We start from the raw sequence: 71,192 nt of genomic DNA on the forward strand, positions 1-71,192 counted from the left end.
GTTTTTTCAAATGTTATCTTATTGTTACCTCTCATGATGACATATCCACCTCTTCATCAGATGCTAGGAAATTAAACTTCATTATTAGAATGGAGTATTTTTTTTCTTATAAGTTAAATTAAAAAAAGGTTGTATTAGATGTAACCTTTTTTTACTTCTAAGTTATATTGTGTATCTTATGAACTGAGTGTACCTCCCTCATTTGATTTCTTTTGGTGGAAGTGGAACCTACCAACCCAAATTCAAGTACTCGACTTGAAGTGACTGCTCGTATTTTTTGGATTCATTCCCTGAGTTAATAACATATTTCAGTGGTATGCGTCATGCCCATCGATAATGAAGTGCATATGGTGACTTAATCTCGTGATCTATTAGCTCAATCTTTCATAGGTGATCATAGGCATAAGGTGTGCATGCATGCGTCCATAGGTGAGTGTGCACGTGAGCGATTGTGTTTGTATTGTGATTCATGTATATATCTCTTATAATTCTATTATTATATTAGGTCACCCGGTAAAACTCCATATGAGGTAGAAGCATGCCAAGATACATGTAGCCCTCCTCACTAGTTACCCTCTAATCAATTTTCGACAACGCAATGCTCCTCTTATCGCAGCCAGAACTTTTTCAGCTTGTCATTGCATGTTGTCTTATCCGTTAACCATAGCATGAAGCAAACTCATAGCTAGATGCGGTTGGATGCAACACGAATACATTCTATAGCACCCCTAAAAGTGAATGCAAACATCCACCCTGAAAAATGTGTAGATGTAAATTCTATAGCACCCCTAAATGCAAACATCCACCAAAAAAATGTTGACGTGCAGATCTATACTCGTCTCGTGTAGTATGGTGCATGATCCATACTTTCTTTATTATAATTTTTATACACCTATGGAGAACTTTTTTCTATAAGTTAGCATGATAGCGCCATAGTCCGCGGTGCCACTAAACCTTCTATGTATCATGCATATACCATATGAATGTACAATGCGCCACTAATCTTTTAACCACATAATCCAAAGTTGAACTAAGCTGCAGCTTTCAAGGGAAATTGGTCGATCCACATCGTGTAGTTTGTAAAACAATGATGATGATGTCAAAATTATTTACCACTGTGTCTTTTTGTAAGGATGGAGCTAAGGCACCGTGCACCACCCTAGCGTTCTGTGAAAAGCTACTTTAAGGAAATTACAACGTCTTTTAGTCCCAAGCAAGCTGTGGTAGGCTAGAGTTGAAACCCAACATGAGCCCCTAAGCCCCCTAGTCATGGTTCAGGCATGTCAATAGCTGTTTTCCAAGCATTCCTATCCAAACAAAAATCTCAAGGTATATCCCAACCCTTTAAATCTCTTTTAATTGTCTCCTCCCATGTCAGCTTCGGTCTTCCTCTACCTCTTCTCACATTGATATCTCGACTTAGAACTCCACAACGCACTGGTGTGCGAAAGGTCTCCTTTGGACATAGTCAAACCACCTCAACTGATGTTGGACAAGCTTTTCTTCAATTTATGCTACCCCTAGACGGTCACGTATATCATCGTTCCGAATTCGATCCATCCTTGTGTGACCACAAATTCAATGCAACATACGTATTTCCGCGACACTCAGTTGTTGGACATGTCATCTTTTTGTAGGCCAACATTCTGCTCCATACAATATAGCGGGTCTAATCGCCGTTCTATAAAACTTGTCTTTCAACTTTTATGGTACACTTTAAGGAAATTACATACTTATTAATTTTCATCTAAGATGCACATATAGGATCCTTTTAACTTGTTCGTATCGTGTTTTGGTAAATTGTGCATTTTTATGTTGAAATGTCACACTATAAAAGTTATATTAAGTTGGATGATCCAAGCAAGAATTATGTCTATTTGAATGTGTATACATATATAAAAAAACAATTTTACCAACTCTAGTCTTTCAAGAAAAACAAAAAAGGATTTTTTTTACCAACTTTCTGATTCTGATGTGTTCAAGATAAATGGCAGGGAAGAGTACCATTTCAATTCCGAAGGGTAGCCGCTTTCTCTTTCACGTGTGTCGTCAATCTCTAATCGCTTTGACTTCTTCCTGCAAGGAACAGGAACAGTGGTGAGAAAGGGGGCCGAGTCGACGCGAATTGCAGTTGCAATCAGCCAATCAACCAAGGCTGCTTTCCTCGTTCAACCCACGACGACGCAAGCTCGATCCGTGACAAACAACAAACCGCATTAGAAACCAAGCAATGCGCAAACGGCAAACCCATCACATCATCCATCGTGCCATAAGCCAGTGAAGTGAAGCCGCCGAATTTGGATCGATCGAATCGAAGAAAAAAAAAAGAAAGGAAAAAAAAAAGCGAAAAGGAAATCGTGCCTTGAAGCCTCCTCTTCGTCTTCTTCTTCCTCCGGCGGCGGCGAGATTGAGCCGAGGAGCGCGCGTGCTGCCGAGCCCCGAAAAGCAGCAGCAGCAGCAGCGAGCCGCGCAGGCGTCTCGTCAGCGTCATCTCTATCCTCGCGGCGCAGGCCAGGGGAGCAAGCGAGGAAGTGGAGGCAAGGAGGAAAGCGAAGCAACGGCCGCCCGCCGAAAGAAAAAAAAAAACTGACCTTTTTCTCCCTCTTTCTCCTGACATTAAAATCCCCCCCGCTCGCCCCCCCGTGCTCCCAAATCCCGAGCTCTCCCCCTCTTCCCTGCCTTGCCCTACCTCGCCGGCGGCGGCGGGCAGATCGCTGCCCCTCGCCCGTACCGATCGCCCCCGCCCACCTTCCCGTCCGTTCCTGCCCGGGCGACGGCGGCGATTCCTGCGTCGCCGCCGCCTCCTCCAGCGGCTGCTTCGGCTGCGGCGGCGGTTCTTGCGTCGCCTCCCTCCTCCAGCGGCTGCTTGGCGGCGCCTCCTCCAGCTCCGGGGAAGAAGCAAGCGGCTAGCGGCTCTCTCTCCCGGGGGGTGGCCATGGTGGACATCAGCGAGTGCTCGCCGGTGCCCGAGTCCGTGCCGGCTCACCCGGACCCCGCGTCCGTCTCCCCGGACGCGTGGCGGCGCTTCGAGACCGCCGCGCTCGCCGTGGTCAACAAGATCCAGCCCACCGCCGCCTCCGAGCAACTCCGCGCCGCCGTCATCGAGTACGTCCAGCGCCTCTTCTGGTTCCAAGCCCGGTATCAGGTATTCATCATTCCGGTCACCTTCCCTGCTACAATCATTTGCGGTCTCAGTGTTCTGTAGCTTAAAGGCTCGTTGATTCTTCAATAGCATGGGCGAGTGAAACACCTAGGTTTTCGTTATCAGTATCTGTTGTGCTATGAGACATCACATTCTTCAGATTATGCAAATGGTTGTTTAGGTGCTTTAGGAGGAAAACATAGAGTTTTAGTGCCATTTTTTTGTATTTTAGGAATTTAGGTAATCGAATTGAAGCTAAAGATACACATTATAGGTTCCTTCATACTGCTTAGTGCTGAGTTGCTAGTTACCATGCTTGTGATTTCACTTAGCTGTGCTCTAGTTGCTGTTTCTGGCATGTGATTTTCCTAACCCTAGTGATTGCCGCGCGAAACCGGTATGTATATTCAAACCCTTGCCGTTTTTTGCTGGGTACTTGAGGTGTCAAGTGTTTATTGGTGAATGAGTACAGAGTCGTACTGATTTGCTTTGTCGGTTGCGCGCTTGAGCCTCCACGTGGTTCGGCGGGGAGGACCTTTAATGGGACCGCGAATTGGCTGTCGGAGCTCGGCATGTTATCACATTAAACACAGTGAAACTGATGATCGTGATTGGAGGGCTGGACATACCTTGTATCTTACTGTCTTATTTTTCTGTGACGTGGCATTCCATAGGTTACTCATGTTACCCGAGAAGGAACAGCTGCATGTCTGCTATGCGCCTATGCCCCAGCCAAGTCAGAACATCTTGAGTTCAGCTGGAATGGTCTGTTAGGATGTAATTGTAGGATTGAATCATAGAATCTAAGATCTTGCCTGATTTAATCTGAGATACACATGCAGTATTTAAAATATACCATGTCATTCATTTAGGCTTTGTTTGGATGAGCATGTATTCATCTCGATCCACATGTGTTGAAGTGGATTGGAGTGGAATTAAACTAAGTTCCATTCCAATCCACTTCAACACATGTGGATTGAAGTTGATACACATGCATCCAAACAAGGCCTTAATAATAAATTTCTTTCATTGTACATTAGATTAGAAGCATGTAAAATAATAGTCCAGATTAATTGTCTCTCCTTGCCTATGCAAATAATTAAATATATGAGTGAGTAAAAGGTGGACCTTTATTCATAATTGCGTACTAGGATTGGTCGAATCAGGTAGGATCGTATTTAAACTGCTATTATGATTTTACCAAACTTGTGCTAGAATCATGGAATGTGAATATTGGACGAAAAAGATCCAATCTTAGGAGCGAACCAGTCAATAAATCTAGGATCTTATCATGTGATACTTTAATACTTGATGTTTTCTGGCTGGCTGTGTTATGGAGGTTGTTTTCTTATTGCTGTTTATACAAGCGGACACATGAGACCTAGCAAACGTTTGTTAAAACTTGAGATTGGATACAAGACACAGAGGGTTAAGTTGAACTATGTATGAAATCAGTAAATCAGTTAGGCGCATTACGTGTTTGCTTCTACCAGATGTTCACATGTATAACATCTGACTACTACTAGTGGCACTTGTGTACATGCACATGAGTGAAATATCATTGTTCTACCAAATTTTGTGCTGCTCTGATGCTTTCTTGCTGCTATTGTAATGCCATGTGAGACAGAAAGACCTACAGTCTAACCTCCTGTGTTTGTGAAAAATAGGTCTTTCCATTTGGATCTGTTCCATTGAAAACATATCTTCCTGATGGAGATATTGACTTGACATTATTCGGCCCTGCGATTTCTGATGAGAATCTAGCAAATGAAGTATGTGCTATTCTAAAATTGGAAGAGCGAAGGAAAGATTCTGAATTTGAAGTCAAGGATGTCCATTATGTCCCTGCTGAGGTATTTCACTCTGCCATATCAATCTTTTTTTTATAGGTACCATATTGCTCTTTGTTTCGAATATATTTAACTTGAGGTCAACCATCACTATACCATCTTTTTAGAGTTTTCACTTATTGGAGGTGGTTGTTTTGTATGCATTCCACTTGTTTAATGAACTTACTTTTATAATTCCTGCATTCTACTTATAAGTGCTTATTTGTGCACATTATGTAAAATTGGAGAAATACCATTTTATTGTACTTAAATGCAACTCTTCTCCATCTTGCATATTACATCTTTGGAGCATATGGAATTATGAATATGCCAATATTTCATCAGGTACTGGGCTGACTATAAAAAGGAAAAAAGCAGTTACCAATACTCATAACATTTTCAATCGCAGTTTTTGAGGGTTCTTGCACTCTTGCTATGCACAGTAGTGTGGCATAGATTATTGGAGAAATCCATCTTGTTTTGTATGTGTTGGCTAGGGACAAATTTTGGGCACATGCGAGCTTCTTGTTTCACATATTGTTGTCTGATCATAAATCTCCCTGGTGGCAGGTCAAGCTGGTTAAATGTTTGGTACAAAACATTGTCGTAGACATCTCAGTTAATCAGATTGGTGGGCTGTGCACACTATGCTTCCTTGAGAAGGTAATATTTCAAATGTTGCCATAAAGATGGAGTTGTGTAGTTTTTTTTTGTCCATAAAACTCAGATTTGATACTCTTAATAAGATGAAAAAAATGTTCCCTTGCCTTCCTACTATACGTAGGATCTAAGAGGATTAGTTCCACTTTGTGGTTCCTTATGTCATACTGCATAGTGATAAACATATTGATAATAAATAGTTTTTCTGTAGGTCGATCAAAACTTTGGAAAGAATCACCTGTTTAAGAGAAGCATAATGCTTGTCAAAGACTGGTGCTATTACGAAAGCCGTATTCTTGGTGCCCATCATGGTCTAATATCCACATATGCCTTGGAGACTTTAGTTTTATACGTTTTCCATATCTTCCACAAGTCTTTGGATGGTCCATTGGCTGTAAGTTATGTCTTAAATTTTTCTGCTGCTTTTTTTTTGCCATGTTATATTGACATTCTTCATGATACATACCTTCCTATGGGTGTGATGACTATATGCCCTTCTGCAGGTCCTCTATAGATTTCTTGACTATTATAGTAAATTTGATTGGGACAATAAGGGGATCAGCTTGTTTGGACCTGTTTCCTTATCTTCACTACCTGAGCTAGTTAGTAAGTGAATGCACTCTGAAGTGTGCAGAATGTTGTCTATTTTCGATTGCAATTATTGGTCATTGACATGCTTTTGTTGAACAGCTGACCCACCAGATACCCAAGATGATGATTTTCTTCAACGAGAGGAGTTTCTAAAAGAATGCACAGAGTCTTTTAGTGTTCTCCCTAGAAACTCTGAGACAAATCCTAGAGTATTCTCACGAAGATTTCTAAATATAGTTGATCCACTAAAGCAGAGTAATAACCTTGGACGCAGTGTCAGTAAAGGTTTGTTCCTGCCTCTGGATCATCAATTATGATAATAGAAATGAATAATGTATTCCTGAATTTTCTCTTGTCACTTAAATCTGTCAATAAGATTCTCAACTTGATGTTCCAACCTTAAACCTTTGTATGAGCCCATTTGCATAAGGACTTACAGTGCCAGTCAGAGAAAAAAAATCCTGCTTCACTTGTTTTTGTCAAGTTTGAATATTTCTTCCACAGACTGCTCAGCTAAACTTTTGAACTGTCTGCAAAATTTACAAAATGTTTCATTTCATGATTTGTGGTTTTATGACCTCGTCTCATTCAATCCTTTTGCCTACATCATCACACTATCTTTTCACCTAATGCATGATTGAAGTGGATTGCCCTCATCCATTGTTGTACTGCTTCGTAAGTGCTTATTCAAATATGCTGCTTCCATATCTAGCCTGTCCAAAACTCCAAATCTATAATTCTTGCTATCTAATGTTGTATTGACCGCGTTTCTTCTACATTGCTGATGCACACCCAAGAGTTATCATTTCAGTTTTGCATAGAAGAAACTGTTGCCATTTAAGAATATAGTATGTCTACACTCACTTACCAGCCACCCATTGTGCTGTGCCTAAGCAGTAAGCACAATCTGCAACACCTTTTCACCATTTTGCACTACATTAATATCACATGCTGCTGCCATTTCTCCGTCAGAACATGAGTACTGATCTCATTATGTTTTGAGTTCGTGAGTATTTATGCTTTTCATTTGATTTACAGGAATAGCTTTCTTGTGGTACACAGCTGAAGTGCTTCATTCTGATATTTCTTTATCTAAAAGAATTTTATCTTTATTGCACTGCTCCATGCGCAGGAAACTTTTACCGGATACGCAGCGCATTTGATTTTGGTGCTCGTAAGCTTGGCAAGATTCTTCAAGTGCCTTCTTGTCCTGTCAGTGAAGTCAATCAGTTTTTCAGGAACACTCTAAAGAGAAACCGTACTGGTTTAAGGCCAGATGTTTGGGTGAGCTCTTCTGATCTTGTTACAAATGATCCTGTTTCATCAGTCTTAGATGTGGAAAGAGTCAACAAGGTTACGCCCAACAATTCCTGCAATGTTCTGTCTAATCAGCTCAGTAACATCAACATTTCAGATTCCAACAATCATGGCCCAGTAAAGCAAAAAGAATGTAACTCTATGGCTGACCACAAGGAGATAAAATCTGTTTCTTGGGGTTTGCTAGATAGTGATGCCACGAGTCACACAGCTACTGATTCAGGTGGCGACTTCTCTGAAGCTTCACCAACACCTAGTGAAACCTGTACCTTGCAATCAGAAACCGGCAAGAAGGTCGATGTTAGAAATGACACAATCCCATCATACCATGGGGTTTCAGCAAAGCAGTTTACAGGCAGATCTCACCACTATATTGACGATGCTAAGCATAATGCTTACTCCTATTCTACTGGCTTAATTGATGGTCTGGGCACATCTAATTCAGTTTTAACATCAGATACACAACCTGGAGGTACCACCAATGACACAGTGCCAAATCTCACTGGAGATTTCGATACAAATTTTCATAATCTTCTGTATGCACAGGGTTTCCATCAGGACAGTCCTACGACTCAGTTATACTATCCAATGCCTATGCCACCTCCCCTGCAATATCAGAACATGCACCCATCAAATGGCCATGGCAGAAAAAATTTGTATGGATATGCTAGTAGGAATGGAGTCGTCCCTGGTCCTGTTTATCCGCCTGGCTATTTTGTGTATAGGCCATTGTATCAAGCAGATGATCATATGGCTATGAGGGCTCGTGGAACAGGCACCTACTTTCCTGACCCAGTACGTTCCCTCCTTGAGCATTCATCTTATGTTCTTAAAACTTAAAGGAACATCTGGTACTTGTTCATATGTTCGTTATCTTCATTCCTCGTGCCGTACGTGTGAACAGACATGCTCGTTTTCTTGTAATTCAGTTTTCATCTATTCTTTTGTATGCAATGATTTGTCCATTACGCTTCTGTTTTTTACTTCAGAAGTGTTACTTTTCCTAGGTTTGTCCTCAAATTTTTATAGCTTGGACAGTTTTGTCTTGTTTTCATGCTAATTTTGTCTGCCTCATGGGACACTTCAGAATTTGCGCAAGGAAAGACCACCTACTGGACGTGGGGAGAGAGGAAGGAATCATTCCCATCAGAATAATTATCAAAAGTTTCACCACCATGCCCGACCGGATATACCTGTAGATATGATACCTTTTGACGAATTGAGGCATGAGCCACCACTGCAGATATATGCTCCTAGTGCAAATGATCATGGAATCCCATCTCCAATGAATATACCAATACCATCACCATCTTCCCAGTCTCCAAGGGATCCTTTGAATGTACCAATGCATTCTCCATCTTCCCAGGTTCGAAAGGATAATTTTCATGGCAATGGTTTTATGCTCTCGCAAGACAGTAAACTTGAGTTTGGGACCTTGGGGGTGTTGCCAAGGGAAGTTGCCTCCAAAGAGCATGCTAGCAGATCAGGTTCTGCCTCCAACAATCAAGGTTCTGGGCCTGTGACTGTGAGCCCCATGTCTATGGCGAAAAACACTGGAATGGGTTCCAACGGAATGAGGTAAGTGTGTTGCGATATTTTAGTTGCCAATACCAACAATTACTATCTGATGGGAAGAACATGCAATTAGTATGCTAGTCTATTGTTTGGTGTGAGTGAGTGTTGTATGGGTTCCAACCCCTTTTTGTTCTTAATATAATGATAATCAGCTCTCCTTACGTATTCAAGGGAGAAACATGCAATTAGTGGACATTTCCATGCTACAAACAATGAGATAAATTTGGCTCTTTGTTAGGTTGGTGTTTTTGTAAAATTATCTAGATGCTCTTATTGTTCACTTTTGGGCAATTGATATATGAAGTAAATTATACTGTAGCCCCTAAGCTTTCAATTATGTGTTGCTTAGGTTTTTTTAATTGGTAGTTGCAAATAATGTGAGATAATTTAAATTGCCATTGGCTACATGATTATCATGTAAGGTCAACAAATATTAGATATCGTTGGATTTGCAAGAGGTTTTTTCAGATGTGTTTGGACAGATTTTTACTTGCTTATTCAGACCATGTTTGGGGTATATATGTGAAGTTCTCAAATCCATGGAATTAAGATATGCTTTTGGCTAACTCTAACCATGTCTGTTTCCTCTGTTGAAAGTTCAGCTTGAAACTGCGCTCCTTTTGAGTTTCACCTTGAAGATTTTCCACTCAATTTCCAGAGTTTACAATGGCTGAACACATATACCATACGATCTGCAGGAATGTTCAAGTTCAACCATACCGTCTCAAGGACAGTGGTGACTTCCCGCCACTATCCAGTTGATGTCGATGATGTGTGTATGAGAGGCAACAGGATAATGATGAATGGTGTGCTCCCAACGCAGGAATGGGACAGCATGTCAGGGCGCCGGAGTTCTTTGGCAAACGCATAACCCACGCTGTACGTCTGTTTTTTCTTCCTTTTTCTGAGTTGCCATAAGAACTGTCACTGCAACGCAGCTTGTGCTTTCTGTAACTGAGCTTTTTTGCGACAAAAGAGAAGGAAAAAAGAAAAAGAAAAAGAAAAGAAAAGAGAGAGAAGGAGAACAAGAAACGGAAGGGAAAAAAGGAAAGCAAAAGGGCTCTGAAACTGGATGACATGTAGATACTTTTAGGGGCACAGCCCCCTTGTGGCCTTGTTTCAGTTTTACAGATTATGGCGTCCCTCGAAGGGGAACAGATATGCTAGGGAAAGTAATAGAGCTAGCTAGCTAGTTTTGTTGTTTTCACCTCAGGATCATTGCTCATTGGAGAACTGGATTTTGTCCATGTCCACGTGAAATGGGGTTAGAGTTATAGCCCCTGTTTGCATGTAGAGGGATGGAGGTCTTTTTCAGCTTGTTTTTTCAGCTGGAACAGTGTTTTCCTCTCACGACAAATCAGCCGGAACAGTGTTTTGACTTGTTTTTTCAGCGAAGCGAACGAGGCCTTGTGTTGAAAGGCCCCAATGTTTGCAGTTACTTTAGCTGCTTGAAAATGGATTAGGTGATACAGAATGTGTTAAACTTACTAGTCTTAAAAGAAGATTTAGTCTTTGCCAACCGAAAATGTCTTTGTTGTGTGTTCCTGTATATGCATAATCTGTCAAATTTGTAACCTAGCATTATGCTGTCTTGAAGCTCAATGTCTCATTTTTTCAGGTAAAAAGAAAAAAAAAACCTGCACTGTCCAGTAAAAATTATATATTCAAACATCGTAAACCTTCTCTATCATGTCACTAAAATGAAATATGAAACTTGGTGATATTCTTTGTTAACCATACTTGCCAAAAGAAAGTGTACTTGCGAATCAGGGTTCTGACTCGATGGATGCACCTGCAATATTAAATTTGAACTGGCATAAATAGGCTGATGAACTCTGAATTATTTCTAAAAGTACTTCAAATTTGAACTGCGATAAATAAGCTGATGAATTCTGAATTATTTCTAGGAGTACTTTAGGTCGTACTGCAACCCTGATCAGGAGCAACCAAGTCTGTGTACAGTGAAGGCCTGATTCCCTTTCAAAAACAATTTGCTTGGGCCAACCTGCTCTGCTAATATTCTCATTTTGTGTCTCTTTCATTTCAGGATGGGCTCATCGATAGACTCACCAAACATGCATCATGTAATGGCTTAGTCAAAATTTAAACTGCAATAATTGGCCCAAGCGTAAACTGCCAACCAACCTCACCCAATCCAAACCTCGAAACCTAGCATATAGGGAAGCAGAACCTTTCACTTTCAAATCACATCTGCCTGCAAGGTTCAGTAGATATAGATATATAAACAAGAAAACCCATTGCATGCTAGAGGACATTTTATTGCATTTGTGTCAACCGAAAAATGTGGGTAAAAATCCAATTTTCTTTTAAAAAAGCATTCATTTTGTTAGTTCATTGAATATTTTGAGATATCTTTGTTGGATACAAATATGGTGCGGATACTGCTCATCTTTTATCATACCGACCCCATTCTTTCTTTTTCATACAAAAAAGTGGAACATATCTATTGTGAATTATTAGATTGTAGAAATAAAAACACATCGTGGTTTTCCACGCATGTCATCTCATCCATATAGGATTATTGTCTATCCCATTTCACCACTACTGATAACCAATAATTCTGTTTGTTTATTTCCATATGTGATGTTACACTCCAGTAAACAAGTAGCAATTATTTCTACAAAATATTGCACCTATAGACTGAGGTCAAACTAACTAACATGCTGTACGTATGCACTTCAATTATGCTCACTTTTATAGTGTTGATTGATGAATTGGGGGGTGGGACGTATAGATGTTAACAGTAGATTCTACTACATACTCTATTATTGCAGTCGATGTTTAGAAAATTTAAGATTTGATTTGGCCAAGCTGCTCTTGTATTAGGTGGGCCTTCAGGAGCTGCAGGGGCAGAATAAGAAGATGTGGACCAAGTCATGCAAAATGGTTCATTTAGGGTGCGCTTGGTTTCCATTCCCCTTGTAAAAAGAAAATAAATCAATTGTGTCTTAAACACATGTTTCCTCCTATATCGCCTTTTCGATAGTATGAACAGTCAAAAACATGCTCCATTTAGAGAGAATAAGAGTCAAACACCAAATTTTGACTCTTCAATTTCTTGAAAGTTGATTCTTTTTACAGGAGCACTTGGCTCCCAAGTCAAAGGGGTCAAACTAACAATTGACCCCCCTTATCTTTATGTTTGTTATATCTAGGCAAATTTTGTGGCGATTCGTTATTCAGAAGGACCATTTTTCTCTCCTCCCAGTTGCACCAAAATCGCATACGTTGCAGAGTTGACTTAGCGCTACAATCTGTCACAGCATTCTGATCCCCTAGTGGATAGCAATTTTGATCTTTAGATTGGATCTTTATGAATTATTGAGGGGCATGGTATGTCTGCCGAGTGCTGACTGCTGGGCATAGCTAGTGGCAGCAGGTGTCAAGTCATACTGGGGCCCAAAATTCATTTTGCCTGGGTACTAAGCCAATCTTGAAGTTGTGGTTTGCAGCTTGCTAACTGAACTTTTGTCAAAGAGCTACGTCGTCCAGCTCAAAAGTTGTCTCTCGTGTCTGCCACATAAGCAGACAGCGATCATTTTGCACACATAGTTTATTTAGCAAAATAATTGTACTTTGGTAGGGGGAGTACAGATGCTAGTACCATCTCCGTTAGTTTGACTGAATTTGTAGAAAATCCGTGCAACATTTGTATCTCTAAATAAATTTATTATAAAAATAAATTTAACGATCTATCTAATAATATTAATTTTATATCATAAGTATAAATATTTGTTTTTATATATTTAGTCAAAGTTATTTCTCGAAAAGCGAAAACAACAATTATTTAGGGACGGAGGAGTATAGGAGAAGCTAGTTTGTACCCACTCTTATCCTAAGAAAGACTACCATTGTATTTTTTTTTGGGGGGGGGGGGGGGGGGGGGGGGGGGGGAACGACTACCATTGTAGTTTTGTGTTCAGTCAAACCATTGCAATGGTAAGCTAATCAAGTTTGTACAAAAAGATATTAATATTTGTATACTACATTAGTAGCATTAAATCTTTATTTACAAAATGTATTTTCATAGCATATCTATTTCGTGTCATAAATATCGATATTTTCTCTATAAACTTAGCCAAACTAGGATAGTTTTACTTTTGACAGATGGACTATATATCTTAACATACTACAAATTAAAAGTAGCGATGTTCTGTTTTTTTTTTCAATACACAAAACAGACCCTTACATACATGCACATATATTCTACCACCACGAACGTCTTCGAGATATTTTGGTGAAGACACCAGAGACCCCTTGCAGATGGGTAACTCAACCTAGATGGACACGATCCAACAAAAGAAACCTAACCATTTTTTTTTTGGGAATCTAGAGGGGCTTTGGCCCTGCAGTATTTATTGAAAACAGAAAGGAACAAAGTTTAGGTACAAGTGCAAAAATAGTTCAAGAAATAATGAAAAAAGAACCTAACCATTTGAGTTATTAGGCTCAGCAAACGGTCATGTTCTTTCTTGTGTACATAATCCGGGCTGGATTAATGTTCTCATAGATAGAAGAGACATGTGGCCTGACACGTACTCCCTTTGAAGACGTCGTATGCATGATTGGTCATTGCTAATAAGGAGCAGTTGTGTCGCCATCAGTGGGGAACCGTCTTCAGGTTTGAGCCGGTGGTGGTGCTACTCGTACCCCACAAGCACAAGGATAGGGGCGCTGGCTGGCCATGAAAACGAAAACGACACTCATGAGGAATCTTGAACCCTGAATGAATGAAAAAGATGGCCACTAATTTCCTGAATATATGCATGGTGCCACGATTTATTTCCAACCTGATATATTAATTAGTAGTGCCACAATAATGCAATAATCAGCTGGAGCCACGTCACATTATGTGTAGTATCGTAATAGAATTAACAATGATATGATATTCCTTAGAGCAAAAAATGAAGTGCAGATAAGAGAATATAATAAGGTGCCAGAGCTTGCTGAAGAAATTGGTAGTAATGAGCAAAGTCAACCAAGAATCATCATCACCAGTATTATTGAGAAAACAAACTTGCACTCATTTTAATATTTTTGCAGATCAGAGCGCGACATACGCATTGTATGTATCATTATTACTAATTGAATTGGTTAACGTAACTTTGTTTTAGGCTCCCCCCACCCACCACCTTCAACCGCTGCTGCTACATATTCCATTTCAACTCTGAACTGAAGCACCTGCATCATCGATCCCCCTTTCAGTCTCAGAGCCAAAATCCCTGCAGCTCAAGCTCTCTGCCAGGTCAGGTGCCAGCCCATTTCTTGCACACAAGTTCCAGCAGACAAATTAAATCCACACACGACACGCAGACACACACGCGCGCAGAATCGAAGATGCTTCTTCCCAGGCACAGATTCTTCAAGTTCAGGTCCTTGTAGTTGCAGCTGCAAACGGGACTCGCAGGATCTCATTCTCATCACTTCTTCATCAGCTAGCCAGATGAACCAGCTGATCTGATCAGAGAGAAGCAAAAATCTCCCCACCCTTCGTTTCTTCCACACATAGTCGCCTTTAATTCCAGGTGACAGCAAGGGCAGGGACGAGCGAGGTCGACTTCTTGTTGGCTACTCAGGTACATACATATTCCCTGCACCGGCCGCTATTTTTCCATCGTTTATCTATCTATATCTATCCCTTCAATTCATGTCTCTGTATTTATGTATCTATCTATATACCTCTCAAGCACTGCACTTTGTCTGTGTGTGGGCTTGTCACAGCTCGATCGATCAAGGGACGCAGACGGTGGTGACTAGCACGATTGGTGCCTGTTGCAGCTGCATGCGCGGGGAAAGAAAAAACTGAGGTGACTGCAGAATAGAGCTGCACTCATTGAATCTGCAAAGTTGCTTGGAGGGAGACAAGGCATCCTGTCCTGTTCCATCCATCCACCGGCCATACATCACTCAGCTTCAGAGGTTTCAGCCTACCACCACGCACTGCAGTTCCGTGCTCGGTCTCTGCTGCCTGCCACATATAACTAGCTGGTGTCGTCAGAGTCAGATGAGTGCACGGCCCTGCCGCTGCCGTTGCCGCTGCCTCGGCGCCGCGCACCACGCGCACGCGCACGCGGGGGTCTCCACCTCCGGGCCGTCGTCGTTGTCCATGGCGCCGGACGACTTCTCCTGCCTCAGCTGGCTCCTCTTCCGCGTCTTCATCCTCTTCGCCTACGACGACACCCACACCCACAACCACAACCTCCTCGCTCCTGGCGGCGCCCTCTAGCACAGGCCGCCCACAGCTCTTCCTCCACTTCTAGTTTGCTTTACTGCTGCTTGCCTGCTTCCATCCATCGATTAGCTAGGCAGGCTCTCCATACATACAAAGCCAGATATATACTAGGTTACTTCTCTGTCTGCTGCTGCTGCTGCACCACCCAAATAAAGCTCCGTGGAGCCGACCATGTCGGTGACACGGCGGTGCGGCGGCGGCCGGCGGCCCGAGAGGGCGGCGAGGGTGGGCGACAACGGATACGTCGAGACTGACCCCACCGGTCGCTATGGTCGGGTACGCATGCATGCCCTTCTTCTTCTTTGGTTTTTCTTCCTTCCAATTGGTGATTGAATAGTGATGAATACGCATGTTCTTTGTCCCGTGTTGTAGACAACTTCTTCTTTGCCTTTTCGTTCAAAATATGCATGTTCTTCCTCTTCAGATTTGGAATAGTAGCTAGCTTCTATGTATTGCTACTAATTACATGAACAACCTCGATCATCTTTTGAATCAACAAAATTTGGTAGATTGGTTATGAGTGTTGTCAGCGCGTAATCATTCTCTTGCTTGTTTCCTCTATTCCCTATCCTTGTCCTAGCTATAGCTAGCCAGCTCTATTTTGTTATTGGCACTACCTTCTATAATTACTAGTAAAACTATAGTTATGCCATGACTCCATCAACATTAATCAGAGGCTCGTATGTAGAGAGTTCATATATATTTCTAAGCATCTTGTTTAAGAATGGATTATTCCACATAGCTAGTGATGTGCACATCGGAACTACCTCTAAAACAGGGCACAATTATTGAGCCTTTTTTTCTTTTGCCTCCAATGCCCATTTGGCTTTTGCTGCGTGCCTAGGATATATAAACAAAGGAGGTGCACATCCTTTTTTTTCAGTTTTTTTTTTAAAATTCCGTACATAAACTAGAAAGGTTTGTTGTCAAGCCATGTAAAAAAAAGTAGTCTGATGACTTGTTTTTCTCTTTTCTGGAAATTAAAACAAAAATAAAATCTGTCATTTTTTCTGGATTATATGTAAGGCTTCCCTGTGTTGCAGTACAAAAGGACATCGTCCTAGCTTGTAACAGGAAAATATTATGGGTGATCTTGTTTGCAGTAGCATCTCACCTAGGCCTCGTTTGGCTTATCCTATATTCAGCTTGTTTTTTCAGCCGGAACAACGTTTTCTCTCACAACAATTCAACCGGAACAATGTTTTTCAGCCAGTTTCAGCCAAGATTCAGACCAGCGAATGGGACCCTATTGTACTTGATTGCCATAAAGTACAAACAGTTAGCAGCATGAAAAGTTGAACCACCAGATATATCATTAAACATATGTTTAGCTAGATCAGAGTTTGTACCTACAACTCCTACATACTTTATTAATTAAAAAAAAATCAGTTGCTCAGATGGATTCACAGATCAGATGGCATCATGCATGTATGAACAATTCTAAACAATTGCTGTTCATACAGAAAGATATAGATGATGATAATAATACCAATAATACATAGTATTCTATATACTTGGTCAACTAGGGGATCATCATCATTAATTTTGGGATGGTGAAAGCCTGCAGGTTGTGTGATTATTCCACTTCCAATCAGAAAAGAGTGCCAACTTTTTATCCAGCGGTAGTCAGAGTAGGTGTTTGATTGGTATTTGAACTTTCCCAACTTGGATATGCTAACTGTTAGCTTAGTTTTTCTTTCTTTCTTCCCATTGCATGCATGTGTCAAGATGCCAATTATAAGATGCTTTGAAATCTTCAGAAAGGATGTGCCGTTGCCATGTCATGTCCTAAAGATATGGTGCAGTGCTTCATCTTTTCTTCTTTCTATTGGGATCAAGATCAAATCGTCTACTTCACTTTTTCTCATCTTTTCAGCACTTCCTTGCATGTGTGTTAGTTTAGTAACAGTGTATGCATGTATTTTAGCATCAAAGTAGAATTCCTTCTTTTTATATAAAGACATCAGAGAAGAATATCATTACTAAATGGGTTCCAAAAAAATGATTACTAAATTTATTGCTAATTCAAAGTACTTAATTTTGCACGTATATATGTCGACGTGGCGACACGTGTACATATACATGCATATGGAACATCAGTTCGATGAGCTCCTGGGGAAAGGCGCCATGAAGTCGGTGTACCGGGGCTTCGACGAGGAGCGGGGCGTGGAGGTGGCGTGGAACCAGGCGAGCCTCGCCGACGTGCTCCGTTCGCCGGACGCCGTGCAGCGCATGTACTCGGAGGTGCAGCTGCTGAGCTCGCTCCGTCACGACGGCATCATCGGCTTCCACGCCTCGTGGGTGGACGTGCCGGGGCGCAGCTTCAACTTCATCACCGAGCTCTTCTCCTCCGGCACGCTGCGGTCCTACCGGCTCCGGTACCCTCGGGTGAGCCTCCGCGCCGTCCGGTCGTGGGCGCGGCAGCTGCTCGGCGGCCTGGCCTACCTCCACGCGCGCGACCCGCCGGTGATCCACCGCGACCTCAAGTGCGACAACATCTTCGTCAACGGGCACCAGGGGCAGGTGAAGATCGGCGACCTGGGCCTCGCCGCCGTGCTCGGCCGCCGGGGCGGCGCCGCGCACAGCGTGATCGGGACGCCCGAGTTCATGGCGCCCGAGATGTACGACGAGGAGTACGACGAGAGGGTTGACGTGTACGCGTTCGGGATGTGCATGCTGGAGATGCTCACCGTCGAGTACCCGTACAGTGAGTGCTCCAACCCGGCGCAGATCTACAAGAAGGTCACCGCCGGCAGGCTCCCCGACGCGTTCCACCGGGTGGACGACGACGACGCGCGCAGGTTCATCGGACGCTGCCTCGTCCCCGCCGCCAACCGCCCGTCCGCCGCCGAGCTGCTGCTGGACCCTTTCCTCATCGACGACCATGGTCACCGCCACCACCATGTTGCTGCTGCTGGCACGGTGCCAGTGACAGTGCCGGCGCCGTTGCCAGCTGCTGTTGCCGCTGCCGGCGTTCCGCCGCCCTCGACGTGTAGTAGCTCCGCCGACGATGTCGTCTCGGCGTCGTCGTCGTTGGACGACGACGAGGGCGAGCATCATCAGGACCCACAGCATCCGCCGCCCAGGAACGACATGACCATCACTGGGAAGCTGAACGCGGAGGAGGACACCATCTTCCTGAAAGTACAGATCGCCGACGAGGCGACGGGGCACGCGCGCAACATCTACTTCCCGTTCGACATGGCGAGCGACACGGCGGCGGAGGTGGCGCAGGAGATGGTGAAGGAGCTGGACATCACGGACCGGGACGCGCCGGAGATCGCCGCCATGATCCAGCAGGAGATCGGCAGGCTGCTGCCGGGGCGAGCGCAGCAGCAGCACGAGTACACGTACGCGGAACGTGACGCCGACGATGACGATGACGAAAACGACGAGGAGCGGCCTCCGCCCTTCTGCTGCTACCTCTCCTCGTCTCCCGCCTCCTCTCATGGCTCTCACTGCGGGATGGGGCCTTACGCCTCTGGAGGCTTCCCTGGCCCACGTGGCGGTGGCTGGTCCAAAGGTAACCGCATCCATCCCAAAATACCTTCGGTATTTGACACGACCAACTTTAATTTATTTAAATTTAGAGTTATTTTAAGGCTACCGTCCCAAACCTTTGGCTACAAAATGCCTTTTATTTACAGATTGAATCTTTTTGAATGCTACAAATTGAATTTGAATGATTGAATGTGATTGGAGGGTATTTGTTTCAAAAACTAGAACTTTTTCTATAAAAATATGCAAATATGACGCCACTAGAGGGAGTAGTCGAGTAGATGTAAATTTTGAGATTTGGTGTGCTGATCTTGAATTATTTAGGCCCAAGGTTTAGTAAGGTCTGGTCGAAACGTATCAAAATGCACATGTCATACGTGTATGTATGACATATCCTATATAGGGGCATCTTTGTTCAACTGCTTTTGTACCTACGTGTAGTGCATGACGTAGGCAACCGATGAATTGGACCTGCGCCGAAATGTTGACTATGGTGCCTCTGGTTCATTGTCCTCTTTCATTTTTTTTTTGGGACCGCATGCAGCAGTCGTATCACCGTACGTGCAGGCAGGACAATTTTGACACTAGCAAGGTGCATGCAGTACACACGTAGGGCATCAACGGTCCCCAAATGCCTGCCGACATGTGTTTTGTTCGTTGTCCACGTAGGCATGACCTTGACTTATATTTCGTGTTGTGACGATATATAGTCCATTCATTTCAAATTATAAGTTATTTTAATTTTTTCTTAATACTTAACATCTTTTTTTGTTCGTTATCCACAGCATGACCACAATTTATGTTTGTGTTACGGTGCTATATAGTCCCTTTTATTTTAAATTATAAGTGGTTCTAAAATATTTAGGGCAAAGTGGCCACTGCACGGCCTCCTCCCCACACGCACGCACGCACGCGCACTCCTTTCCATGCACACGTGCATGTGTTTCCTTCTCTCCCCACATGGCAGCATGTTCTGGCAGCTGCAGAGTGGGTTGTTGCGCCAGCGGTGCTGGCGAGGTGGGTCCTCCTCCTCTTGGATGTGCGCGTTAGGATTCCAGCGGGTTTCTCCTCTCTCTCCTTCTCATCTTCCCCAACTTGGTGAGCTTCTCTTCTCTCTTCTTTCTCAACACCGGCGACCTTAGAAGAGAAGGGGTTTGGAGGGGAAGGAAGGCTGGCTAGGTGGTGGGAATGGCTGGAGGTCGCTGATGCTGACGACAGTGGAGGCAGTCGAGCCAGGTTGGGGCGGGAGACCTCCATGGCCTTGGCAGAGCTTCGGTGAAACCCTAGCACGTCGTGGCAGGGCGATGGGCAGCGGCAAGGCGAGGGTAGCTGGAGAGAGAAGATGCCACGAGGAAGAAGATGAGCTTATAGGGCGCAAGCCAAATCGGCCGCCCCGGCCCCGGCCATAAGTTAGCTGCGTCCAATATTTGGATATATAATATAACTTTATTTATTATGTATATGGACATAGATTGTATCTAGATGCTTATAACTGTACATACATACATGACACAGTGTGCACACATGCACGGGAGAGTGCTGTGACATTGAGCCTTGACACGTGTGCATTTTCTTTTTTGAAAAAAACTTTGTTGGTGTAGATCATCATCACTGGTACGCTTTAAGCGACGACGATGACATGAGCTCCGTGCACTCCGGTAAGTACTCTCCTCTGCATTACGCCTCAGGTGCCGACGAGGCGGAGCCCATGCCCAGCTGCTGCACCGGCAGCGGCTCGTCCAAGACAAGGTTCGGCGGCGGCGGCAGCTCCGCCTCCATGCTCGCGCGGCAGCTGCAGCGGCAGTGCAGCATGTCGCCGCAGCACCAGCACGCCGGGCGGCCGCGGCGTCGGGAGGACAACGACGGGACCAGCCGGCGGAGGAGGATGACGCGGAACCGGTCGATGGTTGACATGCGGAGCCAGCTGCTGCACCGCACGCTGGTGGAGGAGCTCAACCGCCGCCTCTTCTTTAACACCGTCGGCGCCGTCGAGAACATCGGCTTCCGCGCGCCCACCACCACCTCGCCCTCCGCCTCGTCGTCGTCCGCGTCGGCGGCCGCGCGCGGCGGCCTCGAGCGCGGCATCAGGAGACCAGGCGGCGGCAAGCAGCCGCTCGACGATAAGCAGCAGTACTTCATGCAATCATGCTTTAGTCCCGGCTAGCAATCCCATCGAATTTTTGTGTTCTTTTTGAACCATTCTGTGGGATGAGAGTATTGTACTGTACATGCATGCAGCTGGGAGATTTGGCGAGTGAGAACTGGTTCGGTTCACCCACCATGCAAGCAAAAATATGTGTATATTTTTGAAAAAAAGAGCATAGGCTTAGCATGCCACACTGCTAAAGTTTGTTACAAACTTGTTGCAACATATAATGTGTGGCTCTGTACATATTACTGTTGCTGAAGTACCTATAAGTTTTTTAAAAAAATAAATTCCCCGTATATACCATAAAAAACTATAGTACTCCCCTTATATCAATATAGATCTATTTATACGCTCAATGTTAGTTTTTTTTTTTATAAAAGTTCTGACTAACAGACTGACAGGAGTATATGGAAGAAACATTTCAGAAAGAGTAGGGGTGTTACATGAAACAATTCATGAATTACATTAGAAAGAAAATAGATGTCCTAAAGCAAAATGGGCCTGACAGCCCAACATCACAGCCGGAGGCTTGAGTACACACGAGTAACAAGCAGCGTAATAGCAGCCCACACACTGACATGGTTACTCTCTACAAGTGGCAGGCTAATATTTATGTCTTGTTTGACATGTACTTTAATATTTTTGTCATGTATGATGCTGTTGTTAATTGGACTGTTTAGTAGCAGTGAAATGATGGATTTACCCCTAAGGTCAATTTGATTTTGTCCCAGCTTGGATTCTTAGGACAACAATGAAACGTTTTTCACCAACTGTGGCATTTGTTTCACAAATATGTAAACGTCACATTCTCATTTTGTTTCCACATCAATGGCAAGATTTATCTTCTCTATAGCCCCAGTTGGCAAAACGAAGTGGCAGACTAAAGCACCTTGTACAGTGCTACTGTGGCCACCTTTGGCTTTCTCCTTTTTGATATGCAGCTCTCCTGCCGGTTCGTTTAAAAAAAAAAAGTTAGCAAAACGAAGCATACATGATTGGTAAATAGGACAACATTTTGTAGCATAGACAAACGAGATCACAAGATAATATAACAATATATAATAATAACCATCACACAACTTATAACAGGTTCAAGTGTTGAACGCAGCTTGATTCCATAGAACATGTTCATCAAAGCTAGGTCAATACTACATGTTCAACAAAACAAGCCAATACATGAGGCCACGTACCATCGGGTGCAACACATAGTTGACAAAATTAAAGTCTGAAACACAACATAAGAAGTTCAACACTGTGGGTTCAAAACATGGCCACACATAAGCCCAAGCATGATTCACCAGATTCAATAAAAGGTAATAAGTAGGTAACTAAGCACAAAAGCACAAGCTGATCACTATTGTGCTCGCTGCAGAGCTAGAAGGATCAAGTTTCTTTGCTTCTAAAGTTCTAATGGCCATTGCAGGTCTGTGAAATAGCCTTAATTTTAGCTTGCTTCTTCCTTGGGCCTTTATACCTGCGCTGTGCACACATATAACAATAAAAATCAGGAATTCTCACAGCAAAGAAACATCTATATTTGGTGCATGCATATAGCAAAGAATCACAGAAGACAAGTGTGTAGAATTGCTAACATTGGTGGAAACGACGTGGAGGATGTTGATTATGCTTCATCGTTAAAAGGGACATTCCCGAGTTCTTGCTTTGGTCTTCTCTATCTTCTTTGGTGGTTCTCTGCATAATAAGCAAAAAAAATCCCATGAAGCTAGAAAGAATGGACCAACAAAACCAAAAACCAAAATTTGCGAGACCTAACATCACACCAGTAGGAGGCTTGAGTACAAACGATTGACAAGCTAGGTGTTTTTGCACCCTACGGCTAGCCGTGTAGCCCACACATTGCTTACTTTTTGGTAGTGGAAGCAGGCGGATGCCATTCCCCTGCGGCCCGCTTTAGGATTCCGGCGTTGGAGAGCATGGCCCAGAGGTGCGTGATGAACTCCCCACCTTTGGCCAGGTGCTCGATGTGTGCCTCCGCGTTGTCGGACGGCGCGACGTACAGGATTGTCTCCGCCCAGAACTCTGCAATGAACCTCCAGCGTACCTTGTCGTCATCGATCATCTCCAGTTGTCGCCCCAGCTCAACACCCTTGTGAAAGGTCGTCAGCTGCTCACGCTGGTGCGGTAGCTGTAGCCCTCGTATCTTGGTGCGCTTCTCCTCGTCCTTCATTGGCTTTGTTCCTAGTTCTTGCTGTGCTTCCTCCAAGACTCTTTGAAACACTTGTTTGGTGGTCAGGCTATGCTCCGGGAGGAACTCCGGAAGAAAGGCCACCAGGTAGGCGCAGTATCTTGACAATGCTGTGGCAGCTTCATGATGCCATTTCACCAATAGGTCATCACTTATTGGTGTCATGTCACAGTAACAGGTTGCTATGTGCCATATGAGGATGGTGTCCGTGTGAGTTTCTTGCTTGCAGGTCCATAACCAATCATAATCAGCACCGTCCAGGTTTATCTTCAGAGATCTGCTACCATTTGTTGGTGGGCCATCTATAGCCTGGAGAGTATCGGCAACCAACTCTCTCATGCTGTCCAGCTTCTTTATATCGACTTCTTCTTCTTCTACTGGGAGATGCTTGATGAACTCATATGACGGTTGGGATAGCATAGTTCCGTGGAACCAGGCTACAAGTGCCTTCTTGCGAGAGGTATGACGGTTGTAGTCTTGGAGAATTGAGTATTATTGGCCTATTTTGTTCCTCCAGTAAACGCCATCAAATACATCCTGCACATTAGGATTAGGCCTAAAGCGGAATAATCGTCTCACCAATCCGTTGGTGGTGGGGCGGCTGTTGGGGAGACAATTGAGTTTACGAAATGCGGCGTGTACTGGACGCCAATAGATAGCCAAAAGATCTTGAACCGGTAGAAGTAGCCACCCACATTGTTCGCCAAAAAGTGACATTAGCAAACCCAGCGATACCATTACTAACATGGGAATCGAATCCTGTCCAACAATACTAGAACGTTTTAGAATGGCAACCAGAAAGATTACCACGGTGGTTGATGGTTGTGCAACTTGAGTGTAATGCAATCCCAGTTGTGTGATTGGGAGGGAGGCGGTGAAGAAGTAATCGTGAAGGAAAGCCAACTGCACCTCAACAGTTTTGAATGCCCTCTTGTAGCCATCTCTTCTTCCTAGGTCGGCCAACGCAAAACGGCGCACCATGTCATCTCCTTCTTCCGCGCAGTGAAACCCATAGTAGCGCCTTGCTAAAAGCCGGCACAAACTATAGGAGAGGCAAATGTCCTTGTCCTCATTCGGATGGTCATCCCGATGCACCAGATCTTTGACAGTGACCCATTCCCCATTTTCCCCCTGCACAAAGGGATATCTGCAACAATAATCCAGCTGCAGGCTGCTGTTACTGTTAGCATCATCATCATCATCAAAGAAGGGTGAGCTTGTTGACGACGACTTGCTGGACTCCCGCTGCTTCATGTAGTCAGCAACTGCTTTGGTCTGACAATCCAAGGTAGATTCTGATGTATTATCAAACAGAATGATCAACAGCATGCCAAAATATACAGCCATATGCCCAACTAATTGCAGTCGTTTTAGGAGGTTCGCACCGGAAATCCGAGCCCATTCCCAATCTACCCAACCAAGGAAGACTAGCCACATGAGAGAATTGCAACGATCTCGTGGGCGGTCGCGGAGAGAATAGGCTCTCATGTTGGAGACAAGCGGTACTCCCATTCGAACTGGAACACTGAAGCGAAACATGCGGCCGACTCCGAGCACGAGGAAAGGAGTAGATCCATCGATGTGGGAGGTGGAGCACACAGCACTGGCAGCGTAAAATGCGAGAGGAGTGGGGAGATAGTAGGCCGCCATTGCACCGTACTGCACGAGCCAGTGCCCAGAGTAACGCCGCTTTCCCACCAGGACACGCTGAAGCCGGTAGAGGCCAAACCATACCAACGACAGGGCCATGAGCTTGGCTTCGAGGCTCAGCGTCACGGTCACCACACGGCCAACGAGCACTAGTGTGGAGGAGATGGCAGCCATGGAGACAGCAGTGACGACCTCATTCTCTCTCATGGCTCGCCGCATCGTGAACACGTACGGGCATGGACGCTGCACCCTGCAGGAGTGCAGGTATGCAGTGCAGCAGGGATCGGAGCTAAAGATTTGGGAGGATCGGACGGAGGCACACAGCACAGGACAGCAAGAATCGGAGAGGAAGGTGTTGCTTTGCTCTGGGTCGCGGCAGATGCAGTGGAGGACAACGGAATTAATACTACAAGCAGCGGTACCTAGCTTTCTTCTTCTGGAAAAGAAAAGGGCAAGCTAGGCTAGCTAGCTTGGTCGTCGTAATTGGCTTGCACGCGTGTTTACTCTTCCTTCATCTTTAGCGTACATTTCTAACCACAGGAAGAGGCTGTTGGCTTCCGTCGTCGTCGATAAGCGTTGTGTGGTTGGCACCACGTTCCTCCACACGCGCTTGGCCTACACGGCTACACTCACTATCTGTACTAGCTACACTCACTGTCCGTATCTGTATTTTCTTCGTCCGTCGTTGTCTGTCACAACTGTAGAAGACTCTCTCGACGGCCAATGCTCGTTCCGTCAATGACGTGTGGTTAGGGGTCGAGCGAGGATTTAGATACAGCGGAGCCGGGAGCGTGATAAAATTACATATACGATAAGCGTATACACATAACAAACAAACAAAATATTTGTTACATTACAAAAGAAAACTACAAAACTAAAACTAGAGCAATGAATATTATAGAGAAGAGAACAAAATTAATTAGCTCTAGGCCATTAACTTTTTTTTTTTGCGAATTACACAGGTACAAACGCAGGCGTTCAACACGCACGCACATTCACTCCTATGAACACACATACACGCTCTACCCATATGAGCACCTTCAAAAGACTGTGCTCGCACATCTCGAGATTGAAGAAACCACCATAGGCGCCTCGTTGTCGACGGAAACGTCACCTACCTTTGAAAGCATAACGTCGTTAAATCCTAGATAAATCCAGAAAAATACGAGCACCCATGCCAAGTCGAGGACTTAAATCCAGGTGGGCAAGTTCCACCACAAGGAACCTAACCAACTGAGATAGGCTCAGTTCGCTTTAGGCCTTTAACTTCCCTCCATCAATCTAATTATAATAACAGGAATAATGGAGATAACATGAAGACTAACTCTAAATAATATAGATATATCATTGGAGACCAATTCGGAGAGAGAAAACAAGCAAAGCACTAATTATAATTAATTAGCTAATTAGAGGGTGTCTTGTGGAGACAAACTAGATACGTAGTAAGCAATAATGAAGAAAGAGATAGAAAAATAATAGGAAGATCTAATTCTTAACAATGTATGATGCTGTTAATATTTATCTGAAAAAGCTAACAAATAATCGTGCATGCTCCGGTGGACCCGCCCGCACACCTCTCCCTCCCTCCTGCACCTCTCTCTCTCTCTCTCTCTCTCTCTCTCTCTCTCTGGCGAGCACCTCCCCGGCGACCTCCTCCCTGCGCCAGCGCTGGCCATGGCGGATCCGGTGCAGTCGGCGGTGGTGGATCAGCGCGAGGTAGGCCTTCTTCTCCTCCTTCCTCTCTCCTCCTCTTGGACTTTAGCTAGGGTTCTAGCGTGCTCTCCCTATCATCTCTCCCAACTTTGGCGGGTATAGAAGGGGCCGGCCAGGGGGAGGAAGGCCGACCAGGCGGTGGAGATGGTCGGCGGGTGGTTTAGTGGAGCTGGCGGCAGCAGCGGTGGCTGGGCCAGGTTGGGCGGGGGAGCTCCGGCCATGGTGGCGGCGGCAGGGGGGAGGGGGAGAAGGTGGCGCTGCGGGCGAGCTGCAGCCATGGAGCTCCAGCGAAACCCTAGCTCGCCGCGGCATGGCGGTGCCGACGGCGGGGCGAGGACGCCAGAGTCATGGAAGAAGAGCTGTTGTGTGTTTTTTTGCGACTAAAATTGTTGTGCGAGGAGGTGAGCATGCGGAAATTCCAAATCCTGCACGCGCACGCTCTAGCAGCGCCCACAATTTATATGGAGGGAAGACAAAGAATCATTATACAAATAACAACATTAACTAGCTAATTATATTAAATATCTTATCAAGAGGTGTATTATGGGAAGTAATGGAATAATGTTGGGGGTACCAGGCCCCCCTCCCCTCCGCCTCCGCGTTTGGTAGAGTTGTGGTGTAGTACATGGGGAGCAGGACAGGGCACGCGTGTGTTGGTTGTGCAGCTTGCTTGATGAGACGAATAAGAAGATTGTTAATAAGGGGGTAAGTGAGTTCATATTAGACTAACTTGATGACACCATGCGCGTTGCTGTGGAGATCCTGTAGCACTTTATATGAGAAGGATTCATAGAGCAAGGTATAATAAAATCATGATTTTTTTGTATCTAAATATATGACTGCCACCATCTTATGCACTTGTAGCCCTTATTGGGTATCAAATATGATTGAATTACTATTATTATACACATGCTAACATACAATTGTATCGACAATTTAATGGTGGAAATCTTTGATTTTTAAGAAAGTGGTTAAAGGTTCAAATGCCTATAATTTATAGGGAAACAAAAGAAATTAAAATAGAAAGGGGAGACATGCAATCCTAGGTGTATAAATGGTTTAGCATCTTGAATTTGGAAGCTCGGAATTCTTGTCTCCTCACTAAATGGCTATTCGAGTTTCTCAACGAGGGCCTTTGGCAAGAAGTTCTGAAAAAGAAGTGTTTGAAAAACAAAAGTTTATCTCAATTGGTAAAACAACCGGAAGATTTTCAATTTTGGGTAGGACTTATGCATGTTACTGAAGATCTTTTTCCTAGAGAAAGGGAAATTCAGACTTAATTGTAGAAACCAATCTAGATTTGGAAAGATCTTTGGGTTAACCAGGAACCTTTGAAGCTAAAGTAATAGTGGGCATGACGACATTGTGCTGGGCTTTGTGGTTGAGTAGAAATGACGTTGTGTTTAACCGAACAAATATTGACTGTTTTTTGGAGATAATTTTTAGAGGGCGTATTGGATCAGGCAATGATTACAATTATCTAAAAAAGAAGAAGAGAGTGGTACTGAAGGAAGCGAGTTGTCGTTTCAATGTAATTGTGATTGAAGTCTTTGGAAAATTGGGATGGTGACAATGAAGAGTGATAGAGGCTTTAAGGACCTATGGAGGAGCCAGAGCCGTTATAGAGGATCCACCTAAAATGGCCTCGGCTTCTCATTTTCCCCTAAAAGCGGTCTCAAACGGTTCCTCCTACTAAATCGTATGGTACGGCTCCACCGGAGAAGCTAGAACCGGAGCCAGAGAAAAGCCCTATTAAATAGACCCCAAGTTTCCTTTAGTGTGTAGGCTCACAGTTTAGGTTTAGTGTTGCCTTTTGTTTGGGTTCCGTGTTGTGGAGTCTTCTATAGTACCCAAGAGTTGTATCGGACAACTATACTTAGCTTATTTGATCGTGAATGTTGGAGGCCTAAATGCTTGTTATTCCTGAATCTAAAGAAAATATACACTGTTCCTCAAAAGTGCACGTATGGAAGAGTATCATGTGCTTACATTCATAGGTATTGCGTGTATACGACGGGCTGTGAGTAAGTACTATGTTTTGCGAAAAAGGAAAAAAAGTTCTAATTTTTCCTCAACCATCTATAAAATCGGATGTTGGTCCCTCTACTCTTGAAAACTATTTGTTTTTACACTCGAAGCAGTTTTGACTTTGGTTCTAGCCCACGTAGCGTGTCCCGTTAAACGTGAGAAGTACATTGGACTGCTTTGATAGTTCATGGTAAATCGGACTATTAGATTAATTTTGTTGATAAATTATTACGCATTTAAAAATCCTAAAATCTCGTTTAATACTAGAAAAAGTATATAAAATTTGTCTTAGCTTTGGAAAATACGAAACTAGTTTTAGATATTATTTTTCTAGAACCAATGCTAGTGTCTAGCTAGCTTGGAGTTATTTGAACCATATATTATCACCTTTTGATGTTTATTTTCTTATAGGTGATCTCGTCATCTACTATAACTAGTCGAAGCTAACGACTTAGATTGCCTAGAATGCCAAGTGATTCTAACGATCGGTTGGCTGGTTCGTATCGTTGCTGGTTCGTGAAGAAGTACTGCTGGCTGGTTTGTGTGAGAGAAAAATACTGTTCCGGCTGAAAATTTACGATCGTTTACGACAAGCCATAGCCAAACGAACAGGCTTAGATTGCCTAGAATGCCAAGTGATTCTAACGACAACACACAAATGTTCGTGTGGCCCAAAAAGATAAGAAGAAAGAAATATGGAGATGTTCAGACGGCGTTAACAATATTGGCCTGTCGTGTAGAATGGCAAAATAAAAGTTGCCCTACATAGGGGGCAGGTGTTTTTTTTTTTTGGTCCCGCGGCCACTTGGCGACCCAACATGAAGCTTGGGCGGATAGATAAAACGAAACAGCAAAATGGGCCCGACGACCCAACATCACAGCCAAAGGCTTGGTACACATGAGTAACAAGCAGCATAATAGCAGCCCACACATTATTAATTAGAGCATTTCCAAGAGTTTCTAAAACAATCTCTCAATCTATATTTTTTCCAAGATTGAAAAAGAATACATCCGTGTTATAAAAAAATATCTCCAACAATTTCCAATCCCATCTCTCAATCTTTGGCACTTGGAAGAATCGACCTGTCGCGCGGATAAATACGCGCTCGGATCCATCGCGCCAATCTAAGGTGGAAAGCTGTAGGAAAGAATATGAAGTAAGATAGGGTTCCTGATAGTCTGATACAAATGTATAAGAGAGAAAGAAAGTATAAAAATAGTTGGGGTGATTTAGAAATAGTTCTGGATTCCTGATGTAAAATTATCTTCTATGAGTGATTTTTTGAAAACTATTGGAGAAAGCTTTCTTTGGTTCTCCTAATACTTTTGGCCACTTCAAAAATTCAATGGTTTTAGGAAGAAAAGTTTTGGTACTTTTGGAGACGCTCTTACCCTCTACTAGTGGCATCAATTTGTTTTTTTTATATTTGAAGTCCTGCTGTTGAAGTCTGAATACGTTCGCGGAAGAGAGAAGTCTCTTTTGGGCCGTGCCTTACTTTATGGGCTTGTCCGCTTGTGGCCTTGTGGGCTGCAGCATGTCCAAGCTTTTGCCTGTTCGTTTTCCAGCGACCAGCGCAAACGACGTGGCCGCCTGGCGCCTGACGCTTCGCAAGTTCGCATTTCACCGCTGATCGCTCCAAATTCCTATCCTGCTATCGCGAGGGAGAGTTCATCACTTTGCCCGGCGAGGCGGTGATCACGTGCCTTCGCCGATCCGTTTTGGGCTGCGCAGCGAGCCACACAACACACGACGATCTGCAGTTGAAGAGGATCATCATGGTAGCCCTCGAACTCTAAATTCTGACACTTTTTTAATTGTTGTTTGTTCAAACTTTTGGTTATCATTCAATTAATTTAATTTGGTTTGGTCGATTTTGATGTACAGGGAATTAAAAAATATTAATTAATATGGAAGATGACTATGACTCAGATGACTAGATGAGTTTGAACAAGCTGTCGCTGCAGTTGAAGAGGAGATGGAAAATGATATGGCAGGTGGACAAGTTGAAACTGATGGGGAAGCTGAAGGTATTATAACTCCGTTCAATCTGGATCACATTATCACTGATCCAGGGCTTTGTATACAGATTGATCAATTTTCTATAAATACTCAATGGAATTGATCTTGAGAAGATCAAGAAAACATTTCAAAACAAGAAAGATAGGCAAATGCAGTTGCCTAGGCCATCTAGGAGGAAAGATAGGCAAATGCAGTTGCCTAGGCCATCTAGGAAGAAAGATAGGCAAATGCAGTTGCCTAGGCCATCTAGGCGTGACTGAAGCTTCATCGTCACATGGTTAGTTCACATTGCTTGTATTTTTCTATAATTCTATTTTTTTTATGCAAACTGGAGGGGGAGAGGATCCCCACCTGGAAATTATATTAATCAAAGTTCAAACAGTTGATACAGAGGATGCAGGAGGTACAAGAGCAGAGCGTTTACAGCCATTCAGATACAAAAGCCAGGCATGGATGCTATCAGCAGAGCTAGCGTGCTTCAGAGCAAAGAGTTTTTTTTCCAGACAGCAAGGTCTTAAGTCACCCGAGTGATAATCTTTGTTATAGACGTCTGATCGCCGCGAAACACTTCTCCATTCCGAGCATCCTAGAGGCGCCACAAGAGAGTGAGTAAAATCGATGGCCAGAGCTTGATTTCTAGATTGCAAGGCGGACGGAGGGACCAGACTTCCTCATCCGAGGTTGTAGTTACCGCGGACAGTCCAGTATGGGCCAGAGTGAAGCAACAGAAGGGCATCCGAAGAAAATATATATGTTGCCTGTCTTAGACACTGTTGTTGCATCGCTGACAGACATCATCCTCAAGCACATGTTTCTGGAGAAGGTTGGCAGGCGAGCTTAGCCAGTCCTTGAAATATAGCCAGGTTCTACAATTTTATTTATCCTAAATGTTTCTACTTATATATTTTGTGCTTGACTATCACTACGTCTATTGAACCATTTTGAGAGATATTACTTTATTATCTATGTTCACGGCCTCACCCTACCTTAAATTTTTTTCGTCCTCCGCCACTGACAACAATGAAACTTTTTCACCAACTGTGTCATTTGTTTCACAAATATGTAAATGCCACGTTCTCATTTTGTTCCCACATCAATGACAAGATTTATCTTCTGTAGTCCTAGATTCCCAGTTGGTAAAACGAAGCATGCATGATTGGCAAATAGGAGAACATTTTGTAGCATAGATAAACAAGATCACAAGATATATTGTAAATAATATATATCAACCATCAGACAACTTAACAAGTTGAAGTGTTGAACACAGCTTCATTACAGAGAACATGTTCAGCACAGCTAGATTCAATAGTACATGTTCAACAAATATTCAAGCCAATACATGAGGCCAACATCCGGTCCAACACATAGTTGACAAACTGAAAGTCTGAAACACAACACAAGAAGTTCAACACTACGGGTTCAAAACATGGCCACACATAACCCAAGCATGATTCACCAGATTCAATAAAAGGTAATAAGTAGGTAACTAAGCACAAAAGCACAAGCTGATCACTATTGTGCTCACTGCAGAGCTAGAAGGATCAAGTTTCTTTGCTTCTAATGGCCATTGCAGGTATGTGAAATATCCTTAATGTTAGTTTGCTTCTTCCTTGGGCCTTTATACTTGCACTGTGCATGCATATAACAATAAAAATAAGGAATTCTCAAAGCAAAGAAACAACTATATAGCAAAGAATCGTCGAAAACAAGTGTAGAATTGCTAACATTGGTGCAAAAGACATGGAGGATGTTGATGCTTCATCATTAAAAGGGACATTCCTGAGTTGTTCCTTTGGTGGTCTCTCTCTTCTTTGGTGGTCCTCTGCATAATAAGCAAAAAAATCGCATGAAGCTAGATTGAATGGACCAACAAAATCAAAAATTAAAATTTGAGGGACCTAACATCACAGCAGTTAACAATTAACAAGCTGGATGTTTTAGCACCCTATGGCTAGTTGTGTAGCCCACAAATTGCTTACTTTTTGGTAGTGGAAGCGGGCGGATGCCATTCCCTGTTGCCCGCTTCAGGATGCCGGCGTTGGAGAGCATGGTCCAGAGGTGCGTGACAAACTCCCCACCTTTGGCCAGGTGCTCCATGTGTGCCGCCGCGTTTTTGTATGGCGCGATGTACAGGATGGTCTCCGCCCAGAATTCTGCCATTACCTTCCATTGTAGCTCGTCGTTTAGTGTCTCCAATTCCCGTCCTAGCTCGACACCCTTGTGAAAGGTCGTCTGCTGCTCACGCTGGGGTAGCTGTAGCCCTTGGATCTTGGTGCGCTTCTCCTCCTCTTTCATAGGCTTTGTTCCTAGTTCTTGCTGTGCTTCCTGCAAGACTCTTTCAAACACTTGTTTGGTGGTCAGGCTATGCTCTGGAAGAAAGGCCACTAGGTAGGCACAATATCTTGACAATGCTCTGGCAGCTTCATGATAACATTTCGCCAATGGGTCATCAATTAGTGTCATGTCACAGTAGCAGGTTGCTATGTGCCATATGAGGATGGTGTCCGTGTGAGTCTCTTGTTTGCAGGTCCACGACCAGTCATATAAAGTACTGTCCATATTTATCTTCAGAGACCTGGTACCGTTGGTTGGCGGGCCATCTATAGCCCGAAGAGTATTAGCAACCAACTCTCTGATGCTGTCGAGCCTCTGCATATCGACTTCTTCTTCTTCTACTGGGCGATGCTTGATGAACTTATATGATGGTTGGGATAGCATAATTACTGGGAACCAGGCTACAAGTGCCTTCTTGGGAGAGCGACGACGATCGTAGTCTTGGAGAATTGAGTATTGGCCTATTTTGTTCCTCCAGTAAGCACCACCAGCTTTAGTTTGAAACGGGTCAAAAACATACTGTGTGTTAGGATTAGGACTAGCGCGGAATAAGCTCACCACACTGATTATGGAGGTGGGGCGGCCATTAATGGGGAGAGAATATTTGAGTTTACGAAAAGCAGTGTGTATTTGACGCCAATAGAAGGCCAAAATATTTGGTACCAGCAACGACGACATTATTGGCATCCCAAATAGTAGAGACCATGGAATAAACATGAGCAGCACTGCCATTAATATGGTTTGAATCTTACCCACCAGGTGATTTCGCTCACCAGGAATGGCAGTGGCACATGTAAGGAAGCACAAAATGATAAATGTGGATTGGAATTGTAACAAAAATTGTGCATATTCAATGTAACGCAGTCCTGATTCTATGATTGGGTGGGTGGGAGGCAGTGAAGAAGTAATCGTGAAGGAAAGCCAACTGCACCTCAACAATTCGGCAGGTCATCCCGCTGCACCAAATCTTTGACAGTCACCCATTCGTCATCTTTCCCCTGCACAAAGGGATATCTGCAACAATCCAGCTGCGGGGTGTCGTTAGCATCATCAAGGTTTTCATTTTCGGAAATTAAAATTTATCGGAGGTCACAGATAAAGAGAGGATAAACAGGATATATCGGAAATATCGGACCAAATTCAAATAAAATTTAATTTGAATTTAAGTAAATTTAAATAAATTTAAACAAAATTTGTACGAAAAAGATAAATATTTTCTTATCGGCACCTATGAATAAAAAGGATATATCGAAAATATCAGGAGATTTCGGCCAATAAAGGAAACCATGAGCATCATCATCGAAGAACGGTGAGCTTGACGACGACTTGCTGGACTTCCGCTGCATCATGTAGTCAGCAACTGCTTTGGTCTGGCAATCCAAGGTGGATTCTGGTGGCTTTTTCAAACAGAACAGCAAACGCCACCAGAACAGTACATATAAACATTCCCAGCAGCTTAAGCCAAGAATCCGAGCCCATTCCCACTGTACGACAACAAATAAGACAAGCCACCTGAGAAAACTGTAGCGATCTCCTGGACGGTCGCGGAGAGAATAGGATCTCACTACTGGAAACGCGTGCTTTGCCGAGGGCTAAATCTCGGGCACTCGGCAAAGACACTCTTTGCCGAGGGCCAGCCACAGGAGCCCTCGGCAAAGAACGGCCCTCGGCAAGAGGCCTTTGCCGAGGGTCCGGCCCTCGGCTAATCAAATCTTTGCCGAGGGCCGCGGCCCTCGGCAAAGATGCCCTCGGCAAATTAGGCCCGTTGGGTCACGGCGGCCATTCCCGTCAAGCTTTGCCGAGGGCCACCCGTTAGACCCTCGGCAAAGGTTTTTTTTCTGTGAAACCAGTTTTTCGGCAAAAAAAAAAATTTAAAAGTCTTTGCCGAGGGCCCTAGACCAGGCCCTTGGCAAAGATTTTTTTTAAACCAGTTTTTTGGCCAAATTTTTTTTTATAAATCGTCTTTGCCGAGGACCCGAGGCGAGGCCCTCGACAAAGAAGCCCTTTGCCGAGGGCCAGGCTAGGCCCTCGGCAAAGATTTTTTTTTTGGTTTTTTTAGCCCAGTTTTTTTGTGGTGCTACAATACATTGTTTTGAACTCAATTTTAAAATTTGGGCCAATTTTGACTTTTTTTTGTATATTTCCTTAATTTATTTCGATTCTTTGATTTTTTTTTTCGAATATGTCAAATTTGAACTGCAGGTGCATGGAATATTGCAATGTAGTGTTTCAAAAAATGTTATTCATGTTAATTGGTGCATGTTGAGTCCCTATCCACGAACTCGCATCAAATTTCGCGCATCTTCTTCGCGTAACATGACGACCGACTTGCCGGAAAAGTGTTTTAAAATTATATAAAATCCATACGAAGTCCGAAAATCACGAAACTTGACGAGATGTCATGTTATCGCATGTGTAGGCTGTGGTAAAAAATTGAGAAGGTTTCGAGCGAGTTGCGACGTCGGATGCCTGAAACCCAGACATCTCCACATGTGCGGCGGCGGCGGCAGTGGGGAATCGATGACCCATAGCTGACCGAAGAATTCGACAACGACTTCGTCCTCCCCAATCGCATCAGCCGTGTCAGTCCTCTAATTAAGGGATGACCTCGCCCTTGTTCCTCTGACAGGTGGGGCGCACACTACTTCCTTCTGACGAGCAGCCCCTCCTGGTGGAAGAGGACGCATGTCCAACCACGGAGGGTGCGGCCATGGCGGTGGGTCAAGGTCCGGGACGTGTCGCGAGGTGGATGAGAGAATCATTTCCGGAGCTCCGATCTTTTCACTCCGTATTTTTAGCACTATATAAACAGGTTAAGCGCGCGACATACCCAAACCCATAAGTGGAATTTTGTATCCACGCCTACACCAATTAGGTACAGTACCCGCGGGTACCTGCACGAGAGCGTAGAATTGCCATCCCTAGTGGTCTAGTTATTTGTGGTCATGTCTGACATCCGTGGCACATTATTTGTTAGCAAATTAAAGAAGCGAGGGGGGCAAGCGAAGCAAAAGGGCTAGAGGGATTCACTACTGGATTCAGGTTCTTTGTCGAGTGTCTGAGGCACTCGGCAAAGGTCAAATTATTTTCGACAAAGTCTTTGCCGAGTGTGACACTCGGCAAAGAACACACGGCAAAAAATTGATCGGCAAAGATCTCTTTGCCGAGTGTCTTTTATCGGGCACTCGGCAAAGGCTTTGCCGTGAGCCCCGGGGGCACTCGGCAAAGAAAAGCGACCGTCACGGCGCCGGCCCCGTTGACGGTGGCTTTGCCGAGTGCCAACCCTGTAGGCACTCGGCAAAGATTTTTTTTTAAAAAAAAATTCTTTGCCGAGTGCCCGATGGCCAGCGCTCGGCAAAGTTTGAATTTTTTTAAAAAAAATTCTTTGCCGAGTGCCCTCTTGCCAGCACTCGGCAAAGTTTGAATTTTTTTTTTCAAAAAAATTCTTTGCCGAGTGCCCTCTTGCGGCACTCAGCAAAGTTTGATTCTTTTAAAATTCTTTGCCGAGTGCCCTCTGGCCGGCACTCGGCAAAGTTTGAATTTTTTTAATTCTTTGCCGAGTGCCATGGTCATGGCACTCGGCAAAGCTGGAAAAATGGTTTTCCGAGCGCACATTTTCCAGCTTTGCCGAGTGCTGTGACGATGGCACTCGGCAACGGGGTCCTTTGCCGAGTGCAACACTCAGCAAAGTGACCCAAAACGGCAATTTTAATTTTTTTTTATATTCCATCATGACAAATAAATTCATACAATCATATATCTCATCCATCACATATATATCTCATTCATCACATATATATCTCATCCATCACATATATATCTCATCCATCCACACATCCATCCGCACATATCACATCCGTCACAATATATATCACATATATAATAATAAGTGCTCAAGTCCATTCAAATAAATCCACAAGTCCATCAAAGTCCACAAGTGCATCACAAGTATATCACAAGTCCATCACCAAGTGAATAACAAATGAAAAAAATATAACTTGCACTCATCTCGGCCGCTACGACTATGGTGAAGGCCTAGCTCCATCATTCGGAGGTGCATGAGGTGGATTATTCGAACCACCGTCAGATAGAGACTGCACAAAGGAGAAAAGATTGCATGTGAGACAAAATTATTTGGATAGCTAATCTAGGAAGGTAGAGGCCATACAAGCGAAGCACAAGCGAAAGTAAAAAACTTTCATACTCACAGGAGTAGCTAGAGCTGCAGGACACGGAGGCGGAGGTGGAACCAACAGTCCAGGTGGCAGAGAGAAGCCCACATGTTGCCCAAGCCCTTGTAGGAACTCCGTAATGTCCGTCAGCCTCTGCGCCTAGGCCTGCCGCTCGGCCTCCAGCTGGGCTACCATCCTCTGGTGCCCGGCCTCTAGCTCCTGATGTTGCCTCATTTCTTGTTCCAACCGGGCCTGCAATATTTCACTCCAATGTTTTAGTAATGCAAAGCAAATTAAGGTGTGTAAAGATCAATGTATGACGAGTAAAATAGGAATAACCTTGAGTGCGTCGACCCGGTGCTGTGAAACGGTCGATCGTGTGCGAATGGCCGGGCTCTCGCTCGTGCTCCATGCTCAGATCTAGGAGAGAGAGGGAGTAGAGGCCGTGAAGCGACCCTAGTTTCCGCGAAGGGAAAACCACAGCGTCAAAGTGTAATAAGACCGTTGTAGATCATATTACCCAAATTCCAGTCGAATATCACATCCATGCAACGATAATATCAGAGTACAAGTAGTACGGAATTACATAAATTATTACATCACCGTACTGGCGGAAACAAAGTAGCATTCATCCAGAACAGCTTGAAGAGAAGATCGCCAAACTTGAGCGTAGGCACGAATCCCTCAACCGTCAAACTCCTCGGAGCTATACTCCTCAGCAGAACCTGTGTGCCAAAATTATCAGTACGATTTGTACTGGCCACTCCCATCCCTATGAGCATTGCTTTGTGGAAATTGGATGCAAGTTGGATATAGTCAAAAGTAACCTATAAGGCTGGGGTTTCCTATGCAGTAGCATATCAAGTATATACTAATATTTGGTCAAGTTTTTAACACCATTCCCACACACATTCCACCCCATTCCCTTTCCCGAGCCAGGTTTCGATCCTGGGATCGATATACCACCATCACCACACCATCACCATACCATAACCATACCATCGCTCAGTAAACAGGCCAACTCCCTCTCGGCTCTGTCTCAAGGCCCGTAGCCCCTGGCTACGACCGACACTCTCTCATGGGGGAAGAAGAGAATGACTCATCTCACTATCTAGTTTAAGCGAAACCCAGGAAAGGTCCATAGCCGATAAGTCGGCACATGTATCGATTGATCAACCATACACTCTGCAGAGGTTTTACATAACCACAAGATCCGCCTTCCTCGCTGACCGTCGTCAACTGGGCTGATTCCGGCCACTTGCTAGCCTAGGATAATGCCACTCTACCATTCAGCCCTGGTACACCCCAAGTCTAGTCTGGGGTGGCTGAAATTGTGAGTCATGAGCCGGGTCCACAAGGTCTCCATAAAGTCTCAGAAGGGTGTGGGGGAAATCCTCTGTGCCACGTACCTCTCTCGCACTGTCCGCTATCAACCTAGCAGTAGTGGCAATATCCTACCAAGTAGTCCGGTCGTCCCGCACCATATAGGGCGAGTGGTACGTAAGGCTTCCCGGTGAATCTGGGTACTAGTAAGTCCTTAGGGTTGACCAAGCCAGAATGTCTCCATCAGGGTTTCCATTTACCGTGCCACCACAGCACCTCCATCTCGGGCTCCTCCCATCACAGGTTCACACCTAGGACCACCTCATATACCATTTACCCACCACAGGTATCCATTCCCAGGGGTGCCCAGGTAGCATCCCATGGCAAGACTTGCCCTAGGCTCGTCGTATACTCCAACTTGGTCGACACAACCCTCACCCTTCACACACGCAGCACTCTCCCCAGGGTCCAGATAACACCAGTTTCCACCACGCATCAATGTAGTGCAAGCATAGTAGAAGTAATAAGCAATGAAATATAATAGCAAGCATGTGACTAGCCTAATAGCAGGGTGAGCAGGGATAAGGTTGCGTCAAGGTAAAGGCCATCGAGAAAGCACACTACTATGCAAGTCCTACCATAGTATGATTACACAATAAAGTAAAGCACTAGCATTTCTATTTTAGCCATGCGTAATAGGTGCTACGAGATTGGGTGGGATGTGGCACCTTCAGTGTAGTCATCTCCATTCTCCTCATGGTACTTATGATCCTCGTCTGTCTGGTTCTCCTCCGAGTTTGCAAACGATCGCATTATAGTCGCGTTAGTGGCGTCTATAGAATAGCACAAAGAAGCAATGAAAATTCAAAAGAGCCAAATGCACTCAAACATGGGTTCATTGCGTAGATCTTGATTTTAGATGAATTTTGGTCCTAGTTTCGTATTTTTCTGAGGTCATATGAATTAGTTATGAATTTCCGAAGATTAAATCCATTTCTGAAAATGAAAAAGGCTGAATTAATCTTGGGCTGACACGTGTCACGCGGTGACTGGTCCACGTGGCATGCATGACGTCATCTTCCTGGTTTCGAGCTGACAGGTGGGGTCCAGCTGACGTCAGCATGACGTCATCAACGTCGTCAGTTCCGACAGGTGGGGCCAGAGGCTATTGTGTCACTAACAGGTGGGTCCGGTCAAAGTCAACGTCAATCAACGGCGGGTCAACGGTCAATGGTCATCGGTCAAGGTCACTGACATGTGGGGCCTGGGCTGCTGATGTCACCGTGACATCAGCATGACGTCACCTTGGCTGTGTTGGCTTCTGACATGTGGGTCCTGCGTGATGTCATCATGACATCAGCATCTGACGTGTGGGTCCAGAGTGTCTGTGCCACTGACATGTGGGGCCAGGTCAACAATCAACGTTGACCGGTCAACGGTCAATACGGGCCGGGTTCAAACTGGGCCTGGACAGGGCTGGATTTGGGCCGGTCTAGGCCGGGCTGACCCGGACACGTGGCATGCTGTGGCGCTGCCACGTGGCGCAGTTGGGCTCTTACTGGGCTTCGTTTCCTGGTTGTGGACGTGAGCGCGGCTCACGGTGGACCCAAGTTCATGGTCCATGGACCTAAGGCAGGGTCCATGGTGGACCGAGTCCATCGTCATTTCCCCTTGGCTCGGCTCATGTGCACCGGGTGTAGGGCTACGCTGCTCAACTCGCCCCTTCTCCTCTGTTTCTTCCACGGCGCGCTCCCACCGGCGACGTGCTCACCGGCGAGCTCCCACAATGGCTCAGGCATCTAATTGAGGTGGGGAAAAGCCTCCCCGCGCCATGGCGACTGCAACGGTGGGGTTAGGGCGACGGATGGTGCTTCCTAAGTCACTGGTCACGGCGAACGGCGGCTCGAGCACAACCGTCGTACGGGAATGGTGCGGGTGCAGCGGCATTGGCCGGTTCTGTGGTGCGTGTGGGTGTCACAATGCTCCAGCGGCATGTTGGGCAGGTCGAGGGGTCCTCTAGGGCCTCCGGTGGCTTTGGCCATGGCGGCGGCCTTCCGATCACGTCGGCGGCATTGGTGTGGGGGCTATGGCCTTGGAGGGGCGTCACAGTGGGGTGTGTAGGCTCCTACAGATCTGTGTGGACGCGGCGAGGGCGTCTAGAGCTCAAGGCAGGACTTCCGGTTTCCAGGTGGCTGGTAGGGACTTCCCGGCGGCCATGGGCGACATGGTGGACGACGGCGAGGCCGCGCGGGTCACTATGGGCTCCAGCGGGGTGGTCACGGGCGTGCGCGTTGAGTTTCCCGTGGCTTCAGCGAATAGGACAGGCGAGTCAAGGAGACGTTAGGCCGCCCCTAGCGGACTTGGCCACGGTGGAGGCGACTGCGGGTGGGCTGTTCGTGTCGCTCTGTCTCGACCGTGTGTCACGGTGTGCCTCCTGGGGGTCCTCCAGTGACCTACGTGTTCACTGATCATGAGCGGGGCGTCTTCCACGGCGAGAAGGAGCTAGCCAAGGCGGTGGTGTCACTTCTACATACGGTGATGCGGCCACGGTGGCTTCGCCACGGCTGTGCGCGTTGTCTACGGTGTGCGCCCGTGCATGCTCGTGTCCATGGGGCTTAGGAGGGGTCTCAGCGGCATACGGCTCACTATCATTGTTGAGGGCGAGAGGATAGCGGTTGCAGTGAAGAGTCAAGGTCGTGTAGCTCCGGAAGCCATGCCGTGCAGTGTCACCCACTCCGGCTCTGGTGATCTCCCGGTCTTCCTCCCGGCAGCGGCTTCGCCCTCTTTGTCCTTCTCCCCTCGGCCCTCGTGCTGGGTGGTCTGGTGGATGGCCATAAGTGGCAAGCGGGGGTGATGGAGGGGCGCTAGGGCAACCGAGGGCCGAGCTTTATAGCCGAGCTCCATGCTCCTATGGTGAACGCCGATCGAGCGGGTGGAGGCGTGTTCAGTGGCATCCAATGGCTCGCGTGAGGTTGCGTGGGGCGCGGCGCAAGGAAAAGACAGGGCCATGCCCCGGGCGTGACCCCTGGCCCGCCCTGCTACTGCTGTCGGGCGTCGGTCGCGTAGGCGGTTGAGGCGTGGGTGAGGAAGACGACACTGTAGATGGGTGTGGCTGACATGCGGGGGTCCAGCGGGCAGTGGCTGCGAGTGAGGCAGACGAGTGCGTGGGCGTGGGCGACGCGCTGGGCTGCTGCGCGCTGGCGGGCCGAGCGAGTTGGTCGGCCGGCTACTACGCGCGCATGGGCCAGCAGGGGGAAGTGAGGTGATGGGCTGGCTGGTCGGTGACCTGGGCCGGTTGGGGCCGCGAAGCTGAGCAGGTCTGGGCCACGAGGCCTTCTCCTCATTTCCTTTTTCTTTTCTGTTTTTCTTTCTTCTCTATTGTTTAAATTCAAATTGATTTGGAATTTGAATTCAAAATTGATGTACCTTATTCATTGAAGTTTAGATATGAGGCCCACCACATTCTTTTATATATTTTTATATATTAGGAATTTATTTAGCTAGTTTGTATATCAATCATAGGTGTAGTTTGATATATATAAAAATAAGATTAGTTTTATCTTTTTACACAATTATCCTTTGTTTTTGAATAGTAATTACTTTATGGTGTGTTTCTTTAAAGGAGTTTTAGGCATTACATAAAGCAAATGAAAATCCAAATCACCATGTGAGTTAACAATATATGCTATGTTTCATTTGTTAGTATTTAAATAAACATGGTTAACAATGGCATGCCATGCTGGTGTGTTGACTTGGGGTTGAGGTTAGACCTAATGCATCTCTTAGGTTGGGTTTCTATACATGACACTCATCATCACATGGGAGTTTTTGAGAAAAATTTTGTAGTTGGTATTTTTTTAGTGTATGGATTTTCGGGTTGTTACAGTCCTACCCCCTTAATAGAATCTCGTCCCCGAGATTAAAGCATAACGTACTCATCGAAGAGGTAAGGATATCGTAGCCGGAGGTCAGACTCTTTCTCCCATGTTGCTTCTCTCTCTGTGTGATTGCTCCATTGGATCTTGCACATAGGAATAGTCTTGCTTTGGGTCTCTTTGGTATCTCTACCCAGAATTCTGATAGGATGTTCTTTAGACTCGAGTGTATCTTGAATGTCAAGTGTATCAGTTGGAACTACTTCATCGGGCACTCTCATACACTTGCGTAGCTGTGAGACATGGATTACGAGATGTACACCCACCAATTCCTTAGGTAGCTCAAGTTTGTATGCGAGCTTTCCAATCCTCTTGCAAATCTTGTATGGGCCAACAAATCTAGGGGCAAGCATTCCTTTCACATGGAATCTGACAGTTCCACGTAGCGGGGATACCTTGAGATAGACGAAGTCCCCCACATTGAACTCAAGTTCTCTTCTCCTTTTGTCAGCATAGCTCTTGTATCGACTTTGAGCAATTCTCAAATTCTCCTTTACTTGAGCAACTCCTTCTTCTGCATCTTGAATCTTAGTAGAATCAAAGAACGATCTTTCACCCGGTTGAGACCACATCAAAGGTGTCTTACAAGGTCTACCATACAGAGCTTCAAACGGCGACATCTTGATACTGGCTTGGTAGCTGTTGTTGTAAGAGAACTCGGCATAGGGTTAGCATTTCTCCCAATCAGAGCCATAATTCAGTACACTAGCGCGAAGCATGTCTTCTAAGATCTGATTTACTCGTTCAGTCTGTCCATCTGTCTGTGGGTGATAGGCGGTACTGAAGTCAAGTTTGGTCCCAATGGACTGGTGCAGAGCTTCCTAGAATCAGGACACAAACTGAGGACCACGATTAGATACAATACTAGAGGGAGCTTCATGCAGCCTGAGAATATGCTCAACATATAGATCTGCTAATTTTTCTGCATTAGTCTTGGTCTTCACTGGTACAAAGTGAGCAATCTTGGTCAAACGATCAACAATCACCCAGATGGAATCATTGCCTTTCTATGAACGGGGCAATCCAACTATGAAATCCATGGATATGCTCTCCCATTTCCACTCAGGAATGTCAAGAGGCTTTAGCAATCATGCAGGCCTTTGATGTTCAGCCTTGACTCTATTACAGGTGTCACATCGGGCCACATGTCCTGCAATGTCCGTCTTCATGCCTTTCCACCAAAAGTGTTTCTTCAAGTCTTGATACATCTTCGAACCTCCAGGGTGAATACAGTACTTAGAATCATGAGCTTCTGACAGAATTTCCTCTCGCAGGGCTGGATCAGAAGGTACACAGATTCTATCCTTGAAACAGATGGTCCCTTGTTCATCTTCATGGTGGTTGGTCTTGTAGCCTAGTTTCGTCAGACCACGGAGATATTCAATCTCCTCATAATTTTTCTGAGCTTGGCAGATGCGATCTGTGAGATCATACTGTATGCGGAGCTCATTCAGCAAGCCATGCGGTAGTATCTCAAGTTGGAAATCATCAATCTCTTCCTTGAGCTTAGGTGGTATGGATTCAGTGATCAAAGTATGACAGTAACTCTTACGGCTGAGGGCATCTGCGACTACATTAGCTTTTCCCGGATGATAGTGAATTTCCAGGTCATAGTCCTTGATCAACTCTAGCCATCGGCATTGCCTCATATTCAGATCTTCCTGAGTGAAAAAGTACTTCAAGCTCTTGTGATCAGTGTAGATATCACACTTATTGCCTATCAAGTAGTGCCTCTGAATCTTCAGAGCATGCACAACTGCTGCTAACTCGAGATCATGAGTAGGGTAACGGTTCTCATGTTCTTTCAACTGTCGAGAAGCATAAGTTATTACTCTTCCATCTTGCATCAATACACAACCAAGTCCTTGACGGGATGCATCACAATAGACCACAAAATCTTTGCTGATATCAGGCAATGCTAGCACAGGAGTTGTGGTAAGCTTCTGTTTCAATTCCTAGAAGCTTTGTTCACACTCGGGCGTCCATTCAAACTCCTTGGTCTTCTTCAGACGGTTGGTCATTGGGCGGGCTATCTTGGAGAAGTTTTCGATGAATCGATGATAATATCCAGCCAATCCCAAGAAACTTCTGACTTCTGTCACATTACGGGGTTGTTCCCACTCTTTTACAGCTTCAATCTTAGCTAGGTCAACTGCGACACCTTTAGCTGATAATACATGGCCTAAGAAGGCAACTTTCTGTAGCCAAAATTCGCATTTGCTGAACTTTGCGTATAGCTAATGTTGGGCTAGTTTCTCAAGCACCGTTCTCAGATGATGTTCATGTTCTTCAGTGGTGGACGAATAGACAAGGATGTCATCAATGAATACTACCACGAACTTATCCAAATCATCCATGAAAACCTTATTCATCATGTTCATGAAGCATGCGGGAGCATTCGTGAGTCCAATGGACACCATGGTGAACTCAAACTGCCCATACCTAGTCACAAAAGTTGTCTTCGAGATGTCACTCTCTCGAATCTTCATCTGATGATAGCAGGATCTGAGATCAATCTTGGAGAAATACTTGGCACCTTGAAGCTGATCAAGCAGATCATCGATTCTTGGCAGAGGGTACTTGTTCTTGATGGTGACTGTGTTTAAGTTCTGGTAATCAATGCACATTCTCATTGAGCCATCCTTCTTCTTGACAAATAGAATAGGGGATCCCCAGGGTGAAGCACTGGGTCTGATATATCCCTTCAAGATGAGCTCATCAAGCTGTTTCTTGAGCTCAGCCAATTCATCAACTGACATGCGATAGGGTCTCTTGGCAATGGGTCCTGTTCCCGGCAAGAGATCAATGATGAACTCTACATCACGGTCTGGTGGCATACCCGGTAATTCTTTAGGGAATACATCGGGATAGTCTCTGACCACAAGCACATCATGAACTGTCTTCTCCTCTCTCTGTGATTCTGAACTAGCTTTAAGGGCACACAAGATAGAGGTGGACTTTCCGGACTGGGGTTCACATCTAATGACTTGGCCTGATGGGTGGGTCACTTGGACATATCTAGGTGAACATGATATGATACCTCGGTGAAGGGTTAACCAATCCATGCCTAAGATGACATCTAGGTTTGTGGAAGGTAACAGGGTTAGGTCGGCTTTAAAGATAAGACCCCCAATGGTAAGACTCACTCCCTTACAGAGGTAGGTGCACTTTAGGTCTCCTAAAGGTGAGCTGGTGATGATAGGCTTTTCACGTGGGGTTACAGGCAGGTCATGTTCTCGTGCAAACTTGGATGATATGTAAGAACAAGTTGCTCCAGAGTCAAATAGTACTGATGCAGTATTGCCATTAACTAAAAGCATACTGTACACCACGTCAGGGGCAGCCTGTGCTTCCTCGGCGTCTAAATGGTTGAGACGACCTCGGGTAGCAGATCCCTTGAACTGAGATTTCTGAGCAGCTGAGTTCTGTGGGCACTAAGCGGCTTTGTGACCTGGTTGGCCACAAGCAAAGCAGGTGAAAGGCGTACCACCTGTAGGGGTTGGCGTGGGTGCCTTCCAGTTTCCAGTGCCTAGTGCGGAGCAGTTCTGTGCTAGGCGTTCATTTGCTGAGCGGGGACGGTTGAAACGGTCCTGAGTGTTGCGGTCTTGAGCATAACGGTCCCGGGTGTAACGATCCTAAGCAGGGCAAGAGTATTTGGCGGTGTAGCCTCCACTACCCCTACTTGATCTAGGGTTGTCATCCCTATTGTGGCGAGAGCGCTCCCTAGAGGGTGCATCTCTGTGGAACCTCTTGCGATCACATCCACGGAAGGACTCCTCAGGCTTACGCTTCCTCTACTTGTACTCTTCTCCAGCTTCAGCACTGTCCTTCTCAATCTGGATGTAGCGATCCACCAGAGCACGTAGTGTGTTACTCTTAATACCGCCAAACTTCAGTTTGATGTGCGGGTTAAGTCCCTTATGGTAATAGTACAGCTTCTCCATCTCCGAGTTCACAACATAGGAAGGGGCATAGCGCAGAAGGTTGGTGAAACGAGTAGTGTACTCGGTCACCTTGTCCTTTCTCATCTTAATGTTGCGAAACTCCTCGGCTTTGGCCTCCATGATACCCTTGGGAATATGATACTCAGTGAATGCTTCGGCAAACTCATCCCACGAGATGTTGGCAGGGTCCTCATGGGAATCACTGAAACTGTCCCACCAGGCGCGTGCTGCACCTGTGAGTTGGTGTGCGGCTACTCCAACACACTCATTGTCAGTGAAAGTAGTGAGGTCAAGCTTCTTCTCTATCTCCTTGAGCCAGTCATCGGCTACAAGCGGGTCAGGGTCGGTGCCATCATAGGTAGGTGGCCTTAGCTTTAGAAATCCCTCTAGCTTCCTTTGGAAATCATTCTGCTGACCTCCCTGGCGATGGTTTTCTCCTTCAACAAGAGCTGCAAGAAGCTGGATCTGTTGTGCCATCACTTCTGCCAGGTTCGGTGGTGGTGGTGGTGGAATGTTCTCCTCAGGCGGCGGGGTATTCTCCAGGTGGAAGGGTATCCCTCCACGTCCACGGCCACGGCCACGGCCACAGTTGTTGCCACCACGTCCCCCATTTGGTTCAACTGGTTCAGGGGTGGGCGCACGTCCACGGTTCATTAGGCGGTTAGATCGGCGGTTCGGCATCTGCAACACGGATCATAGAGAATTCAGTGCTTGTGCCATAAGTGCCTATAATTTAATATGATTACATGATTTTGATGATTTAAAGAAAATAATTTATACAATCCAACACTCATTACAAAGAAGCAATAAGATTCATAAAGATGCAATAAGATCCGAAACATTCATTACATGGGTTTTATTACATAGCATCATCTCCAGTAGCTACACTTGAAGACGTGCGAGAGTCGTACTATGCATAATGTCTCATAATACATCTCATAAGGGGTACATCAGGGGGTACAACTTATGGAAGCTACTGACATGACTTATGACCTCGCAGGGTCATTCTACTCTAACTCGTACACCGCAGCTGGGATACGACTGTTCTCAATCACGATCTCCTCATCAGACTTGTGAAGTTGGGACACGTACTTCAAGGCCTTGGCAAGCTCCTTAGTAGGCTTGGCTCCAGGTAGGGTAGGGCAAGCGTCTAGGTTGAGGCGAGTTGGGGCTAACTCAAACTCCTCTATCCTAGGCTTCGTCTTGCTGCGAACCTCCTTAGGTAACTGATTCCACATACCCTTCATCTCCCTAAGGCGCTTCTTGGTAGACTTCTGCCAAGCCTACCGAGTCCTCTCACACTTGTCCTATAGGTACTCGTTCTACCTGAGTGCCTCGATTAGGTGACCCTGGTTGCGAACGACCTTCTTCCTGAACTCCTCTAGCTCTTGGGTCATGGTCTTGTTCTAAGATTGGATTTTCAGCATATCAATTCCCTTGGACCTCTCTCTGTCTCCTCTGCGGTTGAACTCGGCCTTCTTGTCGTCCAACTCTCTCTGCAACTCCAAGACCTTGTTGTCAAGGTAGCAGTTCCTGTTGCCTAGGTCGGTTGCTTTGTCCTGTAAGTCAGCGACCTTGGCTCTATGGACTTCTTCATGATGGTTGAGCTCATCCTATAGCTTGGCAACTGTCTCCAGTAGACTAGCTCGCTCCTGTGCTCTCTATGAGTCTCGCTCCTAGTACTCCCACCAAAGGGCCTGGCCCTAATGTCTCCTCTGCTCCAGCTGGGTCACGTACCTGTCCTACTCTAGTAGGTGGATAGCTGTGACACGAAGGCATCTATCCTCCTCGACAAGGATATCTCTGCCTACTGCGAAACTCTGCTCACTAGGGGTAAGGCTAAGGTCGAGGGCCTAGGGAAGTAGACGGAACTATGTTGTCTTCAGGTGCTCATAGTGGTCCCTCATCACTCTGCGAAGTGCCTTGTGTGAGATAGCTCGTAGTCCCTCCTCGACTGTGTCCTCTATAGTCAACTCGGTGAAAGCTGGGATAGAAGATAAGGTAGTGCTAGCTGGGAACTCGACTAATGTAACAACTGGTCCTTCGATTCCTCCTTCCTAAGCTGGCTTCCCAGTGCAGGTGACCTTGACAAGCTCGTTAGGGACTCCTAACGTGATGAGAACTCAGCAGAGGGTCTGTGCAAAACCCCTGAGCTCACGTAGGTCGAAGGTAAGCTTGGCATGGTCCAGACGTAGCGGTCCTAGAGGCGGCTAGTCGACATTTGTTGCCATCTGCATGTTTTAAGAAATAGGTGTTAGCAGGTCAATGATAGATAAGCCTTGCATAAAAGTAAATATAGGGTCGGTATATAACCGAAAGAAGGGCTGTTCACGTCCTATTCTATCGTCCATTTCTAAGGGTTTCGTCCTATGGTTAAGTATGGCTCTGATACCAACTGAAGCGACCCTGGTTTCCGCAAAGGGAAAACCATAGCGTCGAAGTGTAATAAGACCGTTGTAGATCATATTACCCAAATTCCAGTCGAATATCACATCCATACAACAATAATATCAGAGTACAAGTAGTGCGAAATTACATAAATTATTACATCGCCGTACTAGCGGAAACAAAGTAGCATTCATCCAGAACAGCTTGAAGAGAAGATCACCAAACTTGAGCACAGGCACGAATCCCTCAACCGTCAAACTCCTCGGAGCTATACTCCTCAGCAGAACCTGGGTGCCAAAATTATCAGTACGATTTGTACTGGCCACTCCCAACCCTATGAGCATTGCTTTGTGGAAATTGGATGCAAGTTGGATGTAGTCAAAAGTAACCTATAAGGCTGGGGTTTCCTATGCAGTAGCATATCAAGTATATAATAATATTTGGTCACGTTTTTAACACCATTCCCACACACATTCCACCCCATTCCCTTTCCCGAGCCAGGTTTCGATCCTGGGATCGATATACCACCATCACCACACCATCACCATACCATAACCAAAAGTAACCTATAAGGCTGGGGTTTCCTATGCAGTAGCATATCAAGTATATAATAATATTTGGTCAAGTTTTTAACACCATTCCCACACACATTCCACCCCATTCCCTTTCCCAAGCCAGGTTTCGATCCTGGGATCGATATACCACCATCACCACACCATCACCATACCATAACCATACCATAACCATACCATCGCTCAGTCGACAGGCCAACTCCCTCTTGGCACTGTCTCAAGGCCCGTAGCCCCTGGCTACGACCGACACTCTCTCATGGGGGAAGAAGAGAATGACTCATCTCACTATCTAGTTTAAGCGAAACCCAGGAAAGGTCCATAGCCGACAAGTCGGCACATGTATCGATCGATCAACCATACACTCTACAGAGGTTTTACATAACCACAAGATCTGCCTTCCTCGCTGACCGTCATCAACTAGGCTGATTTCGGCCGCTTGCTAGCCTAGGATAATGCCACTCTACCATTCAGCCCTAGTACACCCCAAGTCTAGTCTAAGGTGGCTGAAACTATGAGTCATGAGCCGGGTCCACAAGGTCTCCATGAAGTCTTAGAAGGGTGTGGGGGAAATCCTCTGTGCCCCGTACCTCCCTCGCACTGTCCGCTATCAACCTAGCAGTAGTGGCAATATCCTACCAAGTAGTCCGGCCGTCCTGCACCATATAGGGCGAGTGGTACGTAAGGCTTCCCGATGAATCTGGGTACTAGTAAGTCCTTAGGGTTGACCAAGCCAGAATGTCTCCATCAGGGTTTCCATTTACCGTGCCACCACAGCACCTCCATCCCGGGCTCCTCCCATCACTGGTTCACACCCAGGACCACCTCATATACCATTTACCCACCACAGGTATCCATTCCCAGGGGTGCCCAGGTAGCATCCCATGGCAAGACTTGCCCTAGGCTCGTCGTATACTCCAACTTGGTCAACACAACCCTCACCCTTCACGCACCCAAGTCACACACGCAGCACTCTCCCCAGGGTCCAGATAACACCAGTTTCCACCATGCATCAATGTAGTGCAAGCGTAGTAGAAGTAATAAGCAATGAAATATAATAGCAAGCGTGTGACTAGCCTAATAGCAGGGTGAGCAGGGATAAGATTGCGTCAAGGTAAAGGCCATCGAGAAAGCACACTACTATGCAAGTCCTACCATAGTGTGATTACACAATAAAGTAAAGCACTAGCATTTCTATTTTAGCCATGCGTAATAGGTGCTATGAGATTGGGTGGGATGTGGCACCTTTAGTGTAGTCGTCTCCGTTCTCCTCATGGTACTCACGATCCTCGTCTATCTGGTTCTCCTCCGAGTCTGCAAACGATCGCATTATACTCGCGTTAGCGACGTCTATAGAATAGCACAAAGAAGCAATGAAAATTCAAAAGAGCCAAATGCACTCAAACATGGGTTCATTGCATAGAGCTTGATTTTAGATGAATTTTGGTCCTGGTTTCGTATTTTTCTGAGGTCATATGAATTAGTTATGAATTTCCGAAGATTAAATCCATTTCTGAAAATGAAAAAGGCTAAATTAATCCTGGGCTGACACGTGTCATGCGGTGACTGGTCCACGTGGCATGCTGACATTAGCATGATGTCAGCATGACATCATCTTCCCGATTCCGAGCTGACAGGTGGGGTCCAGCTGACGTCAGCATGATGTCATCAACGTCGTCAGTTCCGACAGGTGGGGCCAGAGGCTATTGGGTCACTGACAGGTGGGTCTGGTCAAAGTCAATGTTAGTCAACGGTGGGTCAACGGTCAATGGTCATCGGTCAGGGTCACTGACATGTGGGGCCTGGGCTGCTGACATCAGCAACTGATGTCACCGTGACATCAGCATGACATCACCTTGGCTGTGTTGGCTTCTAACATGTGGGTCCTGCATGACATCATCATGACGTCAGCATCTGACGTGTGGGTCCAGAGTGTCTATGCCACTAACATGTGGGGCCAGGTCAACGGTCAATACGGGCTGGGTTCAAACTGGGCCTGGACAGGGCTGGATTTGGGCCGGTCTGGGCTGGGCTGACCCGGACACGTGGTGTGCTGTGGCGCTGCCACGTGGCGCAATTGGGCTCTTACTAGGCTTCGTTTCCTGGTTGTGGGCGTGAGCGGGGCTCACGGTGGACCCAAGTTCACGGTCCATGGACCTAAGGCAGGGTCCATGGTGGATCGAGTCCATTATCATTTCCCCTCGGCTCGCTCATGTGCACCGGGTGCAGGGCTGCGCTACTCAACTCGCCCCTTCTCCTCTATTTCTTCCATAGCGCGCCCCCACCGGCGACGTGCTCACCGACGAGCTCCCGCAATGGCTCAGGCATCCAATTGAGGTGGGGAAAAGCCTCCATGTGCCATGGCGACTGCAACGGTGGGGTCAGGGCGATGGATGGTGCTTCCTAAGTCACTGGTCATGGTGAACGGTGGCTCGAGCACGACCGTCGTGCGGGAATGGCGTGGGTGCAGCGGCATTGGCCGGTTCTGTGGTGCGCGTGGGCGTCACAATGCTCCAGCGGCATGTTGGGTAGGTCGAGGGGTCCTCCAGGGCCTCCGGTGGCTTTAGCCATGGCGGCAGCCTTCCGATCACGTCGGCGGCGTCGGTGTGGGGGATATGGCCTTAGAGGGGCGTCATAGTGGGGTGTGTAGGCTCCTACGGATCCGTGTGGACGCGGCGAGGGCGTCCAGAGCTCAAGGCAGGACTTCCGGTTTCTAGGTGGCCGGTAGGGACTTCCCGGCGGCCACGGCGACATGGTGACGACAGCGAGGCGCGCGGGTCACTATGGGGCTCCAGCGGGGTGGTCACGGCAACCACGTGAGTTACCCGTGGCTTCAGCGAATAGGACGGGCGAGTCAAGGAGACGCCAGGCGCCCCTAGCGGACTTGGCCACGGTGGAGGTGACGCGGTGGCGGCGGTGCTCCGACTGTGGCACGGTGTGGCCTCCGAGGTCCTCCAGTGACCTACGTCTTCACTGATCGCAAGCGGGGCGTCTTCCGCGGCGAGAAGGAGCCAGCCAAGGCGGTGGCCTCACTTCTACTGCGGTGATGCGGCCACGGTGGCTTCGCCACGGCCGTGCACGTGTCTACGGTGTGCGCCCGTGCGTGCTTGTGTCCATGGGGCTTAGGAGGGGTCTCAGCGGCATATGGCTCACCATCGGTGTTGAGGGCGAGAGGATAGCGGTGCAGTGAAGAGTCGAGGCTATGTAGCTTCAGAAGCCGTGCTATGCAGTGTCACCCACTCCATCTCCGGTGATCTCCCGGTCTTCCTCCCGGCAGCGGCTCTGCCCTCTTTGTCCTTCTCCTCCCCTCAGCCCTCGTGCTGGGTGGTCTGGTGGATGGCCATAAGTGGCAGCAGAGCGATGGAGGGGCGCTAGGGCAACCGAGGGCTGAGCTTTATAGCCGAGCTCCATGCTCCTATGGCGGATGGTGATCGAGCGGTGGAGGCATGTTCAGTGGCATCCAATGGCTCGCGTGAGGTTGCGTGGGCGCAGCGCAAGGAAAAGACAGGGCCATGCCCCAGGCGTGACCCCTGGCCCGCCCTGCCACTGCTGTCGGGCGCCGGTCGTGTAGGCGGTTGAGGCGTGGGTGAGGAAGACGACACTGTAGACGGGTGTGGCTGACATGCGGGGTCCAGCGGGCAGTGGCTGCGAGCGAGGCAGATGGGTGCGGGGCCGTGGGCGACGCGCTGGGCTGCTGCGTGCTGGCGGGCCGAGCAAGTTGGCCCGCCTGCTATTGTGCGCGTGGGCCAGCAGGGGGAAGTGAGGTGATGGGCTGGCTGGTCGGTGGCCTGGGCCGGTTGGGCTAAGCAGGTCTGGGCCGTGAGGCCTTCTCCTCATTTCCTTTTTCTTTTCTGTTTTTCTTTCTTCTCTATTGTTTAAATTCAAATTGATTTGGAATTTGAATTCAAAATTGATGTACCTTATTCATTGAAGTTTAGATATGAGGCCCACCACATTCTTTTATATATTTTTATATATTAGGAATTTATTTAGCTAGTTTGTATATCAATCGTAGGTGTAGTTTGATATATATAAAAATAAGATTAGTTTTCTCTTTTTACACAATTATCCTTTGTTTTTGAATAGTAATTACTTTATGGTGTGTTTCTTTAAAGGAGTTTTAGGCATTACATAAAGCAAATGAAAATCCAAATCACCATGTGAGTTAACAATATATGCTATGTTTCATTTGTTAGTATTTAAATAAACATGGTTAACAATGGCATGCCATGCTGGTGTGTTGACTTGGGTTGAGGTTAGACCTAATGCATCTCTTAGGTTGGGTTTCTATACATGACACTCATCATCACATGGGAGTTTTTGAGAAAAATTTTGTAGTTGGTATTTTTTTAGTGTATGGATTTTCAGGTTGTTACAGGCCGTGTCGATGATGCCGTCGCCAAGCCAGAACTGCCCATGCTTCTTGCCTTGCCCCGCCCTCATGACGGCCTCTCCGTCAAAGTCCTAGGTGCTCGGATCATGGTCTGACCCATGGAGCAACCTCACCACCTCAGTGTACTCACTGATGCGGGAGTGGACGCTCGGGTTCGTGTATGCCTCGGGCGGGTCCTCTAGGTTGAAGGAGACGTCGAACGTCGCCTTGCCCTTGTCGGCCATACACCATGCCTAGAAGTCCGAGCAAGCCTAGCCACTATGTGACGCCGACTGCGAGAAAGACAGCATGATGATTAGAAATCAGGCAGAACTGAGCATCACAATAGATAAATGAATTCGCGTACCCATGCTTGTTTGTATCCGACGAGGCTGCAGCTGCCTTGATGGTGTGCTAGACCTTGCATCTACAAACGATGGTCCCGGGCATCCCTGTGCATCTTGAGGTACTCCTCCGTGAACCACCTCTCCACCATCATTGCCTAGCACTCGGGATACGCTTGGCACCACCAGGGAATCATCTACACGTCATCAAGTATTGGACATATAAGAAGATCAAATTAAACCAACTTAATCTCAAAACGAATCAATATTGATGTTCTTCATTTTCCTCAAGGTACTGCTCACGGGACAACTGCATCTCTCTTGCGTCTTTCTTGGTTTTCCTCTCTCCAAGCTTCGACCCGTAGTAGGTTACGATGGCCTAGATCCGCACCTCGTGATGCATGTTGGTGACGAGTTTTTTACAGGCTTTGGTAGTCACCTACTCCGCCCTAGCCTCAAATCCCTCCTCGCATCTGTAATAAATCTGCATACAAAAGCGATGTATCCATTCACTATTTCAAGAAAAGTCTAATGAATGCGATGTATTGAGCAATATTGTGCGAGGGAGACTTATCCAAAACTCTGCCTTCACCCGTGCCACCTTGTTGGGGTACTCCGTATCGATGGCGACGGTGTAGTGGTCAAACGAGTAGGCCGGCCCCATCTTCGATTCGTACGTGACAATGCCGGGGAAGTGTTGCCTACACAGAAGACCCAGGATGCCATTGACTAGCCGTGCGCTACCACCCAACACAACCACCCTGTTCCTGCACAAGTGATTAAGAAAAATTATTAGTTTTTTTCATCATATCATATGAAGTAGTGGTGATAACATATAAAGTTACTAACTTTTGCCCTTCGGGGCGAATCATTGGCCGTTGGTGAGGAAGCGGAACCTGTGGGAGGCTCGCGGGACCTCGCAAGTAGACACTCGAAGAGGAGTCAGAGGAAGCGGAACCCGTGCCTGCTGCCTCCAACTCGTCGTCCTCATGCGGCCCCTCCTCCTCATCCGTCTGCCGAACCAGCTCATCGTATGACTCATCCATAGGCGCCACCTCCTCCTCTGGCTCCTCCTCACGCGGCGTGGGAGGAGACGGCCCCCTCCTGCGTCTAGCGGTCCTCCTCCTCCTCCTGTCCGATCCCTCCGCCGCCCCCTCCGCCTCCTCCTGTAGCCGGCGTGGTCTTTGGTAAATTGAGTTCACGGACCTATGACGGTCGCCCGCCATCTTTGTTCAATCACCTGCAATAAAAAAGAAAAATAAGACGTAATTAGAAATAGGTGCAAAAATGAACAAAACATAATTACAAAAAACATAGTAATACATGTATTAGAAATATTTGCAAAAATGAACAAAACATAATTACAAAAAACATAGTATTACATGTATTAGAAATAATCTTCATTATTGAGATTAGCTGGATCATAGGTCTCGTCATCACTATCAACATTGTCCAACTCATCAACACTATCCGAATGAGGAATGTTGTCTTCATTGTCATTGCCTAAACGTAATCGCTCAAGCATTTGTATGTCCTTCAGATTTCGCACCTCGTCTCCAGTGTCCTCATCATCATCCCTTTCATTGTCTACTTCCATTCCTATCTCTTCAGTTAAGTCTATGTCAAACCTCCCTTGTAGTCCCTCTTCTTGATAGAACTCTCCATCATATGTGTTTGGGTTGAAGTTGTAATCTTCATCGTTTGAGATAGGTAGTTTACCGTGTGGCGATACCTTGTGCACAATAGAGCAACCCTTAAGATGCTTGGCGTCTTTGCACGCGTATGACGTATAATAAACCTGGACGGCCTATTGAGCCACAATGTAGACATCTTTTCCTGGATAGACGGAATCCTGTCGAATCTCGACTAGCCCAAGCTTAGGGGTCCGTCTCGTTACTCCAGGATGAAACCTGTGGCATTTGAATATCACAGGAGTAAGAGGTTTGGAACCATAGAATGATAGTTCATAGATTTCTTCAATTCTTCCATAATAGTCGAGTCCATCAGTGCCAGACGTAACAACTCCATTGTCTTGCGGGGCTCCCTGGTCCCGCACCCTATGAAAGAAGGGTATCATTTTCTTGCGGGGTAGGTTGCCTTGATCCATGCTAGGATTGATGAAGAAATTCCATGTACCAACGAGAAACAAGGGGGTTGGACGAAGAAACAAGGACATACGACGAAATGAAACAAGTTCATTCAGAACTTACCCAATGAACGGCTGCACCTCGACAAGGTTGGTCAACACATATAGCATGATACTGCGCCACTCTTCATTTTTCAATTGCTTAGTGGTCGATGCACTTGCGCTTCCGAGTTGCCCTTGGAAAAGGCTGAGGTTCGATTCATTTTTGCCAGCATTGTAATGAGGGGGTGGATTATAAACGCTAGGAAGTTTTTCAGTGTAGTATTTCTCTGTAAAGTTCGACACCTCCTCTAGAATGTATGCCTCCGCAATGGAAGCCTCAATTTTGGCTTTATTTCTATATTTTTTGCAAAGAGTCTTCAAACATCTCTCGATTGGATAGCACCAACATATCTGCATGGGCCCCCCCATCCATGCCTCATACGGGAGGTGCACAATCAAATGCTGCATCGGTAAGAAGAAGCCGAGTGGAAAGATCTTCTACAACTTACAGAGCAACACAGGTGCCGCTTTTTCCAAGTCATCAATGACGGTCCGAGAGAGCTCCTTGGCACAAAGCTGGTGGAATAAGTAGCTCCACTCTGCCAGCACTTGCCAGACATGCTCTAGGACATAGCCTCGAACCATCGCCGGAAGAAGCCGCTTAATCCATATGTGGTAGTCATGACTCTTCATCTCATTGACTCGCAGAGTGCCTAAGTTCACTCCCCTCTTTAGATTCGCTGCATACCCATCAGGGAACATTAGCGTCTTGATCCATTCAAGTACTTCCCTCCTTTGGTCCTTTTTCAAGATGAAATCTGCCTTAGGCCTTCTCTAGGTCTTGCCACGACTAGGAGGCTGTATCTCTTGATTTGGTCTATCGCACAACATTGTCAGGTCCACTCTAGCCTTAGGGTTGTCCTTAGACTTTTCAGTGTCCATGAGTGTTGCCCAAAGTGCCTCGGCGACATTCTTTTCAGTGTGCATTACATCAATTGTATGTGGCAGAAGAAGGTCATCGAAATAGGGGAGCCTCATCATGCCTGAGATATGAGTCCACATATGGTGCTCACCATATCCCACAAAACCACCTTCTTCATTGGGCACAAGAGCATCTATCTAAGCATGAACCTCGGCACCAGTCATCATCCATAGTGCAGGGTTTGTCACTTTGACACCTTTCATAAAGTTCTTGATGTCTTGTCTGAATGGATGGTCAAGAGGTAGGAATTGACAATGTATGTCGAACAATGAATACTTGCCACCCTTATGCAACCAAATGAACCTCACACCTTCCTTGCATATTGGGCATGGGAACTTCCCATGAACACACCAGGTGCAGAATATCCCATACGCCAGGAAGTCATGTAGGGAGTAGTGGTACCAAACGTGCATTTTGAAGGTTGTCTTTGTAGCTCGATCATATGTCCATACCCCTTCATCCCAAGCATAGACCAATTCATCAAACACGGGCTCCATGAACACACCCATATTACTCCCTGGGTGTCCAGGAATTATCAACGACAAGAATACGTTATGTCGTTGAAAGGAGACACCGAGGGAGAGATTAAGGGGGATAACAAAGACGGGCCAACATGTGTATGGGACAGCCATCACTCCATAAGGATTGAACCCATCTGTTGCCAGCGCGACACGTTCATTACGAGCCTCATCTGCTTTGTCACGATGTTTGTCATTAAAGCAGATCCAAGCTTCACCATCGGATGGATGTACCATCTTGTCAGGATTGTACCATTTGCCATTTTTGTGCCATGTCATCTGTTTCACGGATTCCTCGGTCATGTATAGCCATTGGATCCTCGGTAGGAATGGAAGGTACCGTAGGACTTTCACGGGGATCGTAAGTTGCCTCTTCTGGCCATCATCAGAGTCTACCTCCAGGTACTTGGAGGATTTACACTTTGGACAGAACTTTGCATGCTCGTGTTCTTTCCTAAATACGACGCACCCCTTCGGACAAGCATGTATCTGCTCATATGGCATCTTAAGTGCACGAAGGAGTTTCTGTTACTCGTACATGCTCTTTGGCAGAATGTGGCCCTCCGGAAGTAGGGTGCCAATCATGGCCAACATCTTATCGAAGCCAGGTCGACTCAAGTTTAACTCGGACTTCAACCCCATTAAGCGTCCAATGGCATCCAGTTGAGACACCGTTGACCGATCGTGAAGGGGTTTCTATGCTGAGTCCATCATGTCGTAGAACGCCTGTGCGGCTGCCTCCATCTCCTCCTTCTCACGTCCCTCATTGAACTGTCCTTGGTGAAAGTCATCTAACATGTCTATTAACCCGGCATCAACATCAAAAGCCTCCACCCGTGGTCTCACCACCTCCTCTCTCATACGATGGGCTTCACCATGGTGGACCCACCGGGTGTAGTCTGGCGTGAATCCATTCTTCACAAGATGTTTACCCATTTCCACCTTGTTTACCCTTCTCCCGTTTCCACATTTGCTGCAGGGACACAAAACTAGGCAATGTCCTTTAGCAGCCTTGCCAAATGCACTGTTCAAGAAAGCATCGGTCTTGTTCATCCATTCCGTGGTGTAATCACTCTGACTTCTCTAGCCCATGTACATCCAATGACGGTCATCCATCCTCTAACATATGTATCAGCGAGTAATGTAACCATCAATTGCATCTATATGGTGTTCCTACTGTCTAATAGGTGAGGATAGGTCCTAATCCCACCCGCGGATGCGTAGATGGGGTTAGTTTCCATGCTCTACTCCTATCCGAGATAGAATTTTGGTAGCACCTCCCCGCTGTTCTCTAGATACACGTCCTGCTAAAGAAGAGTGCGTATCCGGAGAACAATAAGGAGGTGATGCCGAAACTCTGTCTCGGACCGGAGCAGACCATGGAAACTAACCCATCTACGCATCTGCGGGTTGTCCAAAAAACATGGACAATCCGAAATAGATACGGTCATAGATATGCAAAGATCTGCATACCTTCGACCGTATCTCTTTCGAACGGGAGACGCCTAACTGGGTTACGCGATCTACGACCATGATACGGAAAGAGGGGTTATACCTAGGGTGGCGGCGGAGTCAGGCTAGCGGGGCTATGGTGGGTCGGCGCAGTGGCGAGGCGACACGGACGTGGCTCCGACGGGCTCTTCTCTACAAAATGGAACAAAAGACTATCATTTAAAAAAAATTCAGCAGAACCTCCCCTACACGGTGAGGTTTCCAAAACCTGCAAAAAACAACGGCACGATGGCCGACAAGCACATATGTCTCAAGAGAAGCCATGTAGTTTGGATATCAATCCATGCAGAAGAATATATCCAAGTAGTACCACTACTTCTACTACTACTTCCACTATTGCTACTACTACTACCACTAGTTCTACTACTACTACTACCACTATTGCTACAACTACTACCACTAGTTCTACTACTACTACCACTACTTCTACTACTACTTCTACTACTACTACTACCACTAGTTGTACTACTACTACCACTACTTCTAATACTACTACTACCACTAGCACTACTAGTACAACTAATACTACTACAACTATCACTACCACGACAACAACAAGAGAGACGGCATACATGACGGGCGGCGGGGGTAGGGGCGGGCGGCGTCAGGGTTGGGCGGCGCCGGGGTCGGGTCGGGGTCGCCGGAGTCAGGAATGGGGTCGGGCACGGGCGGCGTCGGTGCGAGCGGTCCACGGGGCGCGGCCGGGGGCAGGGCGCGGGCAGCGCGGGCGGCCGGGCGCGGTGCGGGCGCGCGGGCCGGCCGGGGGTAGGGCGTGGCCGGGGGCAGGGCACGGGCAGCGTGGGCGACCGGGCGCGCGGGCAGCGCAGGCGACCAGGCGGCGTGGGCGCGCGGGCGTGTGGGCGGCGCGGGCTGTGGCGGCGCGGGCGAGCGGGCAAGGGCGCGTGCGTGTCTGCAGGGTGCGTGGCCGGTCCAGGGGTTAAATCCCCCCTTTGCCGAGTGCCCCCGATCTGGCACTCGGCAAAGGGTTTTTTTTAAAAAAAAATTCTTTGCCGAGTGTCCCAGATCTAGCACTCGGCAAAGATTTTTTTTTGGAAAATACTTTGCCGAGTGTCCCTGACACGGCGCTCGGCAAAGAATTTTTTTTTCGAAATGTCTTTGCCGAGTGCCCCTGTGAAGGCACTCGGCAAAGAGGATTTTTTTTAAAAAAAAAATTCAAAACCCTCTTTGCCAAGTGCCTTATTCTTGGCACTCGGCAAAGACCCCCTTTGCCGAGTGCCATGCCCCGAAACTCGGCAAAGATTTTTTTTTGCCTCCAATTTTTTTGTGAAGCCCTTTTAAGGTACCAGGAACTCCTAGTTAGAATTTGAGGATTTTTTTGGCTTTTTGATATATTTAGTTACTTTATTTCGTTTACTTGAATTTTTTTGGAAAATATAAATTTGAACTGCACGTGGTACGAATAATGGAATTTAATGATTCAAAAAATGATAGTCATGTTACTGAGTGTAGTGTGAGGCCGTATCCAGGAACGGCCCCGAAATTTCGAACATCTTGTTCACGAAACATGACCGCGAACTTGCGTGCGAAGTGTTTTTAAATTCTATAAAGAGTTAACGTAGTCCGAAAATCTTGAAACTTGTTGAGATGTCGTGATATCGTATGTGGAGGCTTTGAGAAGGTTTGGTGCACGTTGTCACGTACGATGCTTACAAAGCAGGACATCTCCACATGTGATATCTGAACAAGCACCTTTGAGATACGTTATCTTGATGAGTTATAACACCTTTGTATTCAAAAGTTTTTCATCTGAGGTCATTTAGTGTCTCATTTGACAAAGTTTGACCAAGTCAAATTTTAAATTTTAAAAAAATAACACTTTGACACCAGTTTTTGAAACTCTAAATTGTTTCAAATAGAAAAGTCATGAATACCAAGTTTGTTACGCTCATCAAGATCTACATTTGTTGTTTTGGTCAACTTTTCATTTGACAAAGTTTGAACGATTCAAATTTTGGATTTTTAAATTTTGACAGCCCCAAACCAGTTTTCGAAACCCTAGATGGTCTCAACTAGAAAAGTCATGAATACCAAGTTTGTACAACTCATCAATATCTACAATTGTTATATAGGTCATTTTTGCATTTTAGAAAGTGTTAGGAAAGTTTAGTTCTAAATTGACAAGTCTCTTATATAGTTTCATAAACTCTATGTGAGATTCATGATTTTGTGACTAGTGTTTACTAACACTTTCTCAAATGGAAAAATGACCTATATAACAATTGTAGATCTTGATGAGTTATAACACCTTTGTATTCAAAAGTTTTTCATCTGAGGTCATTTAGTGTCTCATTTGACAAAGTTTGACCAAGTCAAATTTTAAATTTAAAAAAAATGACACTTTGACACCAGTTTTTGAAACTCTAAATTATTTCAAATAGAAAAGTCATGAATACCAAGTTTGTTACGCTCATCAAGATCTACATTTTTTGTTTTGGTCAACCTTTCATTTGACAAAGTTTGAACGATTCAAATTTTGGATTTTTAAATTTTGATAGCCCCAAACCAGTTTTCGAAACCCTAGATGGTCTCAACTAGAAAAGTCATGAATACCAAGTTTGTACAACTCATCAAGATCTACAATTGTTATATAGGTCATTTTTGCATTTGAGAAAGTGTTAGGAAAGTTTAGTTCTAAATTGACAAGTCTCTTATATAGTTTCATAAACTCTATGTGAGATTCATGATTTTGTGACTAGTGTTTACTAACACTTTCTCAAATGGAAAAATGACCTATATAACAATTATAGATCTTGATGAGTTATAACACCTTTGTATTCAAAAGTTTTTCATCTGAGGTCATTTAGTGTCTCATTTGACAAAGTTTGACCAAGTCAAATTTTAAATTTTAAAAAAATAACACTTTGACACCAGTTTTTGAAACTCTAAATTGTTTCAAATAGAAAAGTCATGAATACCAAGTTTGTTACGCTCATCAAGATCTACATTTGTTGTTTTGGTCAACTTTTCATTTGACAAAGTTTGAACGATTCAAATTTTGGATTTTTAAATTTTGACAGCCCCAAACCAGTTTTCGAAACCCTAGATGGTCTCAACTAGAAAAGTCATGAATACCAAGTTTGTACAACTCATCAAGATCTACCTTCTTTGTTTTGGTTATTTTTTCATATGACATTGTTTGAATAGTTTGAATTTTAAATTTCAAAATATTAGAATTTCAAACATAATTTTAGGGTACTAAGTAATTTCAAATGAAAAGTCATCAACAAGAACATTGTAAAGCTCATTGAGATCTACAAGCTTCGTTTTGGTCATTTGTTCATTCAACAAAGTGATAGTAACGTTGTTCACAAATTTTACACATCTGTCTCGTAGTTTATGAAACTATAAGAGAGATGTGTAAAATTTGTGAACAACTTTACTATAACTTTATTGGATGAACAAATGACCAAAATAAAAAATGTAGATCTTGATGAATTATACAACCTTTATGTTTATAACTTTTTCATTTGAAATCATTTCAGGTTTCAAAATCTAGTTTGAAGTCGTTATTTTTTTTAAATTTAAAATTCGAATTGGTCAAACTTTGTCACATGAAAAGATGACCAAAATCAATACATTATCTTGATAGATAATGATTTTAGAAAAATTTAGGAAAAAAATCATCACATTTGGAGTTAATATGTGAGAGAAAGACTAGTTACAAGTTTTAACTAGAAATTAAAAAGAGAAATCGTTCTTGTTCATGATGAACAAGTGATTTATAAATTTTTTAAAAAAAGAAAGAAAAAGAAAAAAACATCTCTCGGGCCTTCTATTTTAGGCTCGGCCTGCCTCCTTCCACCTGGGCCCCCTCTACATTTTTACATGGACCTAGGCCAAGCTCCGAGCCCAACTGTCATGGGTCAAGGCTCCACCTCATACTAGGGTATTTTATGACATTGGGGTCGTCATATTTGATAAAACATTCAGTGACGGTCTAGTGTCGTCATATAAAAATTGTATAAATCGTCATAAATTCACAACCGTCAACCGACTCCTGTCGCCTGACAATTTGTGACGAAACTTGCTACCTTTATGTGACACAAGAAACAATGTCGTCATAAATACTTTTGGGTCTCATAATTTTATGACAACACATAACTTTTCGTCATATTATGTTACATTATATGACGAAAACAGGCCTCGTCATGAGGGATTTTGTCATAAAAAGAAGAATTTCTTGTAGTGTCTGTCTCGTACCGGAGCAGACCATGGAAACTAACCCATCTACGCATCCGCGGGTTGTCCAAAAAACGTGGACAATCCGAAATAGATATGGTCATAGATATGCAAAGATCTGCATACCTTCGACCGTATCTCTTTCGAACGGGAGACGCCTAACTGGGTTACATGATCTACGACCATGATACGGAAAGAGGGGTTATACCTAGGGTGGCGGCGGAGTCAGGCTAGCGGGGCTATGGCGGGTCGGTGCAGTGGCGAGGCGACGCAGTGCAGGCAGACCGGCACGGTGACGGGAACTCCGACGTGGCTCCGACGGGCTCTTCTCTACAAAATGGAACAAAAGACTGTCATTTAAAAAAATTTCGGTAGAACCTCCCCTACACGGTGAGGTTTCCAAAACCTGCAAAAAACAACGGCACGATGGACAATAAGCACATATGTCTCAAGAGAAGCCATGTAGTTTGGATATCAATCCATGCAGAAGAATATATCCAAGTAGTATCACTACTTCTACTACTACTTCCACTATTGCTACTACTACTACCACTAGTTCTACTACTACTACTACCACTATTGCTACAACTACTACCACTAGTTCTACTACTACTACCACTACTTCTACTACTACTACCACTACTTCTACTACTACTACTACCACTAGTTGTACTACTACTACCACTACTTCTAATACTACTACTACCACTAGCACTACTAGTACAACTAATACTACTACAACTATCACTACCACGACAACAACAAGAGAGACGGCATACATGACGGGCGCCGGGGTCGGGTCGGGGTCACCGGAGTCAGGAACGGGGTCAGGCACGGGCGGCGTCGGGGCGGGCGGTCCACGGGGCGCGGCCGGGGGCAGGGCGCGGGCAAGCGCGGGCGGCCGGGCGCGGCGCGGGCCGCGCGGGCCGGCCGGGGGTAGGGCGCGGCTGGGGGCAGGGCGCGGGCAGCGTGGGCGACCGGAGCGCGCGGGCAGCTCAGGCGACCAGGCGGCGTGGGCGCGCGGGCAGCGCGGGCATGTGGGCGGCGCGGGCTGTGGCGGCGCGGGCGAGCGGGCAAGGGCGCGTGCGTGTCTGCAGGGTGCGTGGCCGGTCCAGGGGTTAAATCCCCCCTTTGCCGAGTGCCCCCGATCTGGCACTCGGCAAAGGGTTTTTTGAAAAAAAAATTTCTTTGCCGAGTGTCCCAGATCTAGCACTCGGCAAAGATTTTTTTTGGAAAATACTTTGCCGAGTGTACCCTGACACGGCGCTCGGCAAAGAATTTTTTTTTTCGAAATGTCTTTGCCGAGTGCCCCTGTGAAGGCACTCGGCAAAGAGGATTTTTTTTTAAAAAAAAAATTCAAAACCCTCTTTGCCAAGTGCCTTATTCTTGGCACTCGGCAAAGACCCCCTTTGCCGAGTGCCATGCCCCGAAACTCGGCAAAGATTTTTTTTTGCCTCCAATTTTTTTGTGAAGCCCTTTTAAGGTACCAGGAACTCCTAGTTAGAATTTGAGGATTTTTTTGGCTTTTTGATATATTTAGTTACTTTATTTCGTTTACTTGAATTTTTTTGGAAAATATAAATTTGAACTGCACGTGGTACGAATAATGGAATTTAATGATTCAAAAAATGATAGTCATGTTACTGAGTGTAGTGTGAGGCCGTATCCAGGAACGGCCCCGAAATTTCGAACATCTTGTTCACGAAACATGACCGCGAACTTGCGTGCGAAGTGTTTTTAAATTCTATAAAGAGTTAACGTAGTCCGAAAATCTTGAAACTTGTTGAGATGTCGTGATATCGTATGTGGAGGCTTTGAGAAGGTTTGGTGCACGTTGTCACGTACGATGCTTACAAAGCAGGACATCTCCACATGTGATATCTGAACAAGCACCTTTGAGATACGTTATCTTTTCACTTTCGCCAAGACCGAAGCAAATGATACCATACCACACGGTAGAAAGAAAGGAAAGGCGTCGTCGCTTTTCAAGAACACAAGAGCAAGTCAATTCTCCTATCATTTTCCACATTTGTTTTTCCAGCCAAAGAGCACTCAGGGCCAGAGGGACAGATTAGAAGCAAGACTCTCCCGTCCGTCTCCTCCTTTTCATGTGCGGGTGGGGCTACACACTACACTAAGCACTAGCAGTAGTACGCTTTATATCTTGCTCACTTCTAATTGAGCAAAAAAGAAGAGCGCCCTGCCCAGGCTTTTCCCTGCTCATGCATATGCATTCCAGCCATTTACCCTTGGTAGTACCGTCTCCGTCTCCTCGAGATCTGTGCTGAGCCAAACAAGCAGCGGCGGCAGCAGCATGCTTCCTTCCTTTACAGTAATGTCAATGGCAAGTACCCCAGCTTTGGGTGGTCATTAGTACCACCGGGTGCCTGCAGCGCTAGAACCCGTGCTAAACACTTGCGCTGCGATGCCACGGGAATCTTTCTGTCAGGCGCTGTTTCAGTGTGAGTGAGTGAGTGAATGTGAGCCTGGCGCCGCAGTGGAAGTCTACTAGGACTGTTCCCTGAATCTCTCTGGTGATTGGTCCTGCAGATTTCTTTGTCCGGTTCGCTTTGCTTATAAGCTGTGCTTTTTTAGCCAACGAATAGTATTTATCTCTCACAACAAATTAGCCAATAATACTTTCAGCCATGGCTTATCAGCCAAGCGAACAGGGCACCCGATGGCTCGCTTGCTGGCTCTGAGACTGAGAGGAAATAATTCACAGCTTCCGGTAAGGGTAGATTTGTTACCCCACGCAGCGGTTGGGCCTCATTGATTTGTTCATTCAATGTGCACGTAGGAGTACATGATGTTAGTTTCGGGGTGTCACATCAGATGTTATATGGGGTGTCATATCGGATGTTCAAATACTAATTAAAAAAACAAATTACAGACCACGAGACGAATTTATTAAGCCTAATTTATCCGTCATTAGCACATGTGTATACTGTAGCACTTTTTTTTTTATCAAATCATGGACTAATTAGGTTTAAAAGATTCGTCTCGCAAAGTAGTCGCAATCTGTGCAATTAGTTATTTTTTAATCTATATTTAATACTCCGTGTATGTGTCCAAACATTCGATATCTGATATCACATGTGGAGATGTCCTGATTTGTAAGCATCGTACGTGACAACGTGCACCAAACCATCTCAAATTTTTATCATAGCCTCCACATATGATATCACGACATCTCAATAAGTTTCATGATTTTCGGACTTCATTTCCTTTTTATAGAATTTAAAAACACTTCGCACGCAAGTTCACGGTCATGTTTCGTAAATAAGATGTTCGAAATTTCGGGTCCGTTCCTGGATACGGCCTCACACTACACTCAGTAACATGACTATCATTTTTTTGAATCATTAAATTCCATTATTCGTACCACGTGCAGTTCAAATTTATATTTTTTGAAAAAGTTGAAGTAAACGAAATAAAGTAACTAAATATATCAAAAAGCCACAAAAAAAATCTCCAAATTCTAACTAGGAGTTCCTAGTACCTTAAAAGGGCTGCACAAAAAATTTGAAGGAAAAAAAAACTTTGCCGAGTGTCGGGGCATGGCACTCGGCAAAGAAGGCCTTTGCCGAGTGCCAAGAATAAGGCACTCGGCAAAGAGGGTTTTGAATTTTTTTTTAAAAATTCCACTTTGCCGAGTGCCTTCACAGGGGCACTCGGCAAAGACATTTTGAAAAAAAAAATTCTTTGTCGAGCGCCGTGTCAGGGTCACTCGGCAAAGTATTTTTCAAAAAAAAAATCTTTGCCGAGTGCCAGATCTGGGACACTTGGCAAAGAAATTTAAAAAAAAAACCCTTTGCCGAGTGCCAGATCGGGGCACTCGGCAAAGTATTTTCCAAAAAAAAAATCTTTGCCGAGTGCCAGATCTGGGACACTCGGCAAAGAATTTTTTTTTAAAAAAAATCTTCTTTGCCGAGTGCCTAACAGCAGGCACTTGGCAAAGAAGGACGTGGCCGAACACCGTTACGCGGGGCAGCCTATGCCGAGTGCCGTGCTTTTGCCGAGAGCCTGGCACTCGGCAAAGAAGTCCTTTGCCGAGAGCTTTTTTTTGCCGAGTATCCGGCACTCGGCAAAGAACTCTTTGCCGAGTGTAATTCTTTACCGAGTGCGGCACTCGGCAAAGAAGGTCTTTGCCGAGTGCCCGATTTTTAACAGTCGGCAAAGCAGTTTGCACTCGGCAAAGATCCTGTTTCCAGTAGTGATTTATGGTCCATGAAAAGATACATGAGAATCATAATTTGGAAATTGCTAGTGTTATTTTTCCATAAGTTAAGTGATAGAATTATGTACTTGTTCTAGAGTGATATATGAAATTATGAATATGATATAGAAAAGTTATAAAAATACAATTTTTCTAAACCAAACGGTACTTGTTTATTGTCACGGAGAAAAGTTATAATTTTTTTTAAATCCTATAGGGATTTATGGCAGCCCGAGAAGAAGACGTCGTTGCTGTTGGTGTTAGCACGGAAGAGGTCAAGAGGACATGGTGTAGCCAGCTATATAGCCGCGTTTTTGAGCATGTATGCATGGCAGCATGGCGCTCACTACTAGAGAACAGACTTTAAAACGATGTCCCAATTTAACATTAGCCTCGACATTTTTTGTCCTCAGGACTAAAGGACCCTTTAGTCCCGGTTGGTAATACCAACCGGGACTAAAGGTCTCTGTCCAACGGTCGTCCGCGGGGCAGGGATCACCAACCGGGACTAAAGGTTTAGTCCCGGTTGGTAATACCAGCCGGGACTAAAGCTTTTAGTCCCGGTTTAGGTGATGCCCCGGGAATAAAGATTAATCTTTAGTCCTGGTTTGGCCCCCTAACCGGGACTAATTATCCCGGCCTATAATCTAGCTCATTTCTTCTTTCCCGAGCCCGAGCCATTCCATTCAAACTCACTGCCTCTGTTCTTCAGCTTGCTGTTATTCTTGCTCTCTCCCCCTCCATTGGTGTTGCTCTTCGATTTTGGAGGTAACAAACTTAAACCTCTTATGTTTTATCAGTAGCTTATCTCATTTTGTGATGTAGATGCATGTGTAACTTTATATGTTGGACTTTATTATGATTTTATGTCATTTTTAGCTCAAAATCACATGATGATTTGCATATATGTTTGGATAAACAAAAGTTAAATTAGTTCATCAAAATCACGGCTCGCTCGTCCTCGCTGGAGCACGCGCCATCCTCGTCCCCGGCGGCTTACGTGATCTTAGAATTAATTTTTCCATGAAATGAAAAACTTAGAAAATTGTAGAAAATCCGTACTAGTTGAACTTGCGGACCGTGTTCAGCTCGGCGAGCATGTTCTCTGCCGAGCGGTAACAGACGTCAAAGAGGAGCTTTGATTCTACGAGGGAGAGCGGCAACGGTCGTGGAAGACCGTGTTCCCTTTCTCGTAGAATCGGAGCTCTTCCTTGGCCAAGTACGGTGCCGTCCGGTGGAGAAATGCTCGCCGAGATGATCACGTAAGCAAGGTCAACTAGTACGGATGGTTATTTATTGAAACATGTTTGTGAGCAATAATTTGATGGATATTTGATAACTTCAGACCTACAAATGTCATCTACAAATGTTACTATCCTCGGCAACCTAAACGCCAGCGAGCTCGCCGATATCGAGCAGGTCACTTAGAATTATTTTTTCCATAAAATGAACTACTTAGAAATCATGCCTTTTATTTTTTAGAATTAAATTTTCCATGAAATGAAAAACTTAGAAAATAGTTAGAAAATTATAGAAAATCCGTACTAGTTGAACTTGCGGACCGTGCTCATCTCGGCGAGCATGTTCTCTGCCGAGCGGTAACGGACGTCAAGGAGGAGCTTCGATTCTACGAGGGAGAGCGGCAACGGTCGTGGAAGACCGTGTTGCCTTCCTCGTAGAATCGGAGCTCTTTCTTGGCCAAGTACGGTGCCGTCCGGTGGAGAAATGCTCGCCGAGATGATCACGTAAGCAAGGTCAACTAGTACGGATGGTTATTTTTTGAAACATGTTTTTGAGCTATGTGATTTCTATGTCATTTTTAGCTCAAAATCACATGATGATTTACAATAGTAAAATCACTTGATAGTTTGGTATTTTACTATTATACATAGTACATATTTCATGGTTTAGTTAGATAAATAAATAATTTTAGTTTTGTTTAAATATATCATTTTAGAAAATATGAAATTTACACTAGTTTGCAAAATTAAGTATAGAAAGTAGATGACAACTGGTACCGGATCCTCGGCCTCTCGTTCGGTTGCGAAACGACTGAGGCCAGAACTCCCTCTCATTATCTGCGGCAAGTGTAAGCAGAAGATTGTGATGGAGTACCGAGTCAAGAGACAGGGACCCAACAAGGGTCGTGTTTTCTACAAGTGCCCGGATCGTGATGTGAGTTTCTTACGCATTTGATTATTATGGCTAATTGACCTGCTTTCCTTGAATATTTTTGACTAAATATTTTTTGGCTTTAATTTCAGTGGGAGGGCAATGGATGCGATGGTTGGTACTGGAAGGAAGATTATGCTACATACGTGCAGAATTCGGGTGCGCTTGAGGTAGCGGCTGCTAATGATGAGGCAGTGAGCCACAGGAGAAGCTTATTGATATTCAATAGAAGAATGATTTGTCTGTTTTAGTTGCGTATGATCACGAAATAATTATGTTACTGAAGTGCATTGTAGTTTTAGTTTGTTTAGTGATAGTTGGGATTGCTTACGTTGTTGCCAGGCTTAGTTAATTAATCAAATGTGTGTGTGTGTCATCTATGTTGTGTAATAAAATACTTAATTATGTTCAAGGTTTTCATAATTTGTCGTGTAATGCAGATTATGTCACGCCATTGGATGTACAATGCCGATCGCCGCTCCCAAGACTTTATTGAGGGTGTGCACTATTTCTTAGGTGTGGCCGAGGCAAATAAGCAGGATGGTTTCATGTGCTGTCCATGTGCCATATGTAAGAATTTAAAGGAATATTCAAGCTCAATGAGTCTTTCATTCACATTTGCTTAAGTCAGGTTTCATGTCAAACTATATATGTTGGACTAAGCATGGAGAAAGCGGGGTCATGATGGAACAAGGTGAAGGAGAAGATTTAGACATTGATGACATTATTGCTCAGTATGGTGCCTTTGATGATACTACAATGGGGAGAGATGAAGAAGAGGTAGCGGCAGAAGATGATCTCGGTGATGCTCTTGGCGATGCCATTCGTGATGCACAACAAGAATGCGAAAGTGAAAAAGAGAAAGTTAAGTTCGAGCACATGCTTGAGGATCATAGGAAGTTGCTATACCCGACGGCCAAAGAGGGGCAAAAAAAGCTGGGTACAACACTAGAATTGCTACAGTGGAAGGCAAATAATGGTGTATCCGACAAGGCATTTAGGAATTTATTGAACCTCATAAAGAAGATACTTCTGAAGCCAAATGAATTGCCCACCACTACGTACGAAGCAAAAAAAGGTTGTCTGCCCTTTGGGATTAAAAAACCAGAAGATACATGCATGTCCTAATGACTACATCCTCTACCATGGCAATGAATATGAGAATTTGGATGAATGCCTGGTATGTAAAGCAGCGTGGTATAAGATCAGGCGCGATGATCCTGGTGACGTCGAGGGTGAACAACATCCTAGAAAGAAAATCCCTGCCAAGGTTATGTGGTATGCTCCTATAATACCACGCTTAAAATGTTTGTTTAGAAATAAAGACCATGCAAAGTTGTTGCGGTGGCATAAAGAAGACCGTAAGGTAGACAATATGCTGAGACACCCAGCTGATGGGTCCCAGTAGAGAGCGATAGACAGGGAATTTCCAGAGTTTGCAAATGAGGC

General features: G+C 45.4%; 3 protein-coding genes across 11 annotated transcripts; 2 read left to right on the plus strand and 1 right to left on the minus strand.

Moving 5' to 3' along the window:
* Positions 1–2,172: 2,172 nt before the first annotated feature.
* Positions 2,173–12,202, plus strand: LOC136486163 (uncharacterized). Of its 4 annotated transcripts, XR_010766686.1 has the most exons (10): positions 2,177–3,145; positions 4,810–4,995; positions 5,542–5,634; positions 5,843–6,025; positions 6,135–6,237; positions 6,322–6,507; positions 7,355–8,334; positions 8,627–9,117; positions 9,813–9,993; positions 11,962–12,202. XR_010766686.1 is itself a non-coding variant. In XM_066482968.1 (9 exons), exons 1-9 carry the CDS (start codon positions 2,936–2,938, stop codon positions 9,736–9,738), a joined length of 2,454 nt encoding a protein of 817 aa, XP_066339065.1. In that variant the 5' UTR covers positions 2,175–2,935; the 3' UTR covers positions 9,739–9,847. The 4 variants fall into 4 exon arrangements, 2 of the variants coding, with proteins under 2 accessions (XP_066339065.1, XP_066339064.1); XR_010766687.1 differs by lacking the exons at positions 9,813–9,993; positions 11,962–12,202 and having other exon boundaries at positions 2,173–3,145; positions 7,355–8,011; positions 8,086–8,334; positions 8,627–8,766; XM_066482968.1 differs by lacking the exon at positions 11,962–12,202 and having other exon boundaries at positions 2,175–3,145; positions 9,717–9,847.
* A 2,118-nt stretch (positions 12,203–14,320) lies between these two features.
* On the plus strand, positions 14,321–21,267 carry LOC136486165 (probable serine/threonine-protein kinase WNK7). Of its 2 annotated transcripts, none has more exons than XM_066482970.1 (4): positions 14,321–14,711; positions 14,857–15,643; positions 17,468–18,890; positions 20,554–21,267. In XM_066482970.1, exons 2-4 carry the CDS (start codon positions 15,539–15,541, stop codon positions 21,027–21,029), a joined length of 2,004 nt encoding a protein of 667 aa, XP_066339067.1. In that variant the 5' UTR covers positions 14,321–14,711; positions 14,857–15,538; the 3' UTR covers positions 21,030–21,267. The 2 variants fall into 2 exon arrangements, with proteins under 2 accessions (XP_066339067.1, XP_066339066.1); XM_066482969.1 differs by having other exon boundaries at positions 14,323–14,711; positions 20,467–21,267.
* An 842-nt stretch (positions 21,268–22,109) lies between these two features.
* Positions 22,110–25,302, minus strand: LOC136487575 (uncharacterized). Of its 5 annotated transcripts, XR_010767301.1 has the most exons (4): positions 24,606–25,302; positions 22,880–24,515; positions 22,607–22,706; positions 22,111–22,493 (listed from the first exon to the last, which is right to left on the minus strand). XR_010767301.1 is itself a non-coding variant. In XM_066484700.1 (3 exons), exons 1-2 carry the CDS (start codon positions 23,638–23,640, stop codon positions 22,649–22,651), a joined length of 819 nt encoding a protein of 272 aa, XP_066340797.1. In that variant the 5' UTR covers positions 23,641–25,302; the 3' UTR covers positions 22,114–22,488; positions 22,607–22,648. The 5 variants fall into 5 exon arrangements, 2 of the variants coding, with proteins under 2 accessions (XP_066340797.1, XP_066340796.1); XR_010767300.1 differs by having other exon boundaries at positions 22,110–22,488; positions 22,880–25,302; XR_010767299.1 differs by having other exon boundaries at positions 22,880–25,302.
* Between the last annotated feature and the right edge of the window lie 45,890 nt (positions 25,303–71,192).

The sequence above is a fragment of the Miscanthus floridulus genome, chromosome 10, assembly GCF_019320115.1.
Source record: "Miscanthus floridulus cultivar M001 chromosome 10, ASM1932011v1, whole genome shotgun sequence".
NCBI lineage: Eukaryota > Viridiplantae > Streptophyta > Magnoliopsida > Poales > Poaceae > Miscanthus > Miscanthus floridulus.

Excerpts from the sequence above, each read along its gene's own strand:
- LOC136486163 (XM_066482967.1), top strand. The coding sequence starts at position 2,936 with ATGGTGGACATCAGCGAGTGCTCGCCGGTGCCCGAGTCCGTGCCGGCT. Across the intron at positions 3,146-4,809 it reads GGTTCCAAGCCCGGTATCAG|GTCTTTCCATTTGGATCTGT; the intron begins GTATTCATCATT and ends TGTGAAAAATAG. Across the intron at positions 9,118-9,812 it reads ATGGGTTCCAACGGAATGAG|GAATGTTCAAGTTCAACCAT; the intron begins GTAAGTGTGTTG and ends TACGATCTGCAG.
- LOC136486165 (XM_066482969.1), top strand. The coding sequence starts at position 15,539 with ATGTCGGTGACACGGCGGTGCGGCGGCGGCCGGCGGCCCGAGAGGGCG. Across the intron at positions 15,644-17,467 it reads CCACCGGTCGCTATGGTCGG|TTCGATGAGCTCCTGGGGAA; the intron begins GTACGCATGCAT and ends ATGGAACATCAG. Across the intron at positions 18,891-20,466 it reads TGGCGGTGGCTGGTCCAAAG|ATCATCATCACTGGTACGCT; the intron begins GTAACCGCATCC and ends TTGTTGGTGTAG.
- LOC136487575 (XM_066484700.1), bottom strand. The coding sequence starts at position 23,640 with ATGCTATCCCAACCGTCATATGAGTTCATCAAGCATCTCCCAGTAGAA. Across the intron at positions 22,707-22,879 it reads CCTGCTTCCACTACCAAAAA|AGAACCACCAAAGAAGATAG; the intron begins GTAAGCAATGTG and ends CTTATTATGCAG.